Raw genomic sequence first — 53,224 nt, forward strand, 5'->3', positions numbered from 1 at the left:
CGGAGTTAAACCACGACAACATGTCACAATTCCCGTTCTGCTAGGAAAGTTATTTTATATTTCAAGTCCAGATCATTAAGATCTTTAGATTTTGCTTCCTTTTTCTTTGTGGAAATTTCCTTTTCTATAGACCCACTCCTGATGAACATGCTATTCTCTCTGAGTTCTACGATGCAAAGTTAGGGACAGCTCTGACCTACACAGATGTGATCATTTATTTAAAGTGAAACTTGGGCAGATTCCAAACCTTACCTCTAAAAAAATCCTTTTCGTAATGCTTTCAGCTCCATCAGTGCTGCTTTACTATCTTTCAGTGTGAGTAATCCACCTACTGCTGTATATGGAATAAATCTGCAAACAAGCAGATTGCAATGATCAAGTACTTCCGTGATGAATCTATGCACCTCTCATCAGGAAGAAAAGGTGAAGGACTTAACATTTTTGAGTATGTTGCTGATGTCCTACACAAACCACTACTCCTGCACATCTTCATTGTCTTACCATTGCAAATACAAGTTGACTGAAATCAGAAGAGAAAATATATGTTTATCAACAACAATAATAATAATACAGAGAAGATACAAATAAAAAATGCATTTTAGTCAGGAAGATTTATTGATTTGCTTATTGATCAGTAATTGTGTTTGGGGATTGCCAGGTATTAACAATTTCAGAAGTCAGTATGTTCTTAACTGTCTCAACCTGTTTGTCCTAGAATTTCCAGAACCATTTTATCAAGTGCAGGACAAAGAAAAAAAAAAAAAAAAAAAAAGATCAATTCCTGCCCGACTTCCATGCCCATTAAAACATTTCATAAACCCACAGAGATGAATTAAAAATCAAAAAATAGGGTTTGTTTTTGTGGTATCATAGAAAAATGTAGATTAGGAGGAGCCCTACAGCGGTCATATGGCCCAAACTCCTGGTCAAGAACTGCAGCTCTGCTCTGGCCATCTGCAGAAGGCTACACGTACATGAACGACTAACAGATTAATCTTATTCTCTGTTCCTCGGTCTCCTGATTTCCCTGAGAGAACAGAGGATCTGATGATCTCACCCATGACCATCCAGTAAGCGGTACTCAGATTGTCTGTTTTCACCTGGACAGGCAATTCCTGACAAGGGTGAGATGTCACCTACCTGTCTGGACTCTGCAAATGAGCCAGATGCACCAAACAGGGGTGGATGGAACTCATCAGAAGATTCAGCTTTTCCTGTCTGGAAAGGAAGAGCAAGAAACAAAGAATTTTCTTGCAAACATTTTCTGAACAGAACACCCTCCAAGGGGATCAAAGTTCTCACTGATGGGAAGTGGTAACTTTGGCACAGAGGTTATGGACTTCCAGTTTACACACCACTTGCATCCTCTCACACAGAAAATCCTGCAATAGGAGCTCCTGAATCCTGCCTGGTTTAGGTTTAAAAATGAGTCTCAGTGAAGCATTTCTTTGGAGCCCATTTTTCAGTCAGACAGTAAATCAACCTGTTGTTCAATTCCCATAAGCTACTGAAGCAGCCAACAGTTTGCTGCACAGCTAAGAATTCACAGCGGGAAAACACATGACATTGGTGGGGAAGGGGAAAGCAGCCAGGGTTGGATGAGATGCCCTTTGCACCCACAATCCCAGCATGAGAGGCAGCGGCACGAAGGCCGCTAGCAATAACAGCGGAACATTTTCCTGATCCCCAGCGTAAGCACGTGTACCGACAGTATGAGCACGCAGGTGGGCTATTCCCTGAAGGAAAAAAAATCCCTCCGCTCATAGTTTCTTTTTTCTGCTCATGCAACAATCCCTCGATAAAAAAGGCTTATTAGAAAAGGCAAATGTTTGGAGAACTGATTTGAAATAAAGGCTGCTGCACCACGGAAAACATCCTCTGCCACAACTTCTGCAGTAGCGTAACACAGGAAACAGCTTCAGGCAGCAACTGTGGGTGTTTCAGGTACAAAGATGCCCTACAAGAGGCATCCCTGCCATCCTTTCACCAAAACACAGCCGTAGCCTCTGACCATTTCCTTAACCAATCGTAGCAAATGTACAGCTGATCTTCTACTGAGAACCCTTGGTTAAAAGGTTAAAAACATTCTAACAGGTCTATTGCAGACACAGGCTGTCCACAGGTTTCCTTAAGCGATCTCCCGCTGCCAAGAACAACTGAAGGGCTCCTGTCCTCCAGAATAGGCAAGGCACCTCCAGGACTGAAACTTAGGCGGTGCTGGAAGTAATACAAGTTAATATCCTGGTTGAAAAGAAAGCCTAAATCCATCTGAAGATGATTTTGGGAAAGGTTGGATGCAGCCGTCCTCTGGCCATGAAGCAGAAATGGTGAACGGTTGAGTAAACGCTCAGTGTTGTCATTCTGACCTCATTTTCTGCTACGGGTGAATTGAAGTCAACCCCCACCCGTGCTGGGGCTGAATACTGGGGTTTATTTACAAACCAACAAGATCAGAGCTTTTATCTCAGGGGATTATTTCACACACTGACCCACTCGCTCCCAAGGGTCTCGGCTCCCTTCCCAGCAGGGAGGCACGCTGCTGGCGCACAAAGGTCAGGCAGAAAGCCGCGTCCCTTCACGCTGTACAGCTACCCCCGGTTACCGGCCCGAGGCAGTGTCAGCCAAGGTCCCGGGGCATCCCCTCGTGTTTTTCTCCACGCACCTTCCTCATGTCCAGGATCTTTCTTCTCAGGCTTCCCTTCTTTCTAAGGCCACTTCCAAAATCCTTCTTCTTGGCACTACCTTTCAGAACACTACAAGCCCAAATCAAAACGTGCAGAAGGTACAAGACCTGATCAGCAACCCCCGCCCCCCCACATCGATGGCTCTGTCACGACTCTTAATTGGAGAATTCAGGACGCAACTTTGGTTTAGTCCAGGCGTTATTAGATTGATACCCACGCTGCATGGGCAGCAGCCAGCAAGTAAAAGGCTGCTTGTCCTTGATAGCTCAAGTTGGCACGTTCACCCACACCCCCCCTCCCCGAGTTAGCTGCTGCCTGTTAGCATTCATGATTCAAGCTTTTCTTTTTCCCCACAAATGATGCCGAGGTCATACAGCTTGAAGGGATACTGTACTCCAACGCTGCTCTTTGGCAGACTGCTGCTATGCCCATGCTCCAGATGCTGTCCCGCAGCTGTTCCCGTGGAAACACAACCAAACCAGCCACACAGTACCAGCAGCCACACTTCTGTCTTCTTACCCTGCCTCAGGGCATGAGGGAATGGAGTTCATAGACTCACAGACTGTTTTGGGTTGGAAGGGACCTTAAAGATAATCTAGTTCCAACCCCACTGCCATGGGCAGGGACACCTTCCACTAGACCAGGTTGCTCAAAGCCTCATCCAGCCTGGCCTTGAACACTTCCAGGGGTGGGGCATCCACAGCTTCTCTGGGCAACCTGTCCCAGTGCCTCACCACCCTTTCCGTGAAGAACTTCTTCCTGATATCTAATCTAAACCTCCCCACTTTCAATTTAAACCCATTACCCCTTGTCCTGTCACTACAGACCCTTGTAAAAAGTCCCCTCCAGCTTCCTTGTAGCCCCTTCAGGTACTGGAAGGTGCAATAAGGTCTGCCCGGAGCCTTCTCTTCTCCAGGCTGAGCAAGCCCAACTCTCAGCCTTTCATCATAGGAAAGTTACAGTTCAGTTGCAGGGAGTTACAGGGAAAGTCCCACACAAGGCCACCACTGACATCTCTTGGGAATGGCAGGATAGCAACTGAGCTCCTCCTGCGATGTACTTAATGTGGGTCCTGTTCAACCACCCAACTTGCAGTCTCCTCCTTCCACATCTGAAGTCCATGGCTCATTTTCGCCTAGGAGCAGCGTCCACAATAGTCAGCAGAGCTGTGAAACAGGCCAGGGGGATACCAGAGATTGTCACACCACCAGGGTTCAAAGGAAGAAGCAAAACTCCTAACGTACTAAAAGGAAACTATTTGATAAACAGTTGGGCAGAATCTGTGGGAAGAATAAAGCAAAATCATCATCTGGACAAGGAAAGGTGAAGTCCAGGAAAACTGAAGTTCCAAGACCAACGCTGCTCGCACTGAATCTTTGCGTCCACAGAGGTTGCGTATCCTTGTCAGCCATGTCCCACTGACAGATCTGGACAGGAAATAAAATATTATCCCAACTCTTGCTGAGTGCTTATCATTTTCCCTTCTCACCACATCTGCTTCTCTCCAGCGGATACTCACTAAGGCTAACCAAGTACCACAGCCCTCCCCGGTTCCAAATCCCCAGCCCCATATTAATGTATTAAGAATACTTCCCTTCCCTGGAGCTGACAGGCTGGAAGGAACTCGTGTAAACAACTCAATTTCTGAAATCTTGCATTTGAGTCAGTTATTGACGTTTCAGGGTCCTCTCAGAGGGTTAGTAGACATCAACAAGACAGACAAGGTACGGCCAGTAATTCAGGGGGCTGCAAACTGGACAAAGATTTTGAAAGGAATTTAGAAACTACAGGGAGGGACTGAAAAATTATATGGAAAGTTAAGGTATCCCAAGAGATAAGGTAGTCTCCTCTTCTACGAATACCACTGGCAGGTACCTCCAGCTCCTTTGCCCTCCCATTACCAAGGGATCAAATCCACAACTAGAAAACCAGCAGCCACGTTGATTACTCCCTTTAGGAACACATCAGCCACGTTTGCGGAGGGCGTCCATCCGCAATTTGCCAAGCTCACAAAGCAGATGCTCAGAGCGCACACCAAACAGCAGGACGATGTCGAGGAATACTTCATCCGTCAGGTTTCCCATAAAAATGTACAGAAGAGTGACTGGTCTCCAAAGTTTATTAAAAATCAAAGAATAGAAAACTTTACATAAAAATATGTCAATTTTAGCTTCCACATAGTTGTCCACACAAAAAATTTAAACATGATTTCTTTTAAACCTGTAGCACATAACCACAGTGATCGCCAGGCCAATTTATTTGGTTCACCATGACTGAAGTGTTACATGATACCACTTTTCGGATGAGTTTTGCTTTAAAATGGGCGCTAGCGTAAGACACCAACTGAAGCCTCGGCGGGCTCTTTAAATGGAGTTAGGCTCAATATTGCTAGTGTGTGAAGACCAAGCAGTACAGGCTCCTGTAACAGCCCTTAGATATTATTTATGGATCAGCTCACAATTTTTAAAACTTTGTAAATTGTGATGAGTCTGGAGCATTAAGACAAACTTTTTGCAAACAGATAGGCGCTACTCTACGTTGGAATGTTGCCCTCTCTCCCCTCAAGGACCTGTTTGTGTCCGACAGATTCAGTAACAACACGAACTACTTCTGCTTCAAAGGCATACAGCGTATTAAAAAGCTTCATGCTTGACACCTCATTTTAACACTCGGATATCAGTTTTAAAACCTTCTCTACCTGTACACTGTATAGATGTCCTGTTAACGGGATTCTTCAGCTTTCTCTGCTAGTGGACTTACAACTGATCTGCAGTTTTCTGTACAGCTTCGGAACGCTCATTAAAAAAAAGGGGAAGTCAGAGGGCGCGAGATGTGACCTACTCCCAGGACAACTGTGGTGCTTTAAAAACTCAGGGTTAGGCAGGATGTACATTTTTCAAAAAGTTAAAGACAGTGTTTGTCATGGCAATACACACTTGCATAGTATACCTGTATGCATCTGTAAATTAAGTGCCAGCCACTCATACTGTGTACAACACCGGGCTGTGCTCTCCTGCAATACATTAAAAGATACTTCTCGTAACGCTTAGAGCAGCTGAAGTACTTTTTATATATTTGCTCTTAACAGAACTAATGCATACTGCTATACAGATTCCTCAATGGAATCAACATATTTCCTTTCTCCACATTCCTTAAGCCGGGTACCTCTGTTTAATAACGTTGTTCGAACCCAAACGTTAACAGGTTACATCACTAAAATGCAAAAAAACCCAAAAAAGCTGTGAACTACACGCCTTGAAATTTCATGTCAGGACTCGAGCCAACCGTTTTCCCCCTCCCTCTCAAAAGTTTTACTTCTGGTACTACAAACGCTGGATTTGTTGTCTAGTTAAAGGAATAAAATTAAAACTCATCGGTCAGAGCGAGACGACTGATAAGAGGCCAGACAATGAGCTAAAAAACACAGGGTCAAAATGCTTTGGAGCTTAATACCTTCTTAAAACCGTAAGCCAAATTGCGCTTTCATTGTGAATCAAGAAGCCTCAAGTATTACCCCAAACGTCATGTTTGTAACACTGCTCAGACAACCTGCCAAAACTATGAACCCAACTTAGATAATGCAACCTGGGAAAGGATCTGTAAATTAAAAAACCTCTTCCCCTTAAATATAACTTATGTGACAATATGAAATTAAATTAAAAATTCCAAGTTATTGCACAAATTATATTTCCAATATTTACAGAGAAAAAAATTCTGAACCTTGAAACAAAACCAGGAGAGCAGCAAATTTACTTTTATGAATTCCCAACTCGATTTGCTGCAAGGAAAAAGAAGAATTCCACGGGGCTGAAGTTTCGTTCACTTCCAAAATAAAAAGAAAACAGAACCCACAGAGGAACAGATGCAGCCACAGCAAAAAAGCCACAGCCTTTGTAAATGTCCTTGCAGTTCCATGGTCAGAGCTGCTTCGGCACTGTATGAACCATTGTGGGAAGGCAGAAAACAAAACTTCCACATTTAATAAGGCTTCACAGATAAGCACAACTACTTCTTGAAGATGGACTGAACCACCACACAAAGAAACATGCAAAGAAGTCAGCTGCAGATATTTGGCAACACCAAGAAAACGATGTGCTGGGCGCTGGTCTCCATCCCTCAAGTCGAGTGGCACTCAGTTTGTCTGAGCAGGGAAGGTCATTTTGGCATCTGCCATTATCTGCTCAGGCTAATAGGCAAACTGTCCCTGTGTTTTTTTCTTCTCCATATATTACGATTGTACTGGTGGTGTCCCCGGTTACCAACTGGTTGCCTCATGCCTCCAGTGCTGACAGGGCTGTAGCTGTTGCCTTGGTTATGAGTTCCTTTCATGGAAAACTTCATTCCACTGTGCTGCTAAAAAAAAAAAAACCAAAACAAAACCACAAGGTAAGCACTCAGTTTAGGCATTCAAACAACTGAAACAAAGCACTTATTACCAGTGCTATTTCCTCAACATACAAGTAATTTCCACACAACACTGCTTGAAGCAACCGGTCTTCCCATGCTTGTCTAACTTTAGCTGTGCAAATCCAATGGCACTAACAGCTTCAGAAGTGTTTTCTGAAGTAAATATCCTGCAAATGAAATGGCATACGTGTCAAAGCATCCTTAAAACCCCCTGGATCTCACTGGGAAATAGCCTCACTACGCACCACCTTTAAAAAAAAAAAACAGAGACCTTCTGCATTAAATACTAATTGTAGTAGTTGTGTCTGTTTCAGAGGATCTTAGCAAGAGCATGACCAATTGAGACATTCAACTTCCAGAAACATCACGGATAACTAAGGGCATGATCATACGCGCCGATACATACAAAGCAGAAGTCTGCTCTGCCCATGACCTCACTCAGCTACAGGTAAACCAGCTATGGCTTGTAAGGAGCTTGTGAGTGAATCCTACCGGTCTGACCATAGGGCTACAACAGCTGCTAGACCATACCCCACAGCCAGACCAAGGCAAAACAATTAAATGGTCAGGAGCATAGCATGGCACTTCCTTAGGCGGGAAATCTCCAGTAACTCGGAACACAAACTGCCGAAAAGGTTTAGTGGCAGTCGGAGCACATCTACCACACCACAAGGTACTACAGGCATCCCTATCACTCAATGGCACACAGTATGTTACTCTGATGTGTATGTACTTAAGTGCAAGAGTTTCAGAAGATGAAACGGACTTCCTTTTCTGATGTCTGACAGCTGTAACGTCAAGACAAACGACTGACTGCCGTTAACAAAATCTAAGGCACCTCTTTGTCCGCCGTGAGTGCTCCAACAGGAATACCACACAGCGAACATGCGAGGCAACTGCTTAAAATACGAAATATCTGCAGCTGCTTTAGTAACTTTCTTCCCGAAGAAGCCTGCAGTAGAAAGAGATACAAGAACAGCAAGCCATCCTTAGAACTGTGTGCACAAATCCAAACCAGTCACTGAAGGTGTAATTCTATAAGCAACATTTTACTGTCAAATTATAACTAGAAGAGACAATGAGCATACAGAAAAACGAACTTGCGAAGACTAGTATTGAGGAATAATTGCAGTTAGCTGCAGGGTGGTAAAAACCCCTTAAACTTTTTTTTTTTTATTTCTCAAGTGTCCTACAGTGACCTAATCGACCTCCAACATGCAACTTCCAGACTCCCAAGACAGGCTACATGCTGTCGTCAGCCTACCAATGGTAACACCTTCAAGGACAAACAGAAAGAGGAAAAACAAGCTAAGAACCCTTCATTCTTAAGAGACACGACTGCCCAAACCTTATTTGTTAGCCTATGTTGCTAAAACATCTACTAGAAGGTTTTTGTGAAAGTCAATTACATGAAACTGAAAAAAACCCTAAAGATATGTTTTACATTTCTGGCAAGTGGTCCTTCAAGCAAGCACACCCTCTTGTCACGTTCTTGTGCAAAGTTTTCTAGTTCAGTAAGCGCACATCTGGCTCTCAATTATATAATCAGCCAATTAAGCATCTACATTAAAAGAGGTCAAAAATACTAAAAGTGATCCTTCAGCAGTCAAAACACTAAAACCAGCCAATCATTACAGTTACCCTTAACTATATGATAAAAAAAAAAAGGAAAAATTTAGTTTTGCTCCTGTACAACCGGAACAAAACTCTGACCAAGGAGCATACAGAAACTCAGCAAGCCTATTCTCAGCTGGAAATGTGAAAAAAAGTGCAGCTTCATCCTCAGTCTGATGATTCAACAAGAAAGTTGCTGGGGGCAGGAAGGTAGGTCACCACAAGATCAGACAAGCCCCACAGCAAGTATGATAATTAAACCTGTCTACCTGTATCCTAAAAGAAGTTATATCCCTGTCTTGTTCAAGCTGTTATCAAACTTGCAAAGATTAACTAATCGAGCTAGCTAGAAAGCGGTCTCTAGCTGGTCATGAAGTGTTTTGCTTCATGGTTTTTAGGCCATCAAGATAAAGACTGTCAAGCTACCAGAGCAGAATCTGAACCCATTTGTCTTATGACTCATTAGCTGAGAGCAGGTACTTAAGGAAGTTTACTCGAGGACCTCTGAAGTCAGAGACGATGCCTTTATGTTTACTAGTTCTCACCTAGGTACTGTTTGTTCAGAAAGCCATAAGCTTTTAGCATCGTGTGTCCTGTGCTATGGCATTTCACAGCTTAATGAGCACCATGTTTAATTTGAACCTACTCTCTGATGATTTTTCAGGTCCTGGAGTAATTAATCTCTTTTCATTCTGCTGTCTTTTCCATATACTGCTGATGACTACACAGACCTAGATCAAATACCCCTTCATTGTCTTCTCCAGGTCCAAGAATCAATCATTCTTCACACAGAGGCAATTCCGTATGTTTGACCACTCTTACCATCCCTTCCCTATTCTTCTTCCATTTGTATTATAACTTCCTTATGACGTAGGAGGCAAAATTGTACGCACTGTTCACAGTGGGGGATACACGTGGATTTTTACAGGATGTTTTTGTTTCTGCTCTTTATTCCCAACAACGTCAGAAATTTGGTTTGACACTCAATTCTCAGTAGGAAATCAAGAAAGCATTATCAAAGCAGTTTCCTGCAAAAAACACAAGATCTCATCTTCGCAAGACACCGCCAGCCCAGGGCCTACTACTCTCTACAAGTTTCAAGTACTTCCCTCCCTCCTGATGCATCACCCCTGAAGGCCCTTCTGCATCCCTCCTCAGTTGGCCCTGAAGGAGCTTGAGGAGACGAGCAAACCCCACTGCACTTCATCCACTGCCTTTCAGAGATTCGGCAGCAGGAGGCCCAGGGCAAACTCCTGCGGGGCTTTCCCGGTAAACTCCATTTACTGCAAAAATTGAATCTTTGTTTCCCATCTTTTAACTAGTTAGTGTTCACATGAGGACACACATCTTCCACTTAGTTTCAGAATCTGTGAGAAAGGACGTTTACTTCATTTCTTCTGGCAATCCCAAGAGGCTGTATCAAACAGCTTTCTCTTGCCCACACACTTCTGGGCATCCACACGGTCAGGGCACCCTTAATCACCGAGAAATGGAATGTCTGTAAGCAGCCAGCGGCTGGAGAGGGCTCAGATAATCCAAACCAAGCCTTTCACCTGTGATACGACAGTCAAATCTTTAGATGTTGTGACGACCTTAAATCCATTTCTCTTGATAGAATAATCTCCCATCATAGGGTTACTGATTCAACAACTGAATGCTAGAACTGATTCCTCTTTTGGCTGTTTTGGGTGGGTTTTTTTGGGGGGGGAGAGGTGGGGGTGTTATTTGGTTGGTTGTTTTTTTGATCTGATCTGTTGAATTTGATCCTCTGCAAATAAAAGCTGCTAGATCTGGAGGGAGAAGCTTAAAAAAAACAAAATCACATTTAAGATAAGATGAGACATATGGGGGAAGAGGTGGGGTGGAATTCTGTATCATATACCAAGTTAAAAGTTTCCTCATACTTTAACAGAAATTTAAAAAAAAGGATGTCCCTGGCTTTTCCCCTAAACAACAGAAATCTGGTAGTAACCAGATAACCAAGGTAACCAAATTTTTATTCTCAAATACTGGCAAGTTTACTATACAACACATCTGCCACTCGAAGACTGTTGTCATTCAAAAAGAAAGTTTGTATCAAAAAAATACATCACCTACACTTTGAAATATCACAAGTAACATAACAGAGCAGCAGTCTAAACATAAACAGGGTTTCTGAACTGTTTTGGTGTTTGGGTTTTTTATGCCCATTAGCATCTCTAAAGCAAGTAGAAAAAAAAGCAGAAGTGTTATGAAAATGAAGTATCAGTACTCTCAACTTTAAAAGGAAAGAGTATAGGTGCAGCAGTCAAAAATAATTGTTAAGGACCTAACAAAGCTAAACAAAAAGTTTTGGAAAGGCATAAGAGTTTATAAAGAACACATTTACTGTTTTATTGTCAAAATTACAGGATTAATGGCCATGAATCAATCTAGTCTGCAGTTGATCAGAAGTGTAATCAAACTCCTATACCTCAAAAACATTCCACAAGAAATTATAGTATTCAGAACTTTAACACACTATTAAAATTTTAAGCATCCCCTTAAATAATTTAATTTACATCCTCATAATACTTCACAGTTCTTTTAAATTTCTCACCATATTTCCAAATTCTGTATTTTAGGCTTGTAACAAAAAAAACAAACCACGAAGAACCCTTTTTTAAAGGATTTATATTTATTTTCCCACTGTCTGAGCATAACATCTGGAGATACATGTAAAAGGCAGTTTTTTAGTGTGAGTAAAGTTTAACTTCTTGTCCTTTATGACATAAAGTCACAGTTTTACATAGAAAAAATGGGAATGACCTAACCAACATTTTAGTAATTACTGCACAAACACTAAACCAAGTATTAGGCAATGGTTCAACCTAGCCTCATTACTTTCAACTAGCTAGCAGAATTCTACAAGATATCTGCACCAGCTACCTGGGAATACTCTTAACCCGGTAAGAGTTATACGTGATTTAGATTTCTGAGCCCAAGTATAGCAAAATCAAAATAAGTCCTTACGCAAGTTGTTTAAAACTGGGGAAATAAGGCCCAAAGCACTGCAAACACAGGCACTTCCCCTGTTTGGGACCTACTGCTCCTTTCACCTACAATGGACAAGATCTTGAGTCCTGAACAGATTGTATAAAGTAAGTCAAAACCCATTCTGCTCCCATTAAAAGGGGCAAACAGCATTTGTGCAACCAGCTGTGAGAGAAGCAAAGAATAATAAAAATAATCAACATGGAAGACTAGAAAGAGCTCAAAAGCACGAAAAGTTTTAGACGTTTCTTATCTTCTAACACTAGAGAACCAAAAGGGAGCAGGTTATATCGGTTCTTTGCATCTTAGTTTACTTTGTGTGGTAGCTCTGCCAGTAGCCTGTAACAAAAGGAAGCTTTGGGTTCTCTTCATGTTTAACAACAGTTTGGGCAACTATTAGTACGACCAGTTTAAAGATAAACTAGTATTTGAGAGACCAAAGGTCACAGTCCACAGAATGAGTGAGTGACAGCAGATGCTACCATCATAATCTGAACATATTTTGAACTATTTTATGGTAAAAAAGTAGAATCTGGCACACGAAATAAATACCCTTTCTGATCTTGTCACCAGTCAAGTTTCAAAAATAAGGGGCAAGTGTCAGAACAACACTACCAGAAGACAGAACTCATGCTGCAACTTTTGCTACTGTTGTGACATGGGCCATGAAGTGTTATCTGCAAAGTTGTCATTAAGGAGAACAAGAGATAATAGCATAAAGCTCACAGTTTTAGACCTTAAAGAGAAGTCTTACCTCACTGAGATTTCTCACCTTTTTATTTGGAGCATTATAAACAGCGAGGAGACCCAAAACACTTCCCAAATGATGTGCTGATATCAATCCAGTACATGCGAAAGTCAGCAGAGGAAATGTATACGTGAATATTCAAATCAATCTCAGTGTGGGAGCAACAATCTGATTACAGTGACGTTGGAAGATAAAGGTGTACTGAACAAACAAATATCAGGTACTATTTCTACACTTCCACAAGTATCTTTTGTTTGTGGTCGTTTTATTTACGTCCCTAGAAACTACTACGCAGACCTTGTGTCTTTCCTGCAACTCAAAAAAGCAAGCAACAAGATGGGCAGAGACTCTAATACAGTCAAAACCACCTAGGTTGGATGTTTATACCGAGACTTCTGGAGATCATTCAATCCAACCTGCTGTTGCAGAGAGAGTCAGATTAGGTTATCCAGTGTCTAGTCAAGCTGTGCCAGTTTCCATACACAGGAGGATATCACCACATACAGATGGTCCATATAAAGATATGACAATCTAAGATGAAAAAAGTCTTGAACACTGTTTTCAGCTGTACAGCCTCTGTAAAACTCAGATGCAGTTTTTTCTCCTCTCAATTCTTTAGGAAAGGAAATTAAAAAAATCATCATCTTTTCCTAATTTTGCAGGTATTAAACAAAACCAATGTTCTGTAATGCACAGAAGATGGGAGTCTGACATTTAGAATCTAAACCGTTTCCAAAGTAGACAGTAATATCCTCCTTCCTTCGCCCAAGAAAATGCATGGACACCAAAAAAGTATTGCACCGTAAATGAGAGTTCTAAATAAAAGGTAAGAAAAATGCCATCTGGCTGACTGAAGAAACCTTCAGTACCTAAAACCAGCTTAATAATGCCACTGAAGAAACAAAACAGGTTACTTCTAAATTGAAGTCAGCATACTAAAACCTCTGAAGCATCCCACTATACTAAAGGAATTTAGCATATTTGTATATCTGACTAGTTGATGACACCCACATTCTCAGAAATATTTGGTAGAGTTCAGCCTTGACCTGAATTAAAATGTATCTTTACAAATATATCTTTCATAGAAGTGAACTACACTTGACTTCCTGCACTCCTGTAGAAGAAACCCATTTTTGACTCAAGCCCCTGACCAACACTATTTGTTTCCAATGCTGCTAACTTCTGAGGAATCATTCCAGAGATCCTAGCAGTATCAGCATTACTAGTGTGATATTAACAATCATTCTGGTTAAGAGCAAACTCTGAAGCAAAGTATTTTAGCCAATGAAATGCCTGTAAAACAATATAAACAAGCAGTTGATATAAAGTTGGAGTGTCTGACCTTATACAGCTAAACACAAAAGAAACTGCAAAACAAAACTAGTACTACAAGCTTTAAGAGTTATTTAGACTGTGGGATTTCAGCACTGGCATTAAGGCTTCATTTCCTAGTTGTCCCCTGTGCTTCCCAACTGAGCCAGTCAATGCTGCCATGAAATTTTCAATGAATATATTCACAACTCATCTAAAATGTCTTTACTGGAGGTTTTCATAGGCACACTAGAAACCAGCACAGCAGACGGACTGGTGCTTACTGGTTTTGGGTACTTTTGAATTAGAAGACCACTCTTTGGGGACCAAGCAACATGAAGTTTCTTCTGCCTTCATCGCTGACTAAGTGACCAGAATTCCAAGAACGACCTGAACTAATTTAATCCCAAAACAGCAACAAGGAAAGTAGTCCTTTCTTCTCCATGGGAAGTCACCAAGCAATTTCCGACCTCTCCTTTCATCTGGACACGCATGCCAATATCTGATTTTGTGCTTATTGCAGCGGGCAGCACTGCTTTTAAACTATTCTGCTCTCCCAAGTGAGATTTCAAACTGCTTGTCAGCAAAGTAGAAGAATGATTACCTTGGAAAAACAATGATGATCCTGAAAAGCACAAAGAACTGTGTCAGGAGCTTATAATTAGTCCCTGAACTACCTAGAAATTCTCCAATTAATTATGCAGTACGTAAATAGAATTGGTAATCACACCAAAGCCATTTCCAAAAAGAAAGTACTAGGAAGGTCTAATGGCAGAAAATTTGCCTAGAAGGTTGCAAGTTGTTCAAAATACAACTGGTGCTCTTGACATCGGCATCTCCTGCTTTTGAGGGTAGCACTGGGCACCAAGGTACAGCTCCTAAGCTGAACTGAGGCAGAGAGTTGCCAAGGAATGAAGACACCATGCAAGTTAATCTCTTTCAAAGGTTTTGAAAGAACACTTACTGTTAAGAAAGAGGCTTGCACATGATCAAGTCTGTCAGGATAGGAGCCCTCTGAGCTAGTAGAACGTGTCCATTAAAACTTAAGTTACACCAACTGCAAAAGGAAAGCCATTGACCTAATCTCGCTCAGTTACGCTCCAGAAAGTTGCAGATGAAGAGACATTTAGAGTATTCTGGGTAGAATGATTTCATTTCCCGCTTCTTCATAATCCTTACCAAAAAAGTACATTTCACATTACACAGGCCTTTGGTAAACTGAATGCAGAAAAACCATCACCCAATTTCTGAACTGTACATAACAAGAAATTCCTCTAATTTAACTTGAATCTCAAAGGCACATCTTTGTCAAGCAAAAGCCACAGGAAAAAATCCCTACTTTAAACATGTAAGTATTGTACAAACTACTAAAAGCACAGTTGACAAGTATTGGGAAGGGCTGCCAAGCAACAGAAAGCCAGAAAAGTGCTACAAAGCAGTTTTCCAAGATTCGCGATTCCAACAGAGATCCAAAATTCATGCAACACATTGCCTCTTCACAACCGAGGCAAACACTCTGGATGCCAACTTGTTTGGTACAAAACAACCGCATGCCTCAAAACTGGATTTTTCTTTTGTGTAATTTTGATGAAGTTAAGCTCCAGGGCACCTCTTCAGAAAAGCAGGGATGTTAAGGAGAAGAATAAACTAGGTTAAGTTGGTACTTCAGATGAAGTTTAACTTGAAACAGTCCTCCAGTTTTAAACAAACATCAAAAGTTTCAGTACTCACATGCTAGCGTACAGTCTCAGTTGCAGACACTAAAATAGTGACACGTTGTTCTAACAGCTTCTCCCTAACAGAAAACATTTCCCGTGCAGATAAGCTGGTTTTGCATAGGTAAGATTCAGCAGTAAGGGAGAACAGGTAAAAGGGGGGGGAAGGAGGGGAGGAATCTGTGTAATCACTTAGAAGATTAAAACTAAAGGCATACCTCAAGATACAGAGGGGGCTTGGTAGATGCAGAGGTAGCTGGGGGGAGCATGTGGTAACAGCTTTGAAAGGTGGTGCCCCTTCTATGATAACCTGCCTTCAAGGAAACAACGGAATACCTGTGCTACGCAAAAGGAAAGTGGCGTGGTCTAAATGAAGAGAGGGAAAAACACTTCCGTGAAGCGCATAAAACAAGCACTCGTGTTGTAACCATGAAGAATTTGGGCATCAAGCTGTAACATGCCCTAACTCAATGCTGATAATCACTGAACACTGAAAATGCTGTCCAGATGAAATTTCTTCATTACTCATCCAAGACTTCCAACACTTAAAGCGCTACTTCATTCTTGTTATTCTGCAGTAAGTGGCAGTTACCACCTCAAGACGTATAAATCAAACCCACAAGCTGAATGAAAAGCATTCCCTTACATGCCAGGCTCAAAGTATTTTGATCAGCAACAGAGTCCAGCTGGAAGTCAGCAGTTAGTGGTATATTCCAAGAGCTGATACTAGAGACAACACTAGTTAACACCTTCATTCATAACCTGGATGATGTGAGAGAGTGACCCTCAGCACAGCTGCAGATGATACAACACTGGAAGGAGTGGCCGATACCACCCTTGGGAAGGAATAATCCCACATGCCAGTATTGGCACTGACCAGGTGGAAAGCAGCTTGTTATAAAACAACCAGAGATTCACAGTGCGGAGGTTGAACACGAGCCAGCAACATGCCCTTGCAAAGGAGGCCAACAGCATCCTGGGCTACATGAAGAAGAGTATCTCCAGCAGGTCAAGGGAGATGATCCTTTCCCCTCTACTCAGCACTGGCGAGGCCACACATGGAGTGCTGGGCCCAGGTCTGGGCTCCCCAGTAACAGGGAGACATGGACACACAGCAGTAAATCCAATGAAGATCCATGAAGATTAATGTTTAAGTCCCTTATTTGCCACACAAGGAAATAATGTCAGATTAAGTCATTTTAAGAAGAGAGCACCCAGGAAGAATCTTAAAAGTCTAACTAAGGAGAGGATGTAAAGATGGAGCCAGACTCTTCTCACTGATGCCCAGTAAAGGACAAGAGGCAATGGGCATAAGCTGAAATACAGAAAACACCATTCAAATTAGAGAAAACTTTTTCCCTGGAACAAATTGCCCAGAGCAGTTGGGGAGTGGCCATCCTTGGAGATACTCAAAATTCTGACTGGACAAGGCCTTGAGCAACCTGCTGTAGCTGACCCTGTTTTGGGCAGGAGGATTGAACTATGTGACTTCCAGAGGCCCCTTCCAACCTCAGTCATTCTGTGATACTGCAAAATACATGAACAATCTCAAAGAAGAAACTGAAGCAAACACATCTTGTGTCATGCCCAAAAGGCTGAGGAAGCACTGAATCAAATAAAAAAATGGTAAGGTCATTAAGTTGAAAATATCCTGGCCCTAGATTCCCAAGAACTGCAATAGGAGTGAGAGAAGGAAAACATAACATGACCAAAACTAGGTTTCAAAGAAACCAGGTCATTATTTTATCATAGGCAACCTACAACCCGCAGCTTGTATTAAAGCTTATGTGAGGCAGCTTTTTTCAGTAACAGTTTTAATAATTGAGATCGAGGGAACATTTTCCTACAGATAGGAGCACTGGAGCTGTAGGAAAAAGTGAGGATTTCTCTTCCCCTTGTACCAGAATGGATACATTAGCTCAAGTACTTCACTGCAGTTTAGTAACAGTTTCCCTGTACATTTAACTCACAGCACATTTAACCTCACATTCAATATTTTAGTAAGAATTCCTGTACGCAAGCCCATAAGTGATTTTATGTTCCCTGCCTTCAAAATGTTTTACAGAAAGTTACAAGTGTAGAATCACAGAATCATAGAATGGTTTGGGTTGGAAGGGACCTTAAAGACCATCTAGTTCCAACCCCCCTGCCATGGGCAAGGACACCTTCCACTACTAGACCAGGTTGCTCAAAGCCTCATCCAGCCTGGCCTTGAACACTTCCAGGGATGGGGCATCCACAGCTTCCCTGGGCAACCTGTTCCGGTGCCTCACCACCCTCTCCGTGAAGAACTTCTTCCTGATATCCAATCTAAACCTCTCTGCTTTCAATTTAAACCCGTTACCCCTTGTCCTGTCACTACAGGCCCTTGCAAAAAGTCCCCCCCCAGCTTCCCTGTAGGCCCCTTCGGGTACTGGAAGGTGCTATAAGGTCTCCAGATCTGCTCTAATAACTCAAAATCAAGACAACTACACAAGCCTAGACAGGTCAGTACTAGTTATTCAGATTCAAAAACTAGCTTACAGATACACCACCTACATGAAGTTTCTGTTTTAAGAACAGGAAGTTAAATAGCCTGAAGATATGAAAACAGCCCACTGGTAAGACACCAGAAGTCTCAAATACAACTTAAGGAGTCAGACATCTGACACTCCCTTCAACTTACTCCCCGGTGTCAGTGCACTGTGGAAGGGCTCTTCTATTCAGAGCTGCATCTCAAATGCTGAACCCCTTCCCACCCATCCTTCTCCCCACACTTCTGACACGGCAGACAAGTACCTTTATGATTACATGACGTTTAGTACAAGCTATATGAAGGCTATCTTCAGAGGATTTTAGACTGACAGTAGCACAGCGCAAATCTACACTTCCAATCTGATGACTTTCTCATGAAAACATCGCTCCATTTAGTTGGCTCATACCTGATTACTGGCGGCCATTATCAAGGTTCTCGTAGGCGCAGATTGGGGTTTACCACTTGGCATAGGCAATGTGGGTGGTAAACCGGCCATAAGCTGAGTCGGTGCTTGCAGACTGAACTGGTAAACATTAGGAGCTGTGCAAGGTGGTGTATCAGAATCCTTTTGGCAGAGAAAAAGGGGAAAAGAAAAGCAACTTTACAGAAAGTACAGTATATACAGGCTATGCATGTGAAAATGCACCCCAAATAGCATCTCACGTGAAAACTGTAAAATTTAATGATTTTTTTAATGGTAAAAAATAAAATACAAGCCAGCACTATGTTTATTTTACATATCTAGCAAAAGTGTAATTGAACCTGCATCAAGGAGACAACGTCAACAGGTCTATGGCAATCACAGGTCAGTTCCAGTCAGCACAACCTAAAGCCAAAGTTTTATCTCTACCAAATTTGAATTAAAAGATGGGTACTAAGGCTGGGGGGCGTGGGGGGGGGGGGGGAAACCACGAACAAGAACAGCAACGCTGTTAGTGATACAGAGGCTAGAATTTTAGGTGTCATGACATAATCAGTCCTCTGAACAGTGTTCTGGATTGTACTTATCCGTACGGCAAAGTTACTCACTGTAATTGTTACAAGTCTTCTCCCATTCTACCCAGCAACAGCAAAGTTAGGGCTCCACCTACCAAGAAACAAGGAGACGGTCTGCCAGTCAAGGCTAGTATATGTGCACCAGTCACTCGCTTCCCTACTAGTTGGGAGTTCCATTCCTCTCACTTTCCATCAGAAATCCAAGTGGTAATTTTTCAGGGGAAGCAAGATGGATGTGGGATTACAGCAAAAGGTACCATAATGGAACTGATGTTGCCAATTACTGTTGTTGTTGTTCCTCCCAGCCTGACCAACAGCAACTACAGATGCACCACGAGCAGTCACAGCAGCAAGACTGAGACACTGTGCCTGGAGCACTTCACAGGTGTTTATAGGAATTACTGAGGTCTGAAAACACCCAACTACCTGCCTCAGTTCTTAAACGACCGATTATTTTTTAAGTCAAGAAAGCCAAAAAGTAAGCTACAGCCTTTTAAAACAGCTTCAAACATGGATCTTGTAAAACTTATTTTTCAGCCACAACACAATGGCAACAGATACGTAGCCTTCCCTAGATTTTACTGCTGCTTTTTCCCTCGCCCTTAACTCCAATGTGTTCTGAACTTGAAAGCAATGGGGGGGGGGGGGGGGGGGAATCTATTCTTTATCCCAAACCAATAGAGATTTTTCCATTCCCAGCCATCTGGCTCAAAGTATAGCAAGAGATGGGGCTTGGCCAATTAGTAGTTTAGGAGTTACCATATTAAAAGGTATTACTGGCTCAGATCATCAAGGATCTTTATTGTTAAAGTAATTACTGAAATATTATATTGCGCTCGCTCTCTCTCTAAAGATTAATTACCTGGAAACTCTTCACTTAAACCAAGCAAACTTTAAATAGACCTCCAGCACTACTGCTTGCCCTCCTGTGGCCTCGCTTTCCAAATTAGATTCTTTGGTTAGAAAATAGGCTGTCCAGGAAAATATTTTCAAGAAAACAAACAAGAAAATGCTTTAAAGCTTTTCTTGGGGAAGGGAGGTGGTCATTTATGACAGAACTGTTGACAGTTGTGAACCCCAGCAGAAATGAACACCCACAGTAGAATATCCTCAATAAAACTGTCAGCTATTAGAACAATCACTCCTTTATTGGGTCCATATATAGTTGATTTACTGAAAAAAGTTCTAGTAGGAGAGCAGCTCCTTTCTCAGTCAACTAATGGTAAAAGCTACAGTATGACTTTGAGAAGCAGTTTCAGAAATTTGCATCATGGATTCACTAGAGACAGATCATACTGGTGACGAGAACCTGGGCAGAAACTTTAGCAATTTGTGAGATCGGGTGTTTACCATCTAATAAATATGTTCACAGTGGGCAACTACACATTGTAGCACTGATCAAAAATCGTAGCTCAGCTGCATGCACATGCAAAGCCGACTGCCTGGATGAGATGGCATTTTTCTCCTTTGCTCAATCTTACAGTATTAGCCATGGGAACAGGCTAAGGTGTCCACAAAGATGAAGTTGATATGTTCATAACTAAGTAGGTGGTAAAGTCAGATACAGGGGCAAGAACTTGGATTTTTAAGCTGAAGTTTCTTTAAATACTATTGGTCATGAAATTATTAAAAGTCTCATTAAAAAGAGGGAAAAATAAAGAGGAGGTAGTTGTGTTTGAATAGACAACTTCTGAGCATGCTCAGAAGTAACCATGAGCAGGCAGATGGGAGGGAAAAAGGGGATCTTACTGTCAATCCAAACCAATGCATTATCTTCCGTGATGCAACCTTCACAAACCTGACCAAAGAACAGTTTTAGTCTCTCCACTCAAAGAATCTCCCCTTTCTTTTCTGCTTAGATACAATTAGACATCCTGAAAATTCATGTACCTAACCCAGGTGGGACACTTCCCCTTTATAGGATTTCTTAGGGTTTTGTGCAACAGAAAGTTAACTCCAGCATGGAAGCAGCAGCAGATGGAAAAGGGAGTCATATGGTTTAACTGAAACTAGATAAATTTCAGCATAAGGAAGCTTGTGTTGATTTATTTTAATTCTGTAGTATGTTCTTCTATCTCAACGTTAACCAACAATACACCTCTTGCACAAGTAGACTGTATCTCCCCCTCCTGTGGCAACCCTGGATTGCTAACGGGATTACTGTATATAGCTGATATGCTGCCTTCTCACCAGCATCAAAATCCTTTTGTGAAGAGCATCACATTTCTGACTCACATTGAAAGTTTAACCTCAGCAGACAGAAAATTGAGCGTAATGTGAACAAAGCTGATTTTCCACAAGCACTGCCAACACTGAGGGATTAAGTCTTACTCAGTCTTCTTGGCAGGATTAAGTGTAATATGCAAACTTGAAGCATAGAGAGAAGCTTGGAATACCTACAAGTAAGTAAATGCATACAGGTAATACTGACACTTTCAATCCATGTCTGGAAGACAAAAGCTCTGACCCTCACTGGGGTCACACGGTAAAAAGAATGTAAAATAAAGGCAGTAAGATCCCGCAATCAATTTTTGCAACTAATCTGGGATAAAGCTACAACTACTGCACTGCAAGCCAAGGTAAATTCTCCATCTCTAGAATACTACTATTACTACGAATGGCAACCATACAAAGTCACTTACCCCGTAAGGAAAACTTCTAAAGAGATGCTTTTGGAAATAAAGAGAGACTGCCAGATATAGGTTTATCCCACTGGGAAGTTCCCATTTTAAAAATATTACGCTCTAAACCAGTTTCAACTTCTCAAGCAAGAACTTCATCCCTGGAAGAAAGATTTCTACTATTCACAGCCTTGATTACTGACAACTCTCTTTAATTTACCCTTTACCCTTTGGAAAGAAGATAAAGTATGGAAGAGACCCAGAAACTCAAGAGTTATTAACGAACTCCCACCTAACTCCAAATTTTGCTTGAAAAATAGGACACCCTAGCCTTCTGTCTAGACAGAAACAGTGAAACACTGCAGTCACATGAAAAATAAAAAGAGCTGAAGCAATCCCCTCACAGGGGTAATCTCCATGATTCTAAATGTATGAAGAAGTGGTGTCTTCTGCTCTGTTTCATGATATAGTCAGTTGAGAAGATTCAATTGACTGGCAATAGGTACAATTTTAAAGCTTTCCATTTCCAAGACAATATTTTTTGAAGCTGGAGTGGCTTAGGAAGATTAATTCACAATCCCAGCCTGTTTAAGTTTTGTCCCAGTGGTAAGAGAGTCTAACTATCCTAGAAGTCAGTATTCAGAAATCAAAACTTAAACAATACAAGTTTTTTGCTAATGTGACAGATTTGGGTTCTTACACCCCATGCCACACACACACACACACACCCGAACACACTACAGAGGTCTTGGCAAAATAGTTCTCAGTTCAATTCTGCAATTAAGCATTTCTCTCTTTCCAACAACATTCAGGAGCTGGAAGCTGAGAGAGAACAATGACCACTTCAGTACTGTGTTCCATCTTTAAAAGCTAAGAACTGAAAAGAGTGAGAAAATTGGTGTTTATAGTTAACCCTTTACACTATACAGATTTATTGTGCTCCTTTCCACTCTTACAATTAAAGCGATTTAACAGATAACTGCTGCCAGTTACTCCTTTTGCCTCTTCTCCTATTCTGGTTTCTCTGTTACACTTGTATTAACATCTGACATTACGATGAGCCAATTCATGAAGGTAAGCCACATAAACAGTAATCCCCTTTTTACTATAGCTTCACCTTCTGAATCAGCTCACCACAGGATTAGGTGAACACCAGGGCAGAAAGCAGGAGCAGCTAGTGAACTGAACCTTCCCCAGCAAGAACATCTACCTACAGGATTGGCTTAGTAAAAGCGTAAAAACCACACTCCCTGGAACATAAAGCAACACCAGAAAACCAAACACTGCAGTTTGGAGCCATGTGCAGGAACAGCACTCTCTGGCTTGAATAGTTTTAGCCCCAGTGTACTTAACTCTGCTTGATAAATTAATATGCTTCCAAGGTGATTTCATGGATTACACCCCTGCCATCTCACTTCTTCCACACCAGCTTGTGCCATTTCCCTTTTTGGTAAGTGGAGCCACAACTTTAACTATGGTGTAAATAAGGTAGAATTGAGATGAAAAGAACTTCTACTTCTATGGGAGGTCACAGGGCAGAGAATTTGCATCAATACAGTAGTAGCACCATTTCCAGTTGCCAACCTATAAACACAAAACAATCTTAAAGGAGACACAATTGGTTGATTTTTCTGCATTTAGGTCAACTGCATTACATAAGGCAAATATCTTGGTCATTGTGCTTACAGCAGGGGAAAAGTGAAAGAAAAGACATGGGATACGCAAGCAAACTGAAAAATATGCATCCTCCAAAAGCATTAGTGTTCATTTTACAGAAAGACAACTTAAAAGGTAACCTAATTAGTATCTATAAAGATTAAATACAAGCACTTTAACCTCACCTCATTCTATCCTGCCAGGCCTGACTGTGAGCTTGTTCCATGTTTTATCAATACTCACTGTATTTCAGATAAGCTATCTTAAATAAAAAAGGTCCCATAAGTTTGTAATTTCAAATTTCCTTTGTTACCCCTAATACTTTTGTTTCACAGGCCTTCAACTGGTCTGTGTTGTTAAGAGTATGGCAATATTTCAAGTTTGTGTTTTTCAAGTCAAGCACTAAACTGTAGGACTCACTATGCAAGCTGAACACATACCACACTAGAATACTGAATTTAGGTTTTCTTCCATCCTAAAATGGCTTAGGTACCTCTTTTTTTTTCCAGGGGAGAGAATGTTAAGATACAGCCTGAATACAACTAGCCTTTGGCATCAGAAAGTAGCCTGAGCTTGACTTTTATAAAACTATGTTTCTCTCCTTACTTCACTGCTGTAATAGCAGTAAAAAACAGTTTTACTTGCTGATTTACACATTCCTTCTGCACCTTTTGTGGTCAGAATAACTTGTTACTAAATAATTTTATAGTTTTGTATTCAGAATTGTGCCTCCTGCAGCTTTGCAGAAATTTATTCTTACTTGAAGCGGACACAGGTAGAAGACTGCTCAAGCAACTGAGACAGAAGAACTGAAGGAGAGCATGAGACAGTACAAAACAGCACATGGTCAGAGATACGAGTTAAAAAAAAAAAAAAAATCACACACATGTGGGACTACACAGCCAAAGAGGAAAGCAGCCCTGGAAAAAACTGTTCCCCTGTGGTCCACAGAAACTGTCAGTAATCTGCACAGACAGAACAAGAGTAAAGAGTAGAGTTTTAAAAGATCTGGGGATTAAATCCTTAAATGTCCCAAGTCAAATGTTAATCAAATACTTTTCCCTGTAACAGCAGGTTGTGCCTGTGTGCTCAGGGTTGCCCACTATGTTATTTGGAGACAAGCTGGCTGCAAGTCAGCACTTAGTCTTTAAAGAAAGATGTAAGAGTACTTGCCTCTATTTGTTCAGGAAGGGGAAAAGAGCAAGATAGAATCTGCATTCTTCTACAAAAAGATGATCAACTATCCACAGACATTGCTGAATTGTTACTTTGGTTAGGATATGAGAGTATCTGTTTAACTCTTGCTTTCAGACAAATCCCTTCTCCCTCCTCTCCCTACACACAGAATTTCAACTGGAACTGTACAGATTAATCAGTCATTAAGACAGGTTTAACAAGACTAGAAGAAGAGCTGTTAGAGTAACTATGCTGAAGGGTCTGTCCCTCTACTACAGATAAGCACATGAATACACCTTCAAATGTAATCACTTTTTTTAAAAGCAACATTTATCAGAACAGGGTTTGTCATCTACTCTATCACCTCTATCTGTGAACAGGGAAGTCCAACAGTTCCTGCTAACAGGCTGAAATCACAGTCTCTGACTAATAGGAAGGAAGGGGAGATGGTTATAACTTCAGTAGGCATATGGACTTCAAGTACTCAGCTACAGTTACTGCAGAGCAATGTAACAGTTCCCAGGTCAGTGTGGATCTTCTATACATTCAGCAATTATCAGTCATTTCTATACTACTCCCATGACTCAAGGATCCAGGCAGAGTACTGACTACATAACCTTTGAAGAGAGCGAAAGACACGTCCCATGAAACACTAAGGCACTGCTCGGCATATTCCCTAGCTGACAGGGCCAGAACTGTGGGCAGATCAAGCACTGACATTCTGAAGAAAGGTTGTTGTAAAGCCTGAACAGCAATGGCTAGAGCTAAAATTTCAGCAACAGTCTGAAAGAACATACTGTAAACACTAAAAAGTTAAACAGAGGCAAGGATTGCCTTCTCCCCCAAATCAGACTACACAGGTACCTGTTCACTGAAACTTCTACCATCTTAACATGACTGCATGGCCTTGAGAAGTCAAAGCTCTTCACAAGATAATCTTGTCGTAGAAGCCCAAAGAACATTGCCACCAGAAACAGGGATAAGGTGTCTAAAATTTCTTAGACACAAACTTATAACAGACAACTTGGACATCCTGTGCTGGACTGTATGAGATTATATATACATCGGGTAAAAGAGCTTTAAAACCCTTCTATGAGTCATTACATCTGTTACTGATAAGCAGGTGTGTCACAAAATGCTACGATTTATTTGGCGTAACAGGATCAAAACTGCAGAGCATGCTTAGTTGCAGGAATTATACCAGACCAAAATGAGACTGCAAAAACAAACCTAGGATTATTTTTTACTTGGCTGAGACTGTTGATCAGGCAGTTATTCTCCAGCAATACTCTGGGACTTCCTGAGCTAATAAAGAAGCAGCTTTACACAATGCTTAAGCAACAAGAAATTCTGGTCACCAGTTACAGAGTGCATGTCCAGAACAAAAAAAGGACCCAGGAAAAAAAAAAAAAAAAGACATTTTCAAAAGGAATTTCATTACTGCTTAAGTTCTATACCTAACATCTGCAACTAACCAGAGCAGGCACGCAGCTGGAGGGGAACATAGCTCATTTCATCTGGTTTCAGATTCTTATAACAATCATTTAACTCAGTATGACAGGTAAAGTGAGATTTGCTAATGCCAGAGGCTTATTCTCTATTGTGGAACAGTTTGACTCTTGCTCCCATAGAGCAAAAACTCACGCACTTTGTGCTGCCCCTGATGGCAAAGATTTTTATAAAGCATCTTCCATTTTTCACTCCAACATTTGTTGGATCATGTGGGAATGCGTAGTGTTTTGCAACTTACCTTTTGGCATGAGTAAGTGAAGAATACACGCTGCCTTTTTGTCAGGGCAGCACACGGTATTTTAAAAACCTGCACAGCAGAATAATTCATTGATAACAGACTTACTACACAGATCAGTTTGATAGTGAACAGAAACCAGAAAAAGAGATATGTGCAGTTGAATATGGTCTGATGATCAGATTCCTTGTACCCATGAGTTTATTTCCATGCGTCCCTTGGTTTGTTCCTGTTCACTAATCTTTGTATTCTTCACAGAGCTAACAGGGCTGGAACTACAGTACTCTATTTAGCAAGGAACTACATTAGAAGTGCCAGTGAGAGAGTCAGAGCTCTGTAGTGACACAAACCCATAAACTGAACAGCTATCTCACCAATAGTGATACCAGAGGAGAGATCTCTCCTCTACAGCCCTTGATCTGAAATATACTTGTCCTTACCAAAGCTTTCTTTTGTGACTAAGATTTCACCGTTTGCTGAGACACTTAAAGACAGCAGAACTAGAGATTCATCACCCTGGTTGTGCTAGCATAAGGCATTTTGTAAATAGCTTTGCTGCCTTGGAAAATCCATAAAAGGACACTTTTTGTGCCAATTATGACTTAGTCTCATTAGATCCAGTTCTTAGTTTGGGACTCTGTAAACAATGGCCCAGAAATGTGTTCCCCTGGCAATCTAGTGCTGGACACAAAGAGATGAAAGCAATCATCCTCCTGAATTTGAGGCAGTGTACTGAGGAAAAGCATACACATCTAAAATATATGGGGAAAGAGAAGGCTGCCCTTGAATAAGGCACTTCTCTTGTTCCTCAGTGGCAAACAAGTTCTCATCTTCTGAAGGTTACCATGAGTATAGTCCCCAAAGGAAGGAAAGTAGTAGCAGGAAAAAGAGTAGCAACTTCAAGCTCTTCTATCCCTATACTTCCGTTTTTCTGAGTATGTACAAAAGCTGAGAGGCTGATTTCTCAATTCTAGTTCTGGACAACCTGCTACTTTTTGTGTTCTGTTCTGACACCTATTCTCCTGCTGCTGGAACACATCTATAACCACTGCTATCTCTGAAGTACCCCTAAGTCCAAGATGCCAGGAGCCTTGTCTATTCAGCTGCTGAGCCACATTTACAGAATATAAGGCAAAACCTCTAATGCTGCAAGAACCTGAAGGAAGAAAATCTTTAAAAGCCATACAGCTTGCTGTGTTACAACCAACTATTAAACTGTAGGGTTTAATAGAAATTCTAGGATCCCTATGAACAATACTGCACTGATTTGATAATGCTTGCGTACTTAATACATACTGCCAATATTGCTTCCAGGATATGTTGACACAGACTTATGGCCAGCGTACAGCGACGTGATGACTTCCAAATATAGTTACCCCTGTGCTACAGCAGACAGCTGGCGTACTTGAACTTCAAAAGAAGTTCAGAGAGGGGCAATATGACCAAGTCACAAGGTGCCATGCCTATTTCCTCCTCCTCAACATACCTAAGTTGACTACTGTGATATTGGTAGGCAGATCTCAGAAGGGACAAGATGCAGCTTATCACTATTACCAGTGAAACTTCAGCAGATAATTGAAAAGCAAATACACTATCAAGTCCCTGTGATTTGACAGCTAGGATCTTGTAGTTGATACATAGCAAAATATATTCTGCAGTCATACAAAAGTAAGTCTCCAGAAACTGTCTTGATGCAGAATTTCTGCTTAACAGTGACATCATGGGGGTGAATATTTTGCTATTAAAGTAAAACCTTAATTACTGGGAAGAGATCAGCAAACTGTCAATCTAGAATCTCCCTGTCTCCTGTATTTCATTTATATCATCTGTAGCCTTGCTTTCAGTCTTCACTATCGGAGAAATTCAGAAGATGTAACTTTAAATGAATACAGAATCATCCCTGAAGAACACTCCCTCCACATGATCAGAGTTAACATCGTGTAAAACTCTGCAGTGATGAGATACACCATATTCCTATTCCCTTGTTCTGCAGCTGGTACCAAAAAGTTCACTGCATCAAACCTATTTGCAGCACACCACAAGATTTGGCACAAATGCTAGATGGTCTTTTGCTGGAACCCCGGTGTACAGTATTATGCCAGATCATGACACAAATAGCCTCCGAGTCTGGCAGAATAGGCTTCACCTCCTGGACTGGAGACAGCTCAGGACTGCTCAACCAGAACTTAGTCATGTTCACATACCCAAACATGAGCAGGATGAAATCATCAGTTCTTTGTCAGAAACCTGCCATTCCATCCCAAATTAAGATAACCTGTTGGTAGTCTATTAATGACATAATACCAATAAATGACCAGGGCTTAAACTAGGGTCTGTCACAAGCGCATGGGCATAAGGCTCTTTATTTTCTTAAAAAGGCTAGCATTTCCATCTACTCTGTGGCTGCCCAAACTCTCTTCTTGTTGAGACCTTGCTTTTCACTTTTCATTAATTTCTCTGGCATTGGGCAACGAAGTTGCAGCTTCAATATCAGGCAAAAAGGGAATAAGGGGAGGTCATCACCACTCACCACCCATTACATTGGGAGCGCACAGTATTTGCATTTTCTCATAAAAAACTCACTACAGCAAAATCTTTCTCACTGACATACTCAAACCAGGAGCATGGCTAGTAGTATCACTGGCAAGCATCATGGTGTTCTTTTTCCATTTAGTTGCACCATTTTCCATTTCCATGGTGCAACTAAAGCATCTACCAGGTGAAAATCTACCATTTACTGCAGGTGAAAAGACAACTCAGCACAGAAAACTCAGTAGTGTAAAGGAATTACAGAAAGTAACCAGAACATATAAAGAAGGCACTTGTCCCTCAAGACTTAATTTTTTTTTTTAATACAATTCCCAACTTTTAATTTCACATTGGACTAGTTTTTGAAAGCAGTCAAGGAAACAAGTATTTGGACCTCTCTTGGCATCATCCAGTTATTCACTATGGCAATTAACTGGATACTACATCTTGTTCCAGTCAATACTTCTACCTAACACAGAACACTTCAGTAGATTTATAATGAGCACCTCATGCCATGCAATGCAGTTTTGTGCTTTATAACTTGCACTGCCCAATTCCATGTTGATTTAGCTCCATATCAAAACAGAAACCTTAGAGAATCTTAAGAGTCTGGGAACATACCTAAAGGAACTACAACCTCCTCTTCCAGGAAGTTACAATAAAGCCCAGCAATTACTTTCAAGTTGCACTTTCAAACTGACAAAAACCCAAAGCTGACAGCTGGACTTCACATGAGGGTCCTATTACCATTAAAACCTGAACTAACTGCTTGGCTGAAAATAGTAAGAAGTATTATTCACGTTCATAGCATGATATGATATTCATGTTCAATTTGTATTGTGGGGAAAAAGGACCATAATTTGACAACGGGAGATTTTGCAGATGGGAAGATTTATGAAAATATATTTCTACTCTTCTACTTAATTAGTTACTGTTAACTCTGGGTTTTATTTTATTACATCTAACTACCACCCCAAAGAGTACCAACGATTTAGGATGGAATCAGGGATAGCATCTTAGGGACAGTATCACATTAACTGCTGTTGTGTCAGTCGAGGCTTTGAAGAGTATGATAGTCTCTGCTTCTTACTAGTTTAACCCATTAAAAGAAAAAGCTTACAATGTCACTGCCGGAGAGCGATGATACAGAAGAGGCAGATGAGCCAGAGGATAACTGTTGTGTACTAGCCAATGACAGAGTCAAGCGTTGGTTGTATGATGGTTCAGAGTCTCTGTTCTGATGCTGCTCTCCATTACACGGAGCTATCTGGTCTCTTATTTTCAACCTATTATCTGTTAACAGAAAACATAAGTATCACTTTAGAGCACCGAATACAAATACACAGGCCTTGAAACAACAGCTCTTCTTAGGCTTAGCAAGTTAACTGAAAAAACAGGCTCAGTAAACTAGTCTTGGGTTAGGAAGTTACAAATTCCTTTTATTTCTTCCAACATCTCTGAAAGTGATTAACTTCAAAGGCAGGAGTATTCAAGAAAACAATTTAAGTTGGTTTCAAAGATTCCTGCTATACCTACCAAGTTCAGGTGATAAATTAATTTTGCTCCCCCACTTCTTTTTAATCCAGGCCCTGTAGTCAATCACTTCTTGGGTCACTTTGATGATTCTACCTAGTGTGCTAAAAACATTTTTCAATTAAGTATTAAACAAAGACTGTTGGTTACATATTTGCAAGCAATTCAACAAGCAATCAAATTATGCTCAGAGTCAGTTTAAGATATCCCTAACCAAACAATCCGTTTGAACTTTGATTTCCTTAGCGCATCATTTAATCCACTGAAGCATCACAATTTTTAAATTAGTATGCTATTTCTCTTCTATCATACTGACACACAAGCCCTGACATGTAGGTAAGATTTCTACTCTGTATTTCTAAATGGAGTGCATCTTAATTATCAAGAATATACATGCCGACACCAGCATACTTCATAAAAGCAATTTACAGATTCTTGCATTTCTCTATACAGAAAATATTTCCCCACCCAAAGGACCTGGATTACGACAGTTATGGGATGCACTGTAGACATTAATATCCCAGCGCCCCAGCTGACCTTCATGCTGAAGACAGAGACCTTCACTAGTCCTTGCTGACAGATTTACAAGACAACTTAAAAGGTGTGAGAACCCTACAATCATAAAGGAAGTACCATGGATCTTGAGGTAATGGAAACAAGAAGCAGACTGGCTCCAAAACCCGAATGAGTTAGAATTTAAAGGAAATTCATAACAGTACATAGTTCAGAGAAAAAGCCTACCTGGTTCCGCTGAACAGCAACCAGTTATCAAGAAGGAAAAACTAATATTTTCCAACATACTTTCCCAACATTCAACTACTTGAATTGCATTTCTTGAGCAGGAGCTGTGCCTTTGTTTGAGCGCTAAACTTTCAAGATTAAATTTCATCAGGGACTAGTGGCTGAAACACTAACTACAAACTAACTCTACGATCAACATACATGAAGCACTGACTATTGTACAGAAATGGACTGTGAAAAGTTACTATTTTTGAGAAGGTAATGTTATTTTAGTTTGGAAATCTTCAACAGTTAGAAAAAAGCTTATTTTGTATTTCATGTCATAAAGGCACATTGTACTGTACTGGAATTCTTTTGCTTTAGATGTATAACAGGAAGGAAGGACCTATGTAGCCTAAACGTATTTAGACTACCTTTATTTGGTCATTTCACTTTAAAAAGGAGCAATAATTCTCCTTCCGGCTTAGGGATTACTATTTCATGCAAGATTAAATACCACATTCTCCATGTTGAGCCTTCCAACTTTAAAGGCACGTCAGTGCGTTAGTACTAAAAAAAGGCAGTCCAGCATTTTACGCAAACATTGAACCAACTAATATCTTCTAAGTTTTAAATCCAATAGCTGTAGGAGAGCCTCACTGACAGAACGAATGTCATCCACCATTCTATTTATGTGATGCAGATAAAAGGATGCATGTTGGGAAATAAAACCTTGAACATTACATGCAGAATTATAGGCGTGATTGTCATCAAAAAGTGAGAATGCCTTCAGAAAGATTTAAATTTATAGGTTATCCTGGAGTAAAAGCTTCACATGACCGGCTGTGGTCTTAGAACCAGAAAATTAACATGGACTAACATAAGCTCTTACAGAGAAAGAGTTTATCAAGTCTGATGCTCCTTGGAGTACCCAGAAGCAAATCAGTAGTCATGCCTTCATATACCAGATGGAAAATTAATGATATAGGATGGTACTGTTATCAGCCTGGGTGACTGACTTAAAAATGCCTGCTACCAAATTGATGAAAGGCAAAACTACTGCTACACCAGCAATTATGGCAGAGTTGCACATAGAGAACCTGGTAATCTCTTCTCTCACTATCTCCTTTCACACAGAATAGAGATCAAAGACCCAGACTCAGTTTTGGTAGAAAAGTATAAAAAAAAATATTAAAAAAATCACTATATCAGGTCAGGAATTCAAAGGCAGATCCATGTAACATTTCTGGTACACCAAGATTAAAAACATTCATTATGAGACATCAAAAACTGAAAGGTGATTAAGGCTGTACTGCCATACACTTAATATAGCAGCAAAGAAAGAGGAAGCAAGTGTGATCAGACTAGACAGTGCTCTCAAAGGACACGAGGTGTGGGACCCAAGAACATCCACAGGGCAGAGAACAACTTAAAATAAACTTTTTTCTGTTTCAAGAAAAGAAACTATTAATCTGCCCAGTCTTTTGTAGAAGGAAATTCCATGCTTTTTGGTTTCTTTTTTTGGCCAAGGCCAGTCTTTCTATGGATATGAGACACTCCCACAATTCTTCAAAGATGGAAGACATGGAAAAAACATAGTTAATTGGTTGATGACATGAGACAGCTCTCCTATGAAAGATACCTCTATATGGTTTTTCCTTTAAATGTTATCATATAGCAAAACCAGGAATAAGCTATTTTCATACCTCGTTTATTTTATGATAAGAGCTTAGATGCTCCTCTGTTTACACACTGCAAGTCCTCTGTTGACAGGGCCACTTTCTAGCTGCCTTTACAGCACAACTCGGGTGCAAATACACCTTAAGATCACTCTTAAAAGGCTCAGTTTGCTGACATAAGATTCAGTAAAATCAAATATCTAAAGCTCCAGCCAAGGTCCACATGAATGAGTACCAGAGCAGCAAAAAAACATTGAGTCTGCAAAAGAACAGTCACAATAACTGTTCAGTAGGCCTTCAATTGAACTTACAACATATTTCCCTGGTATTAAAAGGGCAATGTAACCTAAAAGTAGACTAAGAAGCACCTGAGAAGGATCTGCTTGTGCTTAAGGATTAAAAAAAAAAAAAAAATCTAAAGCCTCTACCCAGGCAAATAGTTGTGTAGCAACAGCTAATATCGCTGATAGCTCTTAAGAGGCAGTATGCATTCTAGTGACAGCCACCCACCATTCAAGATGTGAAGCAAAGGAAGGAGTGTTTCAGGCAGCCCATTTCTGCCTTCTGTGCAGCAGATCTAGCAGACAACTTTAACCTTCCTTTTGGCAGCCTCCAGAGCTCACAGGAGCTATCTTGGCCAACCCGGGCCAACACAAACTTAACATAAAGACCTGTGAGCACTTAGCTCAGTGGAACTGTGTACTAGGAAGAGATCAAATAGCTTTGAAGCACAGAAATTAAAAGGTCACTATATACATGGCCCAGACTATTGTTGGTTTGAAGATTATCACCTTTATCACATGGCAACTTCAAACATGCAGTAGCAAAACCCTGCCAAGGCTTCCTGAAAGTCTGACCTGTTGGCATGACAGTCCCTTTCCCTTGTCCACCTGCACATCTAGCACCAGTAAGGAGAAACCTGTTACCAATCCACAGCTCTACGAACTCAAGAAAGGTTTCAAATGCCTTAGTTATACTGGAAGGATACATCACAGCAGAACCAGACTTCTATTCCTCATTTCAAATGACCTCATCTGCCTCCCAATGTTGGCTACGCTGCTGCCGAGATGCAGTCTGAGCACACATACACATCTGAACCATGCAACAGCCTACAGACACACGTATTAACCTAAGGAATCATCTTTGTCACTTCTAGATCAGCATAACTTAGAGCTGTCATCTGGTACAATATCACTCTCTCCATCTTCCCCCAGATGTGAATCCCTGCTGCTTCTCTTGTCCCTGACCTGCCCATCGCACAGCCACAAGCTGGATCAACTTCTGAACATGAGTGTTGATATATCTGTTTTCAGTCAGAGCAAAGAGCTCATATAACTCACCTTTTGAATGCAGGATCACTAAATCTGATCCAAGGCAAGAGGCAGAATATACAGACTGAGAAGGAAGAACACAGGCAGCTGACACGAGATAACCCACAGACAGGCTAGACAATGTACAACGTGAAACTGCACCTTAATACAGAGACCATGGACAGGTTAGTAACAGATAGGCCACTATTTCAAAGATCATCAATCAAGGAGCAAGAGCTTGTTGCCAGACATCTGTTAAGGCTTCATGTGGTTTATCAAGAAACAGAACAAAACTAAGAAATTGGTCACTAAATTGAAACTTTGCGTCCAGGGAAGGGCAACAAAGCTGGTGAGGGGACTAGAACACAAGTCCCGTGAAGAAGGGCTGACAAAACTGGGGTTGTTTAGCCTGGAGACAACAACGGTCTCAGGGGAGACCTTATCATTCTCTACAACTATCTAAAAGGAGATCTTAGCAAGGTGGGTGTTGGTCTCTTCTCCCAAGCGACACAAGATAGGACAAGAGGAAACAGCCTCAAGTTGCACCAGGGGAGTTTTAGATTGGATATTAGGAAAAATTTCTTCACTGAAGGGGGTAGTCAGGCACTGGAAGCATCTGCCCAGGGAGGTGGTTGAGTCAGTATCCCTGGAGGTATTTGAAAGACATGTAGATGTGGCTTTTAGTGACATGGTTTAGTGGTTTGACTTGGCAGCATTAGGTTAACAGCTGGACTCTATCTTAAAGGTCTTTTCCAATCTAAATGATTCTATGAAAGTATCACTCCTTTCAGACTTCTTTAGTTAGCTCACTTAAAATGACACCCTCTTCTCTAGAGAAGGGCTATGCCCAAAGTCCATACTAAACTTTAGGCAGGAGCTATCCTGTCCATAACTATGGATTACAGCCAGATTAATGTTCCCATGGCCCCAGATACTAAGAAATCATAATTTTCAATCACCTTGGCTGAAGTCACAACACCAATGGATCAGTGTCCTCATTTTCTACTAGGAAAACCCCTCCTTCCAAGATGATGGAAAACCGTTTGCTCTAACAAAACCTACTGAACTGTGTCAGCCTCTCTTGAACCATTCGAGAAAGAGGATGGGTGAGGTACACTGGGGACAAAACAGCGTTAAGATAAATTCTGTAGCTGTAAGAATAACCTTCAGGACTCTGCTGATGACTGCTGCCACTCAGAGAGAAGATAGCTTTCAACTCCCACTACACTCCAGATATTGTATTTGGAAGCTTGAATGAAGATGCTGATACAAATGATTTCAATCTACTCATTATTCTGAGAGATCTATTACTATCGAACATGGACAAGAAAAAGGCCTGTGCTGAAGGACCAAAATCTGATTTTTCCACACTTGGAATATCAGAAGCAGCAGCTGGCTATAAAGTCTTACATTAACTTACACTTGTGCTCCTTTGTGTTGGACCCACCCTGAAAAAGAGCAGTAATGATGATCACCCAGAAAGATTTGAAGTCTATTGAGATTACCATCTACAAAACAGGACTCTGCACACAGAAATTTCCCCTGTAAAGAGCTGATACAAATTCAAACCCACCGGGCAGTTCAAGAACAAACTGTTCCACTCAGGGGAAAGCTAGCCCCAGTTATGACAAAACTGAATAAAATCATCAGCCTAAGGAATTCAGCCTCCTGCAAGTTCCTACCCTTTCAACTGCTCTTCACTTAGTCTCTGTTGATCCTTCTAGTATAATGTCATCTAGTCAGCCATTGCTCTTAAAGGGAACCCATTGTTTACAGTTTAACCTACCACTAACAAGCCTAGAAAAGGGAAAAAAAAAAATGGATGAGGACAAAGATCTCCTGGATGGTTATGGCTTTAGGTCAGGCCACCCAGAGAAGTCTTTTTATACAGAGCCTGGACCATTCTGCCTACCAAGTGGAAGAAGGATCTGAAATACACGTGGATTGCCCAAGCACATCATGTTTAACTAAAAACTGAGGCAGAACATGGAGTGCTGTTGAGGTTCTGCAACAAACTTGTTACCTAACTGCTCACCATCCACCTACAGATCCTTTGGCATTGACAAAGCTGGTGCTGGGGGAACTACCAGCACACAGGACTTGGTTGAAGGCTGTTCCTCTTATGACAGCACTCCCTTCAACAGACCGGCAAGCCACTGGCATGACAAGTTCTGAGACGCTGGCATCACTGGCACAGCCAGCCCAAAACTAGCAGAAAGACACGTCAGATGTACAACACCTGAACACTGCTGCTGGGATTCTCCCCAGGTCCGAAGTTGTAACAAACTCCAAACATTTTCCCAAATACAGTAATTTCACAGTGTACATGTGAAATGCATATATCGATGACATCCGAGTCTTCCGTTCAATGCATTTACAAATACAGTTTTTGATGTCTGTAATAAATACAGGTACCTCATAAAAGAATGACTATGTCCTTTGGAGAGCCACAGGGAAGTTAATGAAGGCCGGGACTCAAGACAAGCAAAACTTCAGGAATCCCTAAACTGTTCTGTCTATACTTACATAAGAATAAAGTTTCATTCAGCAACAATTGTCCACAATGCACACATTTAACAGTCAGACCTTTATCTTAAAACATAGCAGTCTCCAATGCCAGTGTATAACACCGTGTACCACCCTTCCTGTGTCTCCATCACAGGCACAAGTGCAGTCTCAACCTCCACAAATTTAGTACCACAGAAAACCTAGAGATTCACAGGCACTATTCAAATACTGTCAGTTTTAAACCCACAAGTGAAAGACTGCATCCAGTTTGTGGTAAACTTACTATAGGAGAACAATTTCACCACCCAATGAAATTAATGCTGGAAATTAACAGCTTGTCTAGAGTTTGGAACTGTAACTAGATGGTTTGTGCAACTTGTTACAGCCATCCGTCCCTATGATTAGCTAGGGAGCTCAGAGCCATTGGGATTCTCTGGAAATCTCAGGGAAGAGACGTTCTCTGATCTAGTCCCAGCGTGTACTGAGGGTTAGCATAACAGATGCTAGAGCAGATACCTGAATGACAATACAACTGGGCTGAAGTGCCTTCATTTCTTTCTCCTCCTCCTTTCAAAAAGTAGAAAGCTTGCAAAGGTGAGAGCTAAAAAAAACTTACTAGCTGGACAGTGTTTCCATGAAAGACATTAAGAACTGCATTAAAAATGGCACATCTAGAAACATGCTACTTTTAATGGCAGTTCTGACATTACAGCCAAACAGAACTGATTTTTTCAGTAGCTTAATTACATACCAAGCCTTTTAAAAGAGTTTATGGGAGCCTGTGTTAAAGAACTACAGAAACTTCCAGCCTTGTTGTCTACTTTTGTGTCTAAACAAGTGGTTTGATCACGCACTTTGTTTCTGCTGTAGTACAGACACATCATACCAAACATTAAACCAGTAGACCTTCCTTTGAAATACTTTCAGCAGAATGTTTGAGGAAAGACCAATTAACCTCTGGCTCCCTTCCACACTAAGAGAACCTCACATTGGACCCATCCTGGTTTTTGTCATGCTGTCTTCATTTCAATACTGCACACTGAGGAATACACTCATACCACTGGGCAGCCTGAATTTCTGTGCAGATTTCAATACAGCTGCAGTTAAACAATAATGACAATATTCCTTTTATTGATTTAGACCAAAACATTCCTAATTGATTACACAGACAAATGGATATTCAAAAAGTGGACTAATTACCTCTCAGAATCTCTATTTGGATATGATCTTGCAAGTGGTGATACTGCATGGCTAAGAACAATGTAGGCATAATCAAAAACTTGTTTCACTTGCATGGCACCGTAAGAACTTCTGCCAACGTCGTTTCCTGAAATAATGTGACAGTCATCAGATCATCTTTTTTTAATATCAGTAACCAGCAAATTATTCATACTTAAAGCTCAGAAGCCTTAACAATACAGCTTAACTCTGTTTAAACTGGTTAGCCCATCCTACTCATATCAGGAACAACTAAGTGTGCCTGTCTCAATAGAAGAAGCTAACCTTAGGAATGACACTTAACATTAGGCATTCAATTTACCACTTTTAAAATACCAACATACTACTGCCTGAAAGAGAGAACAGAGATCAGCCTAAAGCTCTTACAGTTGTCTTACAAGAGGGTATCTACTAAGTTTAAAGCACCATGTCTCACTTACCATTAGAGCTTCTGCAGACCAAATTCAGCTTAAAAATTCCACTTGTGCAACCACATTATCTTCATAGTGCCAGGTATACTTATATCAACCCCTACTTAAACTTATCAAAACTCCAGATTAATAAACCAGCTCATACAGATTATTTAACTCCACAGGATAAATCAGTTTGTCAAAAATCTATCGTAGAGGATTACAGAAGTTGGTACAGCATTGGTTTTTGATCAAGTTAGTGGCACTTCTTGACTGCCTCTCTTTAATCATGAGTGACATTTATAACAGAACTCCTCCCAAATCCAGCACCATGCGTGAGGAACTGCAGAAGTTAAGAACATGCTACAGCTTCTGTATCAGTGACAACGTACAAGCATTGGCCTCCCATTTGACACCTACAAAGATCTCGCTATTACCAGCAAGAAGAAATATGTGGGGGGTTTTTGTAGATATATTTGGCACCAGACATCAAAGGTTCACTGTCACCACTCAATTTAAAACACACAAAGAAAATTTTCTCCAAATCACCTGTCTAAAATACAAACTAGATCTTGAGTGGGTAGAAAGCTGCTTACAGTAAAAGGTTCCCTCCTTCAGAATGATGCAAGAACACTGGAAAGGGATGAACTACCAAATGTGTTTATTTAAGCTTGAAAATCAGATCAGGGTCCATTAACATGTTTTAATGAAAATCTGCTTTGAAAATGGATGGGTCAAAGGCAGAATCTGTCCTTCAAAGGACTGAATCCAATGAGGCTGAAATTTACTTCAGAAGAACCCTTCACTCACTGAAGTATTTTAAGAGTCCAGCAAGCCATTGTAGACAAACATACTGAGGTCTGCCACCCCAGGGCAGGAGGGAAACAAACAAACCAACCAGCTTTGGCTTCACTACCTGAAACATATTTTAGTCCTTCAAGATTCTCCAACCACAATGCCACTTTAACTCAAAAGCATAATCAATGAAAACAGACTGCAAACAGAAGAGCATTCGGGGAACACAGATTCAGTAATTTATGTGGTCAAATAAAAACTCATCAAGAAATACTTCCTGTGTACTGAAGTAACGGAGTATCTTGTTCTGAATGCACGCCTGCAGTATCCAGCAGCTAGTAGGCTCAAAATTACAGAAGCCTTTCTAAATGGCATATTCGCTACTGGCCTATTTCCTAAAGCAGAAGCAGAGACCAATGTGGGCCTAGGACAGTGAATCTAGGAAGAACAACATTGTAGTTAACTTCAGAGCTGCACTACGAAGTAGTAGAGAACTTCACAAAGGACTTAGTCCAAAGGCTGCTGCATAGAGACCAATGTAGTTCAGTGGTCAAGAAACCAGAACACAAAATGTCAGTTCTACTAGAAAAAACAATGATTCATTCAGTACAGGTTTTCCAGGGGCAGGACACACTTGTGTCCAACAATGCCATCTTCCACGTAATGACATGCTAAACATATAGACAAAATAATTAAATTGAGAAGCAATACAGAAATGGAATACATACAAGTGGCTGAAGACACACAGTTGCACCTACCACTAAATTCAAGTCCATTTACTGTTGGACTCGACCTTGAGGGTATTTTCTAACCTCAATGATTCTATAAATTCACATAACGGGAATTAAGAATACACACTCCAAGAAATTGCATTAATTTAGTCTAATCTGGTCCTAAGGCAGCTACATTTGCTATGCATCCTACACGGAGTTACACCAAAATGAAGACACCGCTGCTACAAACTGTTGGGCTATCCCTTTCGTCAGTTGTTGCCACCCCCACTGTTGTGCCAGCAAAAGCAGTAAGACTTCCCTAATCCACTTAGGGCAAACTCGGGCAGTTTGGTTTAAACCACCAACGAAGTTGTGTATGAGTCTTGACTGAAGCAGAATTGAGTAGAGAGGCAGGATAGCTCATGCCATAGCATGCCTAGGTTCCTGGATTGCCTCATTACACACTTGTAACTAGTACATAACAATGTCTGAAGAAGCACATCATTCAATTATACAGCCTGCAGAGCTTCTGACTTGCACTGCAGCTGCAAAGCATGTACAGAAGCCAAAGCTACTGTGTGAGCTACTATGAACTGTACCAGTCAAGTCTGTAGAGAGGTGGCCCTACACAATCCAGAAAGCAACATATTAAAGAAGCCAGAAGACCACATAATTTGCATTTGCTGTCCCCCTAACAGACTTTCTTCTGAGATCATTCTCATTAGCAGATCATGTCTTACACAGCTAAGCATCCTTCTTTAGTCACAATCTACAGGGTGATCAGTTAAAGCCCATAACCCAAATGCTTTCACACTTTTTAAAAAAAAGAATCATAGGGACTTCAAACCACAGGTATACACTAGTAAATAACAATGGTGTGTGATTTCATGTATCATTCAATCCTCACCCTTTCTTACAAAGCCTTCATCCCTAAAGGAGCATGCCTAAGATTTCCACTCCTCACCATCAGTGACAACCACTCCGTCAGGTAGCCTTCCATTACCTGAAGCAGTTTTAAAAACACTGCCTGGAAAGGTAAGGGTAGGACCATGAGCTAGGACAGAAGCAGATCCATTTTTGGTAAGCTATTACCTAGTAAGTACCTTTTTGCAACATTCAGCATTGAAGTTAGTGTCTGAAAGAACTCCTTCAATGTATCTGTGTATTTTTATAAATGCTTTTATTTTATATACCCACACATTTATTTGCAGGTGCAAATACAAATACAAACAGCAGACACTGAAAAGCTGCAATGAATAACTCTGGGCAGCCACCAAGGCTAGAACAGATAATCCCAATAGTCACTGCTTATCTCACATCTAATGACTTCCTGTATCTGTGACCTAACAAGGTGCAGAAGCAAGCAACATGAAGCGTCATTAGTCCCGCAAGCTAGAGAGTCTCTTTTCAGAGAAAACTTATTGAATTTAAGGTTTAGAACTTGTGACCGCAGCAATTCAGAATGAAGAACAGCCCTTCTCATGAAGGGAGCAGAGCAGGTGAAACTCCAAGACTTAAACTGCAGTTTAGCTCCTCTTGACACTGCCAATCTGAACCAAGATCAAAATCATTCCTGTTCTGAGCCTCAGAAATGGCTGAAGGACCTTGATAATCAACTGGTTCACAAAGCCATAAAATAAGCTTCCCTAACAATCTACTGAATAAATGTCAATTTTGTTTTACAAACACAGGTTAAAGATTTGTCACCTAAAACCAGTCTTGTCTTCCAAGACAGGATACCGCTGGACCAACTTTGCACAAACCTCTTCTAGGATGATACCATCTACCCTGCTTCAACACATGCCTGTGAACAGACTTCTGAGTACCTGGCTTTGCAGTTCTCCTAGATCAATGCTTTCACTTTTTACGTATCAAAGAAAGGACAACTGCTTTGAGAAACTGAAATGGTGGCAGCTACTAGATGTTTCTATAAACTCCCATCTTTGGATGATGCTATAAGAAAGACTATCTCATTACCCTTCCTAGGGCACTAACTCAAGAAAGAATCCTAGGCTATGTATGAAGATCAAGTGTAAACTACCACTTTAAAATGTATCACCAGCTAGGTTAATCTGACATCTCAAATCCAGACTTCCAACACATTTCCCACTTGAAGTGTAGACTCCTGACATCTTTGTTGGAACCTTGGTTCTCTAATCACAGAAATTATAACCTTCTAGCACCCAATAATCAGTCTTTGAGACTCTCAGAGGAAACTCTACAGCACCCAGGAGAATCTGAGCAAAACCCACTATGACCAAAGCAGCAACACAATAGCTTGATGCCTGCTCCTTCTAAATCTAGGAACAGAAGGTACCGAGCAGGTGGAACTTAGTATCCTATCTTCCAGACCGCATCATTTAGCTGTTAGCAAGACATCACCATTTCACACTGATAGAAAAAAATAGTTCCTCCAACTTAAAAGAACTAATCCCACTGACCTTAAAATCCTGTCCCCTACAAGACAGTCTAAAGGTATTCTTATGAGTTACACCTTTCAGCATCCTATTGCTGAACTACTGCATACACTCACAGGAGGGACTTTTACACTAAATGGATAATCTTGAGAAACTGAAAGGCTTTTCATCCCTCTATTTTTTGTCTGATTTCTGGATTAAGAAATCCTCTTTCCAAGTCTTATTCCAAGGCTTAAACAGAACTTTCTCTAAAGTTCTGATTAGCCTAAAAAGTAATCACAAAAGAAACTTGTGCACACAGAGCAAAAATAGGTTTGTGGGAAAAACTCTACAGCATCTTACACTAAATCAAGAAACATCTGTCTCCACTCTTTACCAAAATCCTTGTTCCCATCTCCTCCACAGTACTGGCACTGACCCCCACAGACTTAAAACACTGCATGGATCTGACCACATACTAATCAAGCAGAGGTGATGACCTGTCAGCTGGGCAAGGACATGAACCCTTGGATAAGTTTTTTGTACTGGGACACAAGCAGTAACAGAACTGATTAACAGAATTCTAGACATTATCTACATACACGACAGGTACTTTTACATACTGTAGGAATATATGATTAAATCTTGATCTAAGAAGGCTGTATTCATGAGATCCAATTCAAAGAGTCATCCTTTATGTTCTATATAATTTTCCTCCTAGTTCCATCAGGCACGATCTGAAGCTCTGTGGTAGCTGGCAGAAAACATCCCTATGGGACACAGTGGTCAGATAACTTCAAGTTATTGTCAGCTTTCACTTCCCTTGCCAAAACACTCACTCTCCTGTAAGAATTACATTATGTCAGCCCATATAATCCCATGTAACATTTAATTCCTACCAACTCTTTGATAGAATATAGCTCGATATCCTTCTTCTTAACTACAGTTCTTTGCTTCTGCAAGATTTATGCTAGAAAGAAAAGTTCAGTGCCCCTACTGGACTTGCAATTTCTTTTGTCTTCTCTGAAGGGTCAAAGAAGAAAAAAATCCTAAAGCACTGTTAGCGATTAAAACATTAAGCAGCACATATAATTTCTTCTCTTTCGGTCCTCAGCAGATAGGAAGGAACAGAACTGAAGGACAGTAAAGGTTTTTGACTCTAAAGAAAGGCTGCTACTCAAACGTGTCTTCAGGACAGCTACTGAAGGAAATCTCAGTAACTCAATGAACATTGTGCAAAAATCACACCTATACCTGGCCAAGTCAAGAGTCATGACGGACACAAATTCAGAGCTACAAACACATCAGAGATGTGGTTAGACAAATGAGTATCTTGGCTCGCAACCTGTTCTGGAGAACGATGAACATCAGCACACTGAGTATTTAGAAAAGTGCCAGACTTCAGCTCCTGATCCATGGTATTTGCTTTAAAAGTGCTCTGCATAAGCAGTCTACCCACAAGACGTGACAGCACGGAGTTTGAGTGCCAATTACATTCTAGAAATACGAATGCTGAAGCCCAAATTAACTGAAAATTGACTGTTAAAAAGCTGGTTTGGAATTTCAGCTACTTGTGACAGTCTAAATAGAACCCAAACTCAGTACTCTAAAGCTGGCAATTTTTTTCAGGAGCTCAGCCAAAATTAATCTTGATTACTTTGAAGGTAACTGAATCAAAACTAAATCTTAGAGAAAAAATATTTTTAGTTACTTTCAAACGTACAGGCAACTATAACTGGCATTCTCTAAAGGTCTCTGTGCAGCACAGAAGCCAGTTATGCAATCCATTCTTCATGCTGACCACAATACAGCTGCTCCCTTGCTACACATCCACCGATACATGCCAATGCTCCTGTGCAGTCCCTACACACCGCCCTGCAGGACAGGTTCCTCACTGGGGGCCTTTCTTTCCCATATGGTATAATTAAACTGAAGTATGGCACCACAGACCGTGGCAGGAAGGAAGAGCTACACCTTCCATTCTCATTCTCTCATAATGAACAACGCAGAGCTGTTCCTACTAACAAACCCGCTTCCCGGGATTTCCTGGAGCTCGCTCTGTCGCTACGTCTCAGCACCGTTTGAGACTCATATCATACACTCAACAGTTCCAAATCTCCAATGCATTTTGTATCTGCACTGTTTGCCTGCAATCCAATCTACCCAGGCTATGAATCTTGGAAGACTTAAGGTCCTTACCCCTTAGCCCACCTCTGCAACTGTACCTCGATACCAGCAAGCCTCTTCTCAGTGCAGCTTAACTCATTTGACAGACTTCAGGGACCCTAACCTAAGCTGTGAGAGCACACGCTGAGCCAGAGCTCGGGAACACTGCAAGAAGCGTACAGTCTTACCAGGCAGGAGAGGATCTTCGATACATAGCATAGATGGTCTGTATCCATTAGTCATGACTTTCATGATTTCTTCTTTGGCAATGTAGGCACCTCCATTTTTTATTCTAATACCAGTTTTCAAGTAGTTAAAATTCCTTCCATAGAGTTCAAAAAATTCTATCAGAAGCATTCCAAGGTTTTCATCAGCTCTTCTGGCATCAATTCTTGGATGCAGCTGTGAAACAGAACAGTTGTAAATTAAAAATTTATGCTATTTAGACCATAACAGTGCAACAAAGCTCTCATTTAAACAGCTGAGTATACTCTCTTTACACAAGTCTGAACCATGTCATTAATTCTTCATGTATTTAAACTACTTTCACATAACCAAGAGGGGGCAGCACTTCAGCAGTATCTGGAAGAAGCCAAAGAATTCTTTCTTCCCTCTTCCAGATTTTTGAGGATTAATAAATTCTTTTCCCTCAGCCAAAAGCAATAAAGAAGTACTGCATACTACAGTACAGCTTAGTAACAGTAATACTTAATATTTCACAGAAAATCCAGTGGTCAGTATTTTCAGAAGTAGGGGTGGGAGGTTATATATTTAGCCCAACTGAAATACAGTTTCTCTCACTCTCCCCATATTATACATGGTATGTAAATTCTATAGTAATATTTCAATTAATCATTAACAGCAGCAGAATACATAGGTTTTTCCATTATCACAGCTGCTGAGCAATGCTAACCATTCTACCTCGTCATACTCAAAGCTTACCATCAAGAAAAACATATTGGAAGAAGTTTTAACTCATTAGCTCCCTACTCATCAGTTACCTACAGTATCTGCCAGTTTTATGTAAGTCAAAACCTAACTAACAATTCAAAACCAACTTGACTGATTTCATAATTTTAATAAGCACTGAAATCAACTACTCTGCACATTCAGTATCAGTGGTGTAGTAAGCAACAGACTTCAACTGCATCCTGGCAGACTTACAAAACACCAGTAAGATGCCCAGTAATGTAGCATAATTCATATCAGAGGTCCTGGTATAGAAAGCAATGCAAAGCTTCTATGCAGTTCACAGGGCTGCTGTTTCAGTTCACTCAGTGAACAGGAGTCTTAGAGGTCTAAGAGGTAGTCCACAGGAGCTGCCAACAGTCAAACACCTGGAGCCGGAACAGTAAAGCTCTGCATTGCTAGGGGCATCTAAAGATTAAACAGCACCAGAACTGGGCATAAGTACAGAAATGACAATATTTTAAAGAACACAAACAAACAAACAGGCTTACCTGCAGGAAACTAATTGCCATTAAAATTAGGCTGTAAGAGCTAATTCCACCAGTAAAAACTTCATTCAAGTCCCTCTGAAGGAGGAACTGTTTTAATACTAAAATCAAATAAGGCAGCAAAGAATATTTCTGCAAAGCAAAATAAGTCTTGTCAATGACAATGCCAACAAAGAATGGACTACACCATCTCAACACAAGAGGATCAATCTTCTAATAGAAAAATGTTATTCAGTAGTGTGCTATAAAGTGTTTCCACAGGAGTAACTGAAACATGCTTTTTTTTACTTCTAGAAACAAATGAATAGACTTCAACTCCTATTTGATCAAACAGCTTACAAATCAAATTTATTCACACACACACCATGAAGCCTTTTTTATCCTTCTTTGAATGCCAGTGTCACTCACTATAGTCAAAGCTTTCCATCTAAACGGTACTTTTACTGCAGAGCATAAAAGTAAACTTGACTAAGCATGTAGGTAGAAAAGAACTGGTTTTACACATTGTTTAGCAAGACAGTATTCATAATCAAGTATCACTTAAATCCAAGGTAATCAAACCACGAACAGACTTGCTTTAGAAGTAAAACACAGCACCTATCTGCAGGTCAAGATATGCATGTAGAAGTCCTTTCAGTGTACAGGTTTACACACACAAGTACCTAGCACTCAAAGGCAACACCAAATAGCTACCAGTACAAAATAAATTAAAATATCGATGTTTAATTAGTATTAATGAAAACAGTCAGCAATAAACTTTCAAAAGTCTTAAGCCATATCAAAAAAGGTTAGCTAGGCATCTAGCACATCCTTGGTAAGTACTACAACATTAATTATAGGGCTGATACCTTCATATATTCCTTGATAAACCGAGCTGCCTTCACACCAGTTTCTACATTAAAACTGATGTCAACTTTCACTTCTGTCTCCTGGTCAGTAAGTTTTATTATTGGTACCTGAAAAGATTAAAACAAGGTTTTATGAATCTTCAGAAATGCAACACTGGTGCTATTCTCCAGCTTACTCAAGACACATGGATACTATCAGACCAAATGAATGCAGCTATCGAGACAAGGAAACATGCTTTTGAGAAAAGATAACAAATCCCAACTTGACTGACAGGCAAATGCTTTTTACTGAGGTGACTAGAAAGACACTCATGTACGATCACATTAACTTACAATCACTCATGTACTGTCCCATAGCTATTAGTTACCTGCCTTCATAGCTGCAATACCAGTGTTTTGCAAGACAACTCTATTTATTTAGTTTAATGACTCACTGCTGTTAACAAGAAACATTCTACTCTCATAAACCTGTGGGAACTGCATTCATCTGACCCAGCATTACAACATTCTCTTACTAAAATGAGAGAAGACTAGCCTAGCAGAAAAAAATAAAGCACTATCTGTGGGTTTATCAAGCTGAATTGGTTCACTGCAGAGCCAAAAGCAAGCCAGAATGGATAAAAGCAAAGCAGGAGTAGCAACACATCCTCTTCCGGCAGCAATAAATTGCTGTAAAAGTACTGAATAAGTTCAGTCTCACACCACCACCCTGAAGGCAGTATCCCACAAAATCATCTTAAAATCATAACCTAAATTTCTTTATTTTAAACTGAATTCCTTGTATTTTTAAACTGAAATAGAAAAAAAAAAAGCAGAAGCATAACAATTTTATACCAACAGTAAAAGGAATAAAGTACAAAAGGCCAGTAAGTGTTAAGCCTAGTGCCATTTTCCATCACTAACTGATACCACTGACTCCGAAAATCCTGCTCAGTCTTAGGTGTCAGTAGGTCTGGTAATATTTGGTTTACGTACTGCTACTCCAACAGAAGCCATAGGAATCTTCTGGACCTAGAAGAATCACCCTGTTTCAGAGATTACAAAACGCAACAGCTTGCTAATATAAGTCTGGAATACTCTGCTTAAGCTCCTGGAGAAAACACCACTTTGCACAGTAACATAATATTCTCATACTTTTTAGCCTATTCAGTGTGATCTGTTCGGCTTACAAGACAGATACAAGAGATGCTACATGTCTGTTTCACAAATGAAATAAAGCATTTAAGTAGCATACTTTGGAAAGAACAAAGTAAGTCACATCTGTAACACTTCACTACATCAGAAACAAGACCACCTGAAAAATCAGTGTTTCAAGCTAGACAGCTCTAGTTACTGCCCTCTGGCTAAACCAAGTCTTCTCAAAGGTCAGTGGAAAAACATTATACAAATAGTTTACATACCTAACTAGATATTTTGCAGATACCGACTCTCAGATCGTATGATCTGAAGCATAAAAGTATGGCCTTCCAGCAAATACAGTACACAGAATTACCATTCTCCCTGTAAAAATATGTGCTATTGTTAAGCACGTACAGATTCTACTAAAATCTTGCACAGGCAGACCAAAACCTCGTGCTTAAGACAATATAATTTGCTTCATGAGTTAAAAACACTATCACCAACATTTCAAGGGGTCTGAAAGTTTTTCAGTTCAGCATTCCAAAGACTATTACTTACCGTAGCTTTATCAAGTACTTTAATGGAATATGGCTCGGCCACGTTGTGTTTCCTTAGTGCTTGCTCTAGCAGCTGTAAAGGGGGCCGTTCCCATTTCCCAAAAACAACTAGATCAATATCACTAGACAAAAAAGAACACAGCATGAGATCCATTTAAGTCTAAAGCATAATACTCCACCAAATAAAAGGTAAAATTGGCATTCAAATATTACAAGTCCTCCACAGTGACGATTTTGCAACCTTTAATCTAAGTTCCCAATAAGCTTCCTTTAGCAATGGTAAGAGATGGTCTAATGTGCTTTAGGACCCGAAGTACTATTCTAGTTCCTTGTTTCCAGTTCTCTTTCGATCTCCTCTCCCTTTGAGCTTTCTTGCTCCCTCCCCTGAATTCCACAGCTCAATCCCATCCCTCATCTACCCATGCTGACAGGCAATTTAACAGTCCAAACAATTTTTATCAGTGATTGTAATTCACAGAAATGAAGTTTCCAGTGCTCTCCTACTGAAAATTGATTTCATGTGAAGACAACATAGTCTAAGACACAGCTACAGAGGTCTTCCACATCAACCTATTGAACCAATAAGCAATATAAAATACAACTAAGATGTTTTGCTCAAAAAAATGGGAACACACAGCTGTGATGACTCCTCTGATTTTGCACAGTAACTCTGTGACAAGCGACACATTCTCAGTAATTCATCTTACTTAACACACAATCTTTACACAGGAAATACCAAACATTCAATTTCACTGTGTCTTGAAAACAAAGAGCCAAAGACTAACCCCAGACACAAGGAAGAAAAGGTAATTCACCAAAGGGTCAGTAAGTACCTAGAGTAGTACAATGCTATCACAAATACTTATCTCACATCTGTAAGTTCAAAAGCTCTTCCTTTTGTCACATGGGGCAAAAAATTCTTCTGGAAGTTTGATAGGTTTACATATTCCAGTCTAAATTCCCCTTTGAAATTTACCATTACTCTAAAAGACAAGCTTTTACATAAAAGTAAATTATGACTTACCTAGTTGGAAGATAAAGCCCTGTACTAAAGCTGCCAAATATCTGGACCTGAAAAAAAAAAACCACCCACACAAGTGAAATACCTTGTAATTATGAATACTCACTTCATTTTACTTTCACAAGACAATATTTTTCTGGACCTGTTAAGGACAGAGCCCAGTAAAACAGTTACTGAACTTCCTTTACTACATACTCTGTTAAGCCTGTACAAATACACTTTCTCTTACAGGAACTTCAAAAGACGTTTTTTTAATATGAAATGACTACCAATCCTGCTAGCAGGAGAGCACAAACTTTGAAACAAGTACTTTTCACTACTTCCAGTTCAACAGAAGCTGTTATAAATTTCCTTCCTTCTTGCTCCCTTCTTTCCTCATAGGACAGCTTTACCAAATTTGGAACGGTTTAAGGGAAACACTTTTTCAAAATGTTTAGGTTTAGCAGCAAGTGTATCTAAATAATTCAGACAAACATGAATACTCCAGATTTGACTGTAAGGATGACTATCAAACTGTGGCAGCTGTTTCTGTGCAGAAGAGGCAGAATGCTGACGAGGCATTCACAGTCCACACAAAACAATTTAGTGTGCTGCCCATCTAGAGAACTGAGACGTTCTTCCCTCGCTGCTACAGCCAAACACAAATTCACATCTTTGAAGTAGCCTATGAAAAGGCTGGGCAACACCAGACATTTCAGTGTTTAGATCTGCTCCCACAAGGTAGAAAGATGTTATTACCAAGGAAAACCACAGATGAGGATCAAGTAGACAAGCTCCACATTATCTTTAGCTCAGTACTGTGGCCACAGCCCTCACTCTTTGTCATGGAAGGCTATGACATCACAGCGGTCTCAAATATTTTTCTGCTTGTTAATGACAATGCTACTATCTGGTAATCAGAAAGATGATGCTAGAGATACAGTTCACATTATATTCCTTTTGGATGCCTTTTGTTTGGAGGAAACCTACTCTCTGGGTAATTAAGGGTTCGAAAATACAACTTTGGTTGCAAGGTTTCTCAGGAAGTCAAGCCCAATGTTCCCACTGAAGCAGGGCTGAAGTAATTCCCTGAATGTCAGGTTTGTAGAGAGTACAAAAACAAATCTGGGGTATAACTGGGGTTTTGTTTTTTGGTTGGGATTTGTTTTGGTTTGGTTTTTTTTTAATTTTTGTATTTACAAATGTCGAGAGTCAGGACTCCTTGCAGAAACGGATACAGAGGTAGTCAATCTCACTTTAACATTCAAAAGGAAGTTATGCAAAGACAAACAATTTAATAGGCTTTTACTTTAATAAATGAACTTCAGGTGGACAGTTCTTCACATTCCCAGTTCTCAAAATGGAAAAATTATCAGTAGCCTTCATTAACCTGAAATCTAGATTTTAAGTTTCCTCCACTTCTTAAAATAAACTGCCACGTGCTGCAAAAGTTGGGGTATTAAGTCAATTGCCTTAAGTCTGAAGCTTTATCTATTCATTTCTAAAACAAAGATAATAGCAAGGTTAAGTGAACAGACTCTACAATTTACTAGAGAAGCAAATCAACACTTTAATTACACTCACATCAGCTGTAGGCCAAAGATCTTTGATGACTGTTTCTATTCTTTTCACCACTTCTCTTCTCATAGCTGCTTCTTCAGGACGAGGGGACATGAAGTCATAGAAGTCAATTATTTCTTCATGTAGTCTGAAGGAGAAAGTAGTATCAGTTATGATGACAGTTTAACTACTACAATAAATTTCAACAAAAACAGGCCATAGGCTTTATTTAATATCATTATTTAACCCACACCAGCAGTATTTTCAAGAAAGGAGAATGCCACTACAATTAGTCTTTCATACAGGAAACCGGAAGGTTTGGGATGTGGGATTTGAGATAGGTATCTTCTTGATTTTCATGGCAACACCTCACAGTAATCTCAACAATACCTAGACATCAGCCCTCATCATATTACCTACATGCTAAAGATGTCAAAAGAAACAGGACACAAAAATCAGTAGCCATTTACTAACCTTCTTACTGGCTCAACAGTGAGGGTCAAAATGAACTCCTGTTGAAAAGATTATTTTCTTAAAAACTATGCAATGATCCAAATGTTAAGAAGCACAAGAACTAAAACCTTGAACCAAGTTTATTCTTCCAGAGGTTCTTACTTTTTTGTATGTAGAAGTTTACACAGACTCGGAAACAGGCCAGTGACATTAATGGGTTTTTTGCAGAGGACAGTAAAAGGGAGATTTGAGTATTCCTTGATGTAAAAATATCCACTTTGACAAAGGGGGATTCCTTTGACCACTTCAGCCCTTTATCAGCCATTCATTCATATAGGAAGCAATCTTCCAAGTGAACTACTTAAAGTGAGAAATGTTAAATATATTCTAAAGCATAGAGTACATCAATTCCAGTTTTACACAAGGAGTTCTGACACTGCATCTTCATACACCTGTTACGTCCTTTTGTTTCCCACCTCCTGATACTATAGAACACCCACTGCCAAATTTGAAAGATCGATTTGAGTTTTTCAGGTAAATGCTGTGTTTGCTTTCAATGGAAAAGCATCAAGCCATGCCAAACAAACAAAAAAATGCAAATAACTACTGCTGTAGTATTTTACAGAAACATCTTTTTCATGTTGAGATATTTGTAACATTACTAATTCAAGGAACATATCAATTCAACACTGTAGTGAAATCCTAGTTCACTGTAGTGAAATCATAGTGAAAAAGATACCCCACAGGTTCAATTCTTAGTTAACATACTTAGCCTTTCAAGAAGAAAATTGTATACATCTCTAGTAGAACCCAACTCTGCCCCTGAGACTTTTGCAATTCATTTTACTATATAATTCCCAATCTAACAGATATCCTCCAACAGACAGTATACCCTATGATTAAGTGTCAGGATTCCTTTCCATACACACGAGATATTTTTAGCAGCAAAGCACAAAGATACTTCTAAAAAGCATGCATATTTAGAATTACTGTTTGCTCTTTCACTTACCTTACACTGGGCCTGGATCCACAATTGAACATAAAACTACACAGCAGACTTCTCAACTGAACATTTCAATTTGTTGAATCTACTTGATTTCAAAACTTCAGAGCCAGACAGAAAACACCAACTAAAATGCTCCTGTTTTATTTTGTTTCTAGGAAAGTATGGGGATTTTTTTTTTCCCCTCTTTCTAAGATGACAAGACCAATGAAGAAAATACTTTAATATACCTAATAACAGTGGGGCCAAGCTAAGACTTCCCATTGTCCTGCTTCTAAATCAGCAGTAGGCAGGTACAAGGTAAAAGCAAGAAAAGACAAAGCAGTTACCCAACCCTCTTGCAGCAATCCTTCCAAGGCTCCAATAATTTCATTTGGGAAACTTTTGAGGTGGATCCCAACCATAATGTCTATTAGCTCAAAGGAATTTTCTTCCACTGATCTTTTTCAGGTCTTTAGTCTAGTTACACTTCTGAAATTCTCATAAAATGTCACCAACTAGAGTATGCACCAAAATAAAGTACTTTATTTTAAGCTGCTGTCTGTTAATTATTTTATCTGATGCTCTTTTCCTTGGAGGAAAATTATTGGCAGTTCATCTCCAAACGTAACACTTGTCAAGATCTTAATTCACATGCACTTATCTCTACCCACCAGCTCTTTTTCAAGCTAGCAACCCTCATCTTTTCCCTCCTTCCACAGGAGTAGGTCCAAAGTCTGATCACTGCTAACCTTCTTCAGTTTGTTTTCAGTTGTGTCATGTTTTCTGAGGGTGGCCAGGAGGCACACAGAGTCAGTACATCATTACACCATTCACCCCACACACACCTGTTCTCGTTTTATTGTCCACATCATTGCAACAATTGCTGCTAACTCCAGTTCAAGAATATCTGAGCATACAGCTTCTCTCTGAAAGAAACCATTATGAAGGAGCTTCAAGGTGTTTTCTGACCAATGAACACCAACATAAAGCCCACCCACTGGGAATAATCAGCCTGAATATTTTTTCTGCAGACTCATGATTCTATATTGTGCTGGGTTCAGCCAGG

The 53,224-nt window shown here is 40.3% G+C and overlaps 1 protein-coding gene across 2 annotated transcripts; it reads right to left on the bottom strand.

Moving 5' to 3' along the window:
- Positions 1 to 4,788: 4,788 nt before the first annotated feature.
- Positions 4,789 to 50,863, bottom strand: PAPD7 (PAP associated domain containing 7). 2 transcript variants are annotated; one of them, XM_010153431.1, is made up of 11 exons: positions 50,745 to 50,863; positions 49,185 to 49,231; positions 48,162 to 48,282; positions 46,485 to 46,592; positions 45,640 to 45,768; positions 44,368 to 44,581; positions 37,682 to 37,808; positions 30,268 to 30,368; positions 29,852 to 30,024; positions 18,413 to 18,571; positions 6,858 to 7,037 (listed from the first exon to the last, which is right to left on the bottom strand). In XM_010153431.1, exons 1-11 carry the CDS (start codon positions 50,832 to 50,834, stop codon positions 6,858 to 6,860), a joined length of 1,449 nt encoding a protein of 482 aa, XP_010151733.1. In that variant the 5' UTR covers positions 50,835 to 50,863. The 2 variants fall into 2 exon arrangements, with proteins under 2 accessions (XP_010151741.1, XP_010151733.1); XM_010153439.1 differs by lacking the exon at positions 18,413 to 18,571 and having other exon boundaries at positions 4,789 to 7,037.
- Positions 50,864 to 53,224: the final 2,361 nt, after the last annotated feature.

This window comes from Eurypyga helias, unplaced genomic scaffold (assembly GCF_000690775.1).
Source record: "Eurypyga helias isolate BGI_N326 unplaced genomic scaffold, ASM69077v1 scaffold20400, whole genome shotgun sequence".
In the NCBI taxonomy this organism is placed as follows: domain Eukaryota; kingdom Metazoa; phylum Chordata; class Aves; order Eurypygiformes; family Eurypygidae; genus Eurypyga; species Eurypyga helias.

Bases quoted from the DNA above. Each gene is read 5' to 3' on its own strand.
- PAPD7 (XM_010153431.1), bottom strand. From the start codon at position 50,834: ATGTCCCCTCGTCCTGAAGAAGCAGCTATGAGAAGAGAAGTGGTGAAA. The intron at 30,369-37,681 runs GTAATTAGTCCA...AAATGTTTTTAG, and splicing joins CCAAATAGAGATTCTGAGAG to CACACTAGGTAGAATCATCA. The intron at 18,572-29,851 runs GTAAGCTTTTTC...CTCTGCCAAAAG, and splicing joins CGCTCTCCGGCAGTGACATT to GATTCTGATACACCACCTTG.